This window comes from Salvia splendens, chromosome 22 (assembly GCF_004379255.2).
Source record: "Salvia splendens isolate huo1 chromosome 22, SspV2, whole genome shotgun sequence".
Taxonomy (NCBI): domain Eukaryota; kingdom Viridiplantae; phylum Streptophyta; class Magnoliopsida; order Lamiales; family Lamiaceae; genus Salvia; species Salvia splendens.
Window position 1 is genome coordinate 20,584,571 of NC_056053.1, and position 70,179 is coordinate 20,654,749.

The 70,179-nt window shown below is 35.6% G+C and overlaps 7 protein-coding genes and 2 pseudogenes across 10 annotated transcripts; 4 read left to right on the forward strand and 5 right to left on the reverse strand.

Moving 5' to 3' along the window:
• Window positions 1–3,392: 3,392 nt before the first annotated feature.
• On the forward strand, window positions 3,393–8,232 carry LOC121787037 (potassium transporter 10-like). Its single transcript, XM_042185637.1, has 10 exons — window positions 3,393–3,756; window positions 5,076–5,301; window positions 5,391–5,645; window positions 5,761–5,811; window positions 5,911–5,961; window positions 6,038–6,298; window positions 6,391–6,443; window positions 6,552–6,672; window positions 6,752–7,006; window positions 7,101–8,232. The coding sequence occupies exons 1-10, from the start codon at window positions 3,709–3,711 to the stop codon at window positions 8,180–8,182; spliced, it is 2,403 nt and encodes an 800-aa protein (XP_042041571.1). The 5' UTR covers window positions 3,393–3,708; the 3' UTR covers window positions 8,183–8,232.
• Window positions 8,233–8,430: 198 nt separating this feature from the next.
• Window positions 8,431–10,706, reverse strand: LOC121787038 (dihydropyrimidine dehydrogenase (NADP(+)), chloroplastic-like). The gene is made up of 7 exons (XM_042185638.1): window positions 10,345–10,706; window positions 9,723–9,986; window positions 9,471–9,641; window positions 9,232–9,344; window positions 8,955–9,141; window positions 8,772–8,881; window positions 8,431–8,682 (listed from the first exon to the last, which is right to left on the reverse strand). The coding sequence occupies exons 1-7, from the start codon at window positions 10,666–10,668 to the stop codon at window positions 8,526–8,528; spliced, it is 1,326 nt and encodes a 441-aa protein (XP_042041572.1). The 5' UTR covers window positions 10,669–10,706; the 3' UTR covers window positions 8,431–8,525.
• A 4,214-nt stretch (window positions 10,707–14,920) lies between these two features.
• On the reverse strand, window positions 14,921–16,088 carry LOC121785771 (annotated as a pseudogene).
• A 5,234-nt stretch (window positions 16,089–21,322) lies between these two features.
• LOC121787725 (extra-large guanine nucleotide-binding protein 3-like) lies at window positions 21,323–25,190 on the reverse strand. Of its 2 annotated transcripts, XM_042186544.1 has the most exons (8): window positions 24,192–25,190; window positions 23,966–24,103; window positions 23,411–23,515; window positions 23,111–23,296; window positions 22,780–22,957; window positions 22,424–22,668; window positions 22,144–22,313; window positions 21,323–22,056 (listed from the first exon to the last, which is right to left on the reverse strand). In XM_042186544.1, the coding sequence occupies exons 1-8, from the start codon at window positions 25,035–25,037 to the stop codon at window positions 21,522–21,524; spliced, it is 2,403 nt and encodes an 800-aa protein (XP_042042478.1). In that variant the 5' UTR covers window positions 25,038–25,190; the 3' UTR covers window positions 21,323–21,521. The 2 variants fall into 2 exon arrangements, with proteins under 2 accessions (XP_042042478.1, XP_042042479.1); XM_042186545.1 differs by lacking the exon at window positions 23,411–23,515.
• A 14,276-nt stretch (window positions 25,191–39,466) lies between these two features.
• On the forward strand, window positions 39,467–47,521 carry LOC121786702 (protein LEO1 homolog). 2 transcript variants are annotated; one of them, XM_042185329.1, is made up of 9 exons: window positions 39,467–39,789; window positions 43,040–43,475; window positions 44,111–44,243; window positions 44,340–44,552; window positions 46,326–46,499; window positions 46,572–46,699; window positions 46,823–46,960; window positions 47,041–47,181; window positions 47,269–47,521. In XM_042185329.1, coding segments are annotated over exons 2-7 (669 nt in total). In that variant the 5' UTR covers window positions 39,467–39,789; window positions 43,040–43,473; the 3' UTR covers window positions 46,842–46,960; window positions 47,041–47,181; window positions 47,269–47,521. The 2 variants fall into 2 exon arrangements, with proteins under 2 accessions (XP_042041263.1, XP_042041264.1); XM_042185330.1 differs by having other exon boundaries at window positions 39,468–39,789; window positions 43,040–43,506.
• A 2,205-nt stretch (window positions 47,522–49,726) lies between these two features.
• LOC121787207 (CASP-like protein 4D1) lies at window positions 49,727–51,086 on the forward strand. Its single transcript, XM_042185883.1, has 3 exons — window positions 49,727–49,872; window positions 50,647–50,782; window positions 50,868–51,086. Exons 1-3 carry the CDS (start codon window positions 49,727–49,729, stop codon window positions 51,084–51,086), a joined length of 501 nt encoding a protein of 166 aa, XP_042041817.1.
• Window positions 51,087–53,138: 2,052 nt separating this feature from the next.
• Window positions 53,139–55,960, reverse strand: LOC121786277 (loganic acid O-methyltransferase-like). 2 transcript variants are annotated; one of them, XM_042184880.1, is made up of 4 exons: window positions 55,769–55,958; window positions 54,041–54,464; window positions 53,723–53,931; window positions 53,139–53,632 (listed from the first exon to the last, which is right to left on the reverse strand). In XM_042184880.1, the coding sequence occupies exons 1-4, from the start codon at window positions 55,838–55,840 to the stop codon at window positions 53,306–53,308; spliced, it is 1,032 nt and encodes a 343-aa protein (XP_042040814.1). In that variant the 5' UTR covers window positions 55,841–55,958; the 3' UTR covers window positions 53,139–53,305. The 2 variants fall into 2 exon arrangements, with proteins under 2 accessions (XP_042040814.1, XP_042040813.1); XM_042184879.1 differs by having other exon boundaries at window positions 53,139–53,931; window positions 55,769–55,960.
• A 7,812-nt stretch (window positions 55,961–63,772) lies between these two features.
• LOC121788001 (UV-B-induced protein At3g17800, chloroplastic-like) lies at window positions 63,773–66,297 on the forward strand. The gene is made up of 3 exons (XM_042186854.1): window positions 63,773–64,090; window positions 64,709–65,007; window positions 65,271–66,297. Exons 1-3 carry the CDS (start codon window positions 63,971–63,973, stop codon window positions 66,097–66,099), a joined length of 1,248 nt encoding a protein of 415 aa, XP_042042788.1. The 5' UTR covers window positions 63,773–63,970; the 3' UTR covers window positions 66,100–66,297.
• Window positions 66,298–66,486: 189 nt separating this feature from the next.
• LOC121786901 lies at window positions 66,487–67,923 on the reverse strand (annotated as a pseudogene).
• Between the last annotated feature and the right edge of the window lie 2,256 nt (window positions 67,924–70,179).

A 70,179-nucleotide genomic window follows, 5' to 3' on the forward strand; every position in this document is an offset into this window, starting at 1 on the left:
TCCACTTGTGAATTGGCCTCTCCACGCCGTCGGACAATTCTTCCACTGCCAGTGCATACAGTCGATGCTCCCTAGCATCCCAGGAAAGCCTTGCGTCGTCTCGTGCATCTTCATCAGGCCCTGGCAATCAGCGGCAGTCGGCTTGCGCAAATATGTGTCGCCGTAGGCCTCCACAACTCCCATACAAAATCTCTTCAGGCACTCCCGGCCTGTTGTCTCCCCGACGTGGAGGTACTCGTTGAAAATGTCCGTCGTGGTGTCGTAGGCCAACTGACGGAGTGCAGACGTACACTTTTGCAACGGTGAAAGACCGGGTCTGCCGATGCCGTCTTCCCGATACGTGAAGTATTCATCACGTGATGACAACGTCCGGACAATGCTGAGAAAAAGGTAACGCGGCATTCTAAATCGACGGCGGAAAACAGTCTCTCCCCACCGTGGTTGATCGGCAAAATAGTCTGCAATCAGACGCTCGTGAGCTGCAGCGCGGTCGCGTCGGACAGAATTCCGACGTCGAATAGGCCTGTGGATCTGCTCCACCGCCGCCGCCGCATCGCGCTGCATTTGGGCTAAGCATTCCGCCATGGCCTCTTCAACGGCTGCATCTAAGGCTTCCGAGGTGGACGAGGTCGAACTACCCGACTCCGAGGAGCTAGAACTAGTGGCGTCATCGTCGTTGTTCATTTTGGTATTTGAGAGAGGTAGAAATGTGAGAGATGAGCGAAGTGAGAGAGGTGAGATGTTCGTACGAACAAGTGAATGAGAAACGAGGTTTAAATAGCCATAAAAAACGCGTGTCATCGTCCGCGACCATCGTCCACCGATCCCGCAATGGGGCGCCCGATGGCGCGGACGATGGCCTATCGTCCGCGCCATCGTCCGCCGATCCCACAATGGCGCGGACGATAGTCCATCGTCCGCGCCATAGGGTGCGCCCTATGGATCGGCCGCAGACGATGGCGGGCACCCACAATGGGGGCATCGTCCGTGCCCGAGGACTATGGACGTCATATGGCGTGCTATCGGGCGCCCTATTGCGGGTGCCCTTATGTATATGTGTAGTATATCATTTGATAACTCTTAGCATCTTCTCTTATTTCTATTTCCAATTGGAGATACTTTTGACTTTCTTTCAATTGCTATTTATTGGGAATTTCCTCTCCCAACGTTTGTAGGAGTGTTTTCAATGTGATATCTTGACTCACAAATTCCTAGTACTTCGTCCAACGTGATAAAATGAGATGCTACTAACTCATCCCTTGAATTCAACTAGTTGCTTGCTAAAAAAATCCATTGAGCTCCTGTCGAAAATTATTATTATCTCCAATTAATTTCTTCATTTCCATAGAAAAAGAAATTATGCTTCAAATCTTGGCGCTAAATTTCTGGGCCGTCACGCTCGTATTGGGTCCACTAACATGGAAAAAGAACATAAAATTATCAATTTTGTGTAGTAAATAACGTATCAGTATTTGAGTTGTCAATGATAGTCTAAAATCTCTCATCTCTGTTTCAAAGAATCTGCCATGTCCTACAACTTAACTTAATAATGATTCCACGAGTCCTGTCTTTTTAGTAGATAGTATAAGATTCCAAACATTAGCAATCGTAATAATGAACTAAAAAATGTACACATACATGAATGCCATAAATTTATTTGGGAAATTGTTTCTTTTAAAAAAAAAATCCAATCCAAATTTTGGCGGGGTATAAAGATGAGGATAATGGAGAATACATGAAGAGTATAAAGATAAATTGAAAAAGCGCCTAAAAGGGAATTTGAACCAATATGGATACCCTGCATCATCAAACTAAACCCTATTAAAGCTACAGAATCCAAAGAATTTCTATTATTATTTAATTTTTTAATATGGGACATTCATTCTTTTGTCACTCTTTGTCTGCTTGAATATCTGAAGCTTGTTTGTTGTCATTCGTTTTTCAATGTAAATTCAATGTGATGGTTTCAACACAAGCCCAACCCAATTCTGATAGCGATGAGATAATACATTCTTTCCAGCAATATCTGCCTCTCCGTTGCCAACTGCGCTACGCCCCTGCGAGCAAAGAGAATAGCGATAAATAACGAGATAATCCATTCTTGAATCAGCATATATAGTAAGAGTACTTACGTTATATAACTTGCCTTTATCTATACATGGTATAACTTGTTTACATACACTTGAAAATCAATAAATAGTTTAAAACATTTCTAGTACTACTATTTACATGTCTTTACTTACATGTTAAAAAATCATCAATTTAAAAGAATTAAATTTAAAATTTAGGAATTTAAATTATATATTTTCTAATATTTTAATTACGTAATATTAGACATTTTAGTTAAGTTTTTTTTAATTAGCCGTAAATTACAAAATATAATAATTGATTTGAGTTGGATGAGATTTGAGCAATAAATGGAATTAGGCAGATTTGAAATGCATGTGGCTTAACACTCACTTTTATATCTTGTCGGCTCACATGGATAATAATTTGTAAGTTGAAAATATCTTTAAATTTCAATTGTCCAACTCAAACTGGAAACCATAAACCATGTGGTTACTTTATATTAAATTTCCCCTTAATTAAGATAGTGCCAAATTAAAGTTCCCATCACAATGTCTACGGCACACCCAACTTTATATTTTAATTTTAATTTAGTACCGCCAATTAGGTAATCGACTTGATTTGGCAACACTAATTATTGCTCAAATCAATTTCGTCACTATTAAACAAAAACACTTCTGTTTGCCGTTCCGTTCCAACAGTTTGAAGTGACAGAAATACTACTCACATTTCTTTTAAAACAAAATTAATATTCCATCCATGAAAGCATAATTCTTTTTTTCATTTTTAAGCATCCGTCAAAATTAGTCACTATCTATTTATGCTAGTTTTTTTTCTTTCAGAATCACAAATTTTCACTAACAATAATTCAATTAATATTACTATATTTTTCGTTATTTCTCATTTACCAATTTAGTTTAGGTATTAAAACGCCTGGTGTCCACAACCAAAGCCATTTTTTTACTATAACATAGTAGATTCGTGGCAATAATTCAAATTTCAACTTATGAAATTACATTTTGTAATTGCTTATTTAATTTTCGTTTGAAATCCCTTTTGCAAAGTACTTTTTAAAAAGTAATTTTCCATTATATTTTGGTCTGTCCTATAAATTTAGTCTAATTTTATTTTTAACATTTTTTTTCTCTTATACAATAAGAGCTCACTATCAACTAAAAATATTTCAATCATTTTTTTTGTTAGCACTTTTATTTTATGAATGGCATACTAAAACTTGGGTGGTCTCCAAAATGGGAATAGGCATGCATGCACTTACTCATATGACTATATTTAATTATTTACTCCATATACAAATAGATGTATATTTGTCCAAATCTCCCTGCCCCTCTCTCTCCCTCTCACTTTATCTGTCACGTTTTCCCACTGGTTTTGTCGCCCTCTCTCTCTCTCCCTCCCTCTTCACTTCTCTCTCTCGTTTCCCCCCTTGTTTTTGTCCCTCTGGATTTCCAAGACCACACTTTTGGAGCATACTAGTGTTGCTATCCAGCTATACTCCTCTTCGCCGAACCTTTTTACCACACATTTCATGCCACATTTAAACAGTTGCCTGCCCTTAATTGTTTCTGGCTTCTTCCCATCTGCAATCAACCTCCCTTGCTCTTCAATTCTCTCATGTGATCAATGGATGCTCTGGCCATAACTTCTGTGCCCATTTTTGTTGATTTTAGAGTAAGTTTGCTCAACATTTTTCTCCTTTTCTCTGGTATTTGCTTTATAAGAAAACATTCCTTTTTTTGCTTTTATTTTTGTTTATGCAAAATGTATGGATTGAATTATTTCCTAAATTTCGAAGATTTTAATTTTTGTAATAAATTCTAGAGATATGGATGAATAAATTAATTGTCATACCATAATTTGTGGTTCCACTTCAGCCGCCCTATATATGTGTGGTACTGGTGCATTTATTCTTGATGAATTATGTGCTTATCTGCATATGCAAGCATTGATTTCACTGATTTGTCACAGTACTGAGGATATAATTTACTGATTTATTGTGGATAATAGTAATATTATTTATTAAGTGCTAAAATTCAGTCAACTGCTGGGAAAATCTGAGTTAGAGTGAAGGTGCTGGCAAAAGTAGGCTTAGGCAACAAAGACTATTTGATTTAGAGCCATAAGATTTTTTGTGGTGATATATGTAGTCAACTCAATCTTTTGCCTCATTTTGCTTCAGTTTAGGGTAAAAGGTTTTATCTCTAGGTTTAGAAATTTCTGTATAGAAAATTTCCCATCTACTTACTGAGACATTGATGAAGAAACAATGAAACATAAATAATGGAGTTGAGAAAGGCGTTCACCTTTATATACTTGAATAATGAGCAGATAAATTTTTTCATACGTTCTTGGAAATGATTCGAGACAGTGTTATGCATACTGCGCTGGTACATACTTGAATGCATAATAAGTAAATGTTCATATCAACATTTACAATCTCATGTATTAAAAGTTTGCTGTTTCTGATTGATCTTCGAATCTTTTCTTGTTTTGCATTATGTTTACCATTTTCTGTGTTGGGGGTAGTTTTATAACAGGACCTTGTTTGGCAGGATTTAATATTAGGAACGAAACTGAAAATTCATTCCAAAAGCTTAAACATAAAATGAATTTATTTAGTACTGCAGTAATTATTTGTATCCAATTCAGAATGGTTTTTAAAAGGAATTTCTGTGCTCTGGTCTTATTCGCATGAAAAGAGATAAGGAATTTTTATGGGAAAATGTTGAGCATCTCTTTTATCAGAGACAAATTCTTAAACCATAAATTTCCTTTTAATTTTGTTATTCAATTACTGAATTTGCTCTATCTTTTGAATTTAATGCATTTGTATTTTGTCAAACTGGTTGATGCAAATTTCTACATTATCTGTCTTATAATTCTTGATTTTTGGCCCTTTTGGCTAGTTTGTTAAAGCTTTTCATTTTCAGTTTCATGAATGCTCCTGAATAGAATTGGACTTTAACAATCTGTTTATTGTGGATATGCAGAAAGACACATGGATGCAGACACTCATTTTGTCATTTCAGAGCCTTGGTGTAATATATGGCCGCTTGAGCACGGCTCCCTTATATGTACTCGAATCAATTGACCCAGGGGAAATTTCATCACCAGATGAAATGCACGAACTCTTCTCATTTATTTTCTGGACCCTAACCATCATTCCGTTGCTGAAGTATGCTTTCATTGTATTGAAGGCCGATGACGATGGAGAAGGTAATGATCTTGATGCTTTATTGAGCTGAGGGATTAAATGTGAGTGTTGGTGTTCATTTTGAAACTCAGACTTCATTGACATTTTGCAGGTGGTCCATTTTCATTGTATTCGTTGCTCTGTAGGCATGCTAAAGTGGGGCTGATTCCATCCAATAGGGGTTCGAGCAAGATCTTGAATCAAGAAGAAGAGGAGGTCTCTTCAGATCCATCCAAGGGAAAACCAGAAAATAAAGCGAGAAAGGCTATAGAGAAATATAAAAGCAGTCACTATTTGCTGTTATTCCTTGCTCTGCTCGGTGCTTGCATGATATTAAGCGATGCAGTTCTTACGCCAGCAATTTCTGGTTGGCCTTTTGTTTGATAAAGTTATTACTTCAAATATATTTTTCGTTGAGTAGACTACAATTATTTGCAACTGATAAGACCGGAAAACTAATCTTAAATTGTGTTCAAGTGCAGTGTTATCAGCAACATCTGGTCTTGGGCGATCAATGGCGAAAATATCAAAAGGTATGAGTTTGATGCATATACCAGAAACAGGAAATATTATCTTTTGATTATAGTTCTATACTTGTATATAAACTATAAGTTGTTATCTGTTTTCACCAGTTTTCTCCTCGCGTGAAACAAAGGACCATGTGGCAAATACCTTGAAGAAATGTAAGTTGTTGAGTGGATTGTAAGTACTTTTTTATGCTATTCATTCAACGTTCTGATTTTCTCTAAATATATACAGATGTACCAACTCCTGTCGCATGTGCCATATTGGTTTGCCTCTTCACTTTGCAGCATCACGGAACTAAAAGAATTGGGTGCTTATTTGCTCCAATCGTCATCACGTGGCTTATCTTCATCAGCGGGTTTGGCCTCTATAATATTATTCATCATGATGCCCAGATCCTCCGTGCAGTCTCCCCAGTATACATGCTGAGGTTCATGAAGAAAATTAATCTCCGACACTGGAAACTCCTAGGCAGCATTGTCTTATGCATTGCAGGTTGGATCAGGCATCCTAATTGCTTCAATGACTGCACAGTCGTAACATTTCATTATTGACATTAAATATTCCTTTTGGCTGCGTGTAATCAGGGTCAGAGGCAATGTTTGCAGATTTAGGTCATTTTTCCAAGAAATCTATCAAGGTAGGTATAACTCGACACACATTGATTTCTTACGGAATCTAAAAGATGATGAGAAGTTCTGAGCCTTGTCTCTAAGATTGTGAACTGCGAACTCTTCCTCTGGTGCAGATAACATTCATATGCTTCATATATCCCGTTCTTTTGTTAACATATGCTGGACAAGCTGCATTTGTCTCAAAGAATCTTCATGTTGATGGTGCATTTCATCTAAGTGAATCTATACCTAATAGTAAGATTCGTTTGTCCACATATGTCCTTCTCTGCCCTGGATCATCAGTTCTTATTATTGACAATGATCGATTTCTCAGGGAGTCTTGAGCATGTATTTGCTGTGTTGTCGTTGTTTGCTTCGGCTGTAGGAAGCCAAGCAACCATTACAGCTGGATTCTCCATCATACACCAGTGTCAGGCACTCGACTGTTTCCCCAGAGTAAAAGTTGTGCACACGTCGGATAAAATTTTTGGGCAAGTCTATGTTCCCGATGCAAACTGGATGTTTATGATTTTGAGTATAGCATTCACCATTGGCTTGCATGATATATCAGAGCTTGGAAAAGCAACAGGTATGACTCTCGTAGCATTATCTCTTTATCAATGGATCTTACTCGACCTGTTCTTAGTTGAGAAATTTGTTGTTCTCGTCGTTTCTGATGGCAGGTTTGGCTGTTACTGTCGGCTTGCTGGTAACGACTTGTTTAATGTCGCTCGTGATTGCACTCTACTGGGAGAAGCATTTGTTTGCATCAGTATGTTTTCTGCTCTTCTTTGGCTCCATCGAGGCGATATATCTTTCATCAACGTTGACGAGCTTTTTCCACGGGGCCTGGTGCTTGATCCTCCTATTCTTATTCTTTATGACGATCATGGCCTCCTGGCACTACGGCACTCTCAAGAAGTATGAATCCGATGTAGAGAACAAGCTATCGATCGAGTGGCTAACGGATTACAGCCCCGGCCTTGGGGTTTCAAGGGTGCCGGGCATCGGCTTCGTCTATTCCGATGTCGACATAGGAATCCCTGCTTTCTTCACTCATTTCATCACTAATATTCCTGCATTTCATCAAGTCCTGGTTTTCGTAACCTTCAAGGCTTCACCGGTGCCGTACGTCCACTCGAGCAGGCGGTATCTCATAGGCCGAGTCGGCCCGAAAGAGTACAAAATATATCGCTGCATAGTACGCTATGGATACCACGACAATGTCAGGGACACGGATGACTTTGAGGACCATATAATCAGCTCGATCGGAGAGTTCATAGCGAGGGAGGAATATGATCAGGAAGCTCTGAATTCACCCGAAGGTCGGATGATTGTTCTGGGGACCCCGTTGAACGACGGGAGCGGGCTGATCACCTTGACAGAGACGAGCTCAGGAGAATGTGGTCCGAACTTGGGGGAGAGCGAGTCTCGACGTGGTCTGCTGCATGGTCCATCGGGCAGCGGTGGGAGTCCTCCTCCTCCGGTGAACAGGAAACGGGTCCGATTCATGCTGCCCCAGAAGAGCCCTCAGATGCGCGCATCAGTTAGGCAAGAACTGGAAGAGATAATCGACGCTCGGGAAAGCGGGACGGCGTATATCTTGGGGCAGTCTCATTTGATGGCAAGGCTAGGCTCTAATTTGTTCAAGAGACTGCTGGTGATGATTTATGTCTTTCTTGATAAGAACAGCAGGGAGCCTCCAGTTGCACTCAATATTCCTAATGCTGCTCTCTTAGAAGTTGGAACTGTTTATAAAATATGATACTATACAATGTGATGAACATCAAGAACAACAAAGTTCGTATTTTTAAAGTTTTAGGTTTGTAGAAAATTCCAAATTTTAGTTAAATTTCATGATATTAACGGCCAAATTCCCTGTAGAAAATCCCTGTATTCAACATGATTGAAAATAGCAAATCCTTCAAGTCCACCCCTTTGCTTGATGTATGGTGTTGGAATTGAAGGCAAAATGGAACACAAATCTGCATTTCAAAATGACGAAACAAGTAATTTAAAAGAACAACTGGAGCCTTTCCATTATTGAATTTTGTGTTGCTACAGACACAGGCATACAATTAAAAAGATTCACATTTTATCAGGACTCATCAGTTTGATACCATACTCTCCGACTCTTTGACAAAGCCATCGCCCGTCCAGTCTCTATCCGACTGCAGCCCTTTCTTGGTGGCCTTCCTTTCGCGAATTGCCTCTTGTTGCCTTGCCACCAAATCCATGTGGGTCGTGAAGTAGTCGAGCGAAGCCCTGATCGTATACAGAAAAGAGCACAAGAGAAGAACATTGTCACGGAAAAACTATATGTAAAGATGTTGAGAAAGTTTTATGTTCATTACCCCCTGAAATCTTCTATAGATGAAAAGTTATGCTTCTTCATGAACTCCTGCAGCTCAGAGCAAAGCGTCTTCACGAGACCATATCCATGCATCATCACGCCCGTGCATACCTAGAAAAAATGCATAAATCTTGTTACCTACTGATCTTAGTAGAAACAAGCCTCATACTTTTCTGTGACCAACCTGAACTGTATTGGCTCCAAGAAGTATGAACTCAGCCGCGTCATTCCCCTTCTCAACTCCTCCGATACCAGAAAGCGAGAGATCTTTACCAGCATATTCCTTCTTCATCATCTGTGCAATGCTCATCACTTTTGCAAGTGCAATAGGATGGACTGCCTTTGCTGAATAGCCCCCAGGAGTTGAATATCTAAGTGCGTACACAACGCGAATATTCAGAAGCTTGTGCAGACAGTTTACATCAAGCAAAACTCAAAACGTTTAACACTGTAAACTTTACCCCTCTACACAAGGCTCTGGGCGCAAGGTGTCGAGATTAATCCCCATGACACTCATGATTGTGTTGATCGCAGCAACCCCTTCGCATCCAGCTTCCAGAGATACTCTGGCTGGCTGTACAAACAGAACACGTTGCACCTTACGAATAATAAACCAGCAGAGCCATTCTATACAATCGCTTCATTTTCTAACAACTACAAAACTGGCCTAATTTGAAGTAGAAAAGCAAACACGCGAAACCTGTGTGATGTCTGTGATGTTCGGAGTCATCTTTGCCCAAACGGGAACAGTTGCTTTGGCATTGATCCATCCACAAACTTCTTCCAAAAGTGCACAGTCTTGGCCAACAGCAGCGCCCATTCTACGCTCTGGCATCCCATGAGGGCACGAAAAATTGATTTCGAAAGCATCCTGCAAAAAAGAGACCATCGACACACAAACAAGGAAGTTGCCTTCAAATTTGACAGATGAGCAATGCAACTGTGTGCTTACAATTCCAGTTTGCTCGACCCGGTCGATGAGCTCCTCCCACGCAGCCTTGTTGTACTCCTCCATGATTGAAGCAATAAGTATCCTGTCCGGAAACTCCTCCTTCAACTGCTTAAACTCTTTCAGCATAGTTTCCAGAGGCCGGTCGCTTATGAGCTCGATGTTTTGCCATCCTATGATCTGCCCTTTAGGCGATCCATTTTCTCCGGCCCGTAATCTAGCATATCGAGGGGTCACATTCACAACTTTTGAAGCATCCAGTGACACCTGCACAGGTTGTACATGATCAAACCTTTCTCCTTCTTCACAATTTCATCAGATCTATTCCATTTTTTTGAAATTGTAGGCTATAAAAGGTGAGATCATGCATAGTTTTGCCTATTCTGAAATTCTTCACCAAATTCATAAACCAAAAACATACATTTACATTACACACACTAAAGGTTGAAATCTATGATTGATTGTATTTCTCTAGACACAAATCCAAGTTTCAATCACTTCCAATTATCATCCAGAATCGTAAGAAAACACACAATCAAATGTTATCACTACTCAATCAAAAAAATCATTCACTAGTCAATTAAGAATTTTGCAAAATGACGAATTAGGTGGAATAAAACGGTACCGTTTTGGCGATGACAGCGCCCCAGCCTTCATTGAAGGCGCGCTTCATGACAGTGTAGTTGGTGCCGGGAGGGCCCGACCCGATGACGAAGGGGTTCGGCATTTTCAACCCGTTTACAGTTACACTGAGATCGGGCTCCGCAGCCTGCGCGGATATTCTGAGCCCGACCCGGTTTGGACCGGGTCCGCGGCTGAGCCTCCGAGTTACCGGAGTGCTGACGTGGGAAGCAAATCTGAGAGATTCCATTTCCATTGTTGTTGTTTCGTTTGGAATAGTGGAGATGGGAGATGAATCAGAGCTATCAGTATTAAATAGAGTGATCATAAAAGAATTATGAGACAATCTCAATAATGAGATACAAACAGCTCAAACTCGCATGATCATCACTCAAAAGATTCTTTTTTTTTCATTTTTGGTCCAGCACTGGGGGCCCCATACGGAAAATCTATGGTAACTACACAGTCCTGTGGTAATGAAGGAAAATGGGAAATTGCCAAACATATTACTGAATTTAACCAGTTCATCATTTTGCTATTGATGTGATCATTTGCTAAAAAACTGCATACGGAAAGTGACGTGAACTCTCACAAATTTCTACATCAATACAAAATTTCAAATTAAAATAGCTTCACGCAACCTTTTGCTTTTCATTTTAGTTAATAGAAAGTTGGTTTAATTAGGATACACAGTGGGCATGTGTTTAATTAAAAAACAAGGGTTAAAGTTATAAGACGCAATCTTTTTATGATTTGGCTGTTGATAAAAGAACGGCGGATGTACCATGTCATAATTTTAAAGACCTATCTATTTATGTGCACGAGATATGTAGAGTTGAATGAAATAACGATGTTGTACCAATGCCACAACGTCCTAATTAATGGAGTGCATATGCATCAACGTGCTTATTCTTCCTTAAGAACGGCGCTGCATAGTGAAGAGCTACATCCACATGATTTTGAAAATCCAGTTGTTGCTGACTCCAAAAAGGCTACAACATTATGACACAAAGTTGTCAATCACTACAATCAGTTATGAGGATGCCCTAACTTATTCTATAATTGCTTGTCCCAACCATGTCATTTCTTCATAATTGGCCTCCGAAGTTGAGTATAAAAAATAGGAAAGAGTAAAGGTCAAAACTGGTCCTGAACATATGCCCATTTTACAATTTTGATCCTAGACTTTATCTTTTGAATTTTTTCATTCTGAACATTTCAACTCGGATCACAATCGGTCCTACACTAATTGTTCTGTCTATATTTAACGGTCAAAGGTATTAAACCCGATTTTGACCAAAATAAATTGTTAAATATGATTACTTACTCCCTAATTATATCCTTAATTATTTTAATAATATAACAAATAATATTGAAAAAGAAAATGAAATAAAATGGGTCTTCATATTGCTCTCCGGCGACACGGCGGCGGCGGCAGCGGCAAAATCAGAGAAAATCGATGTCGGAAAAAGGTCCAGGAACTCGACGACACTGCTAGCTCCCAGCTTTACAATGTGAGTTCAATTCATGCCTCCTTTTCCATCATATTTTTATTTTATTCACTGAATTTATAAATATGCAGAAAGCAAGAAGTCAGGCTTCGGTGGAGAATATTAATGTGGTGGAAATGGAATATTCACAAGGCCACTCCTCAACTCAATTTGAAGTATGATAGTACATTTTTTTTTCTTCTCTTCATTTAATTTCTTATTTAATATATCTTATAGATTTAATTTGCATAAATTTGTAGGTGAGACCAGCATATCATGAGGAGCATTATAGTTTCTTGCAGTCTTGAAATCAACTGCAGCAGTAAAACCAGTTGAGTTTTTTTTTATATAAAGGGTTTGTTTTTTCTTCTGGATCTATATTTTTTTCCTAATGTGTAGTGTGAACCTGTGGCAGGTGGTTTGAAATCGAAGGTAAAAGGTGGTGAAGAAATGAAACAACATTGATCAATAATTTGGTCAAAATCGGGTTTAACACCGTTGACCGTTAAATATTGACGGAAAAGTTAGTGTAGGACCAATTGTGATCCGAGTTGAAATGTTCGGGATGCAAAAATTCTAAAGATAAATTAAGTCTAGGACCAAAATCGTAAAATGGACATATATTCAGTATTAATTTTGGCGTTTACTCAATAGAAAATGGATATTTTGGTTTGATTCCAAGCACAAAGATCTGATTAGGGAGTAATTTTTTGCTGCATAAAATGCTTAAGAATATGTCTTTTATATTGGTCCATTACTCAGAATTTGGCATCTGAACTAATTTTGGGCCGAGGCTATAACATTATTTATAAGCAACTTTAATTTGGGCCAAACCAGTTCAAATCCAAAATAATTCTAATACGACTTCTACTTCAAGATTGTAAAATTTGTGTATTTCCTATTGAATTGTGTGTGTTAGGATGGTTTATTAATTTATTTCTCTATACATGAGTACCTTTTAATTTTTAGAGCAAGATTTGTAATCATTATGTATTTCAAACGGACTTTTTACATTCAAAATACTAATTATGGAAAGTAAATTAATTACATAGGAGAATATATTATTGGATGTGGATGTTTAGTAGACTCTCAGTAATATTGTTAATTTCGTTAATGATGTAACATCAATATGCACTACCCAATACCCATGATTAAATAATGACCGATTTACAAACCGCAATAACGGTACATAATCACGTGAATTATAATTGATACTCAACGAAATCACAAATACTAAATTAAACAAGAAGTTAATGATTAATATTTATTTATTTTTTTGTAATCAAGCCAACAGGCGATAGAAATTTAAAAAAAAAGGCATGGATGTAAGCCTATATATAGAATCTCCTTTTTTTTATTTTCTTTTAAACGCTCACAATGAGAGTAACCCAAATCAGTTACTTAGATTGACTTAGATATTTGTACTTTAGATAAATGTAGTATTTTGGTGCAAGTAAGACTTGCGGATACTTGATTGACTCTGTTTTTCGAAGTCATCTTTGTTGAACTTTCGCTTATTACTTTTAGTTGAATAGACTATTCAATCATATTTGTTCCACATCTACCTAATGGTGCAAAAGTATATAATATGAATAAGTATTACACAATGATTGATTTATTGCATCCGCGAGTATGATTGTATTTGTTACTAATATAAAAGTACTATTGGTCCATCTTCGAGTTTAATAATGAGGAAAATAAAAAGGTTGGCGAAGCTACAAGGTAGAGGAGGCCAACAAGTGGATTATTTCAAACCATGAAAGCAATGTGGCAACCAAAGAGGAAATTAAAAAGTTAGCATTATGGATAAATGTGCCATCGGTTCACGTGGCCCATCTTTATTTAAAACGTGCTTTAAATTAAGCCACTATATTTATTACTCCCTCCGTCCGCCATTAGGAGTCCCATTTATGGGTGACACGTGTTTTAAGAAGTTTAAGAAAAGTGAGTGGAAAAAAGTTAGTGGAATAAGGGTCCCACTTGTATATATTAATTTTAAATGAAATGTGAGTGAAATGAGTTAGTGGGAGGTAAGACCCTATTACCATTTATGGTAAAAGTGAACCGGGACTCCTATTCACGGACAGACTAAAATGGAAAAACGAGACTCATATTCGCGGACAGAGGGAGTACTTCCTATCTCCTGAAAGATTGTCTCATTTTTCTATTTCCGTCCGTCCTATAAAATTTGTCTAATTTTACTTTTTACCATTTTTAGTAGTGAACCTCATATTTTATTAATTCATTCATAGTAATATTTTATTATAAAACTAATATATAAAAATAGGATCCACATTTCACTAATTTTTTCAACTCACTATTCATTACATTTTTTAAAATTTGTGCCGGGTCAAAGTGAGACAATATTTAGGGGATAGATGGTGTATTTTGGAAGGTATTGGCGGCGCTTATTCTTCCCTTCCCGACCCGACCCGACCCGAATGAATCTGCTTCGAAACCACCAAACTTTCTGTTTGTCTTTTTTCCCGTTACGTAATCGTTTCAAAATTATTGAATTGGATGTGTTGTACAGCTAATTCTCTGCAATAAATGATTGCTAAATTTTTAGGAGTGAGTGAACTGCTACACAATATACTATATAGATAGCATAAATTTTTCACTGAAATTACATTAATAATTTAATGAATCAATATTTATGTTAGGAGATTTCAACGAAATTGTAATTTTGCAACTCGCCTTGCAGTTCCCGAATATTTCCAAACCGCAACCAACAGATAAAAATAGACTATTTTCATAATTTTGGTTATGGCTTGCAAAAATATTTTTGGTAACATTTTTTCTTCAATAAAATATTTATTTTTCACTAACAAAATTCAAATATTTTTTTATCTCTCTTGTATCTTACCAACTGTGCATGTCATCTGCTATATACTCGAAGGGAGTATTAGTACTTGTGAAACATAAAACACAAATGTCTCTTTAAAAGTTTGGTACTGAAATTGGACTGTTAAAATTTCACAAATTGAAAATCTACCCAATTTTCATAAAATCTAATTTACTGGACTCGATTTTGTAAGATTGAAAACAGAGTAAATAATTTGAAATTTGAATCGAGTGCAGATGTTACTATTGAATACTAAAGCAAATTAGATTAATTTCTCCCAAATTCTACAGCAATTCAATGGTTGTTTCATTGTACCGTCGAAATGGATCATGATTCAGAGAAAGAATATACACCAGAAATTTCTTCTACGAAATTTTCCATAGAAAAAAAATCGAACAAAAAAAAGGAAGGATTCGCTAATCTCGAATCCCCTCCGCCGTCGACCTAAAATTTCTTCACGCCGACGACTGCAAATCAACGCCGCTGACGAAAGGGTGCGCCAGCAGCTGCGTGGCCGTCCACCGCTTGCTCGAATCCTTCTGCAAACAGCACTCCACAAAGCTCCTAAACTCCCCCGACGTCCCCTCCGGCAAGGCCGGCGGCTCTCCGAAGCATATGGCGCACATTAGCGTCGCCCAGTCCGGCCTCTGCCCCGGCGCCAGATACGGAAAATGGCCGACGTAGAGCTCTAATAGAGTAAGCCCCAAGCTCCAGATATCGCCGGCGTAGACGTCGTAGTTTTTAGATCCGAATGAATCCGGGTCGAACCGCTCCGGGCTCATGTACGCGCACGTGCCGACGTAGGAATTGCAGGGATCGAGCGTTCGCTGCAAAATTTTGCTAACGCCAAAATCGGAGATCTTAATCTCCATTTTTTGATCGATTAAGATGTTAGAGGGCTTCAAATCGCGGTGGATTATCTTGTGCGAGTGCAAGTATTCGAGGCCGGTGAGGATTTGGCGGCAGAGCTTCGAAATTAGGGATTCGGTGAAAACGACGCCGTTTTTTAGGAGGGTTTCGAGGGTTCCCTTGTCCATGTACTCCATACAGAAGGCGATGTCGCCGCCGGGGAGGTCGAAGACGCCGTGGCACTTGATGACGTGGGGGGAGTCGGTGCGGCGGAGGATGGAGGCCTCGCGGAGGATCTGGCGGCGGACGGCGGGGTCGCTGTCGCCGTGGACGACTTTGAGGGCGTAGACGGCGGAAGTCTGCTTGTGGCGGACTTTGTAGACGGTGCCGCCGTTGCCGTGGCCGAGGACTTGGAGCTTCTCGAGGTCGGCGGCGGAGATGGGGGAGGGGGGGAGGGGAGGGGGGGAAGCGGGAGCGGTGCTCGGAGGGGGAGGGGAGAGGGAGGCGGAGGTTGAGGTTGAGGTGGCGGCGATCGCGGACGAGGGCCATAGGAGGATAACGTGCGCAGGGGGGGGGGGAGTAGGATAAGCGGTGGAGAAATGAAGAGAGGGAGTGAGGTGTGTATATAAGTGGAGCACGTGAGGTGGCGGGCGGGAAGGGGGCCTCTTCTTTGATTTTGTTGATGATTTATTTAATCTAATTTTAATTAGATATTGCACGAGTTTATGAGATTTTGGTTTTTTATGCGACGTGTGGAACTAACGGAGAAGAAGAGACAAAAGAATAGGGAAATTCGATGATCAATGGGTTAAAAATACAATGGGCCAACCGATTCTTACCAAATAACCAACTGCTAATTAACTGTATGTAATCGCATTTCAATTTTCTTCCTATATTTGTTGACGGTTAGGACAATGTTCGAAGAATTCCCAATTTAAGGGGGTGAGAATGGATATGTTCATTGGTAATTGACATCTTAATTAATTTGGTTGAATCTATAGAGAAAATAGATCATATAAGTTGGACGGAATCTAGTTTTTTTTGCAGTATAAAAAATCTCCATAACTAAGATAGAAAAAGTTACACTATTTAGTCAGCAAAAACGCTTTAGAAATCTACGTTTATATTTTTTCGCAAACGAAAGTGGTTGTAGAAAATGTGCCAAGTCCCCTTTCTTTTTGCGTGCATGATTTATTTTTATTCTCATTTCAATTTTTCTTCCTCCAATACTTCTATCGTGATTGTATCTCTGTTATTATGATCGTATTCAATAATTTGAACCGTGCAACGACATACACATACATGGCGTGCGAAGAATGAATTTGGTCGAATTTGATCCTTAGAAACTACTTACTACCTTCTTCCGGTAAATGTCACGCTTTGATTTTCCATAAAAGTGAAAAACAAAATGGATGGAATGTGTCCTATTTTGATATAATAACCTTACAATAAAATATGACTAAAATAAATTACTGTAACTTAGAAATCAATTTATTAATTACAAAAATTAAACAAGATATTTAATGGATCAAAGAGGTATAATATGAAATATTTAACTAATAAATAAAAAGCAAGGTTTTAATTTTATAAATTAGATAAATAGTCAAAACACATACACTTTTCCTAATTGTGTAGGTAATACGCATTGCACTTTTTAGAACGGTAAACTAACTTGTCATATCAACAAAATTCTTGATTATTTTTATTTTTAAAGGAGTATCCATTTTGTTTAATTCGACTTTTCTTGGCATATTCCTACAATAGTATCCATATGTATAAAGTGATTAATTTTGATATATTGATCAGAAAGTGAATAAGAATATTCTAGCTAACTGAGCCTACATTATATGTACGCAAAATACCCATTTAACATTGTGAATCTAATTACTATATAAATATTTTATTATGAATCTCGATTTTGATACACCATACATCTATCCTAGCGGCTAGAGCCGCCTCTATATGAACACAAAATACTCAATTAAAAAATGCGAATTATACAATTTACACTCATTGAGATCTCGTTTGATTCGCTTATTGCAGTAATGTTTCTATAATTCTATACCTTGAAGATGTGTGCGCTTTATGCCTTTATAAATATAAACAACTAATTTTGTAAGTGTGTGAAAGATTAATTATGTTGATCTTGATAATTTGTAATCCTTAAAGTGTGTATAGTATCTTATCTTCTCAATTATTTTCGTAATTAATATTGGAGGGTAGATGGGGGCCCTAATTATAATATACTTGTGAATCAAGTGGACACCTTTTTTTTTCTTGTATGTGACGTGCAAGTTGTCTTGCTAATATGACATTTGATAATTACGCATGCGCTGTTTTTTATCGCAATATTTAATTTCTCCTAAATCATAAATTCGCGAGGTTCCATCTTTCCAGCTACACGACAGAAACAAGGTGCCAAGCCATTTGTATTTCAATTTAAGTGTCACTATATCTACGCATATTATTTATTTTAAATGTACATTAATACGACTCGTGTATTAATTTTAAATATATATTAATACGAACTATGAAGTACTCCCTCCGTCCCGCACTACTTGCACTTATTTCCTTTCTGGGCGTCCCAAGTTATTTGCACTCTTTCTATTTTTAGTAACAATTTATACCTACAGCCGTAATTGTTGACTTTGTCTATCACTCATTCCTTAATCTCCGTGCCCAAAAGGAAATGTGCGAGTAGTGCGGGACGGAGGGAGTATATAAGATATATTGAGATTCTAAAAAACATGTACAGCAGGATATCTTCTTTCACACTTGTTTTATTCTCTTCTATTTATCGACTCAAAAATATTAATGGTGAGAAATGAATTTATAGTAGTACTAAACTAATGTCGTTTCCAACGTGTTTCCTATGTTGAATTATACACACATCCAGGGACGGAGACACCAGCGGCCAAGCCACCGCTCGAGCGGGGGCTTGGCCGGTCCCGGAACCCTACCACCATTGATCATCCCCCGCGCCGGCGCCCCAGCACCGAATCCAAAATTTCACAATTGAGTTGTTGCGCGCCGCCCAGAAAGTTGGGGAAGAAAGATGTAGTAAATGGGCTTCAACTAATATACTGGGCCTTAACCTTTACTACTACTACTATTTACTATTTTCTATTGAATTTTAATAATAAAATAAGTTCAAAGTTTATTTTAATTAAACCCCACATTGCCAAGTAGCCGATGAGAAATTCTTTTTCATCAATCTCTTCTTTTAATTTACTTTTTTTTTACTTCGTATTTTATTATCAATTTTTTATGCAAGGGTGGACACTTGTCACCATATTCCCAAATTTAAATTCATCAAGGAGTATAAAGTTTGCACACACTAAAATTTCAATCTCCTTATCTTAATATTTTATAGATAAAATTCAAGTACAACACTATAATTAGTTGGCACACAATCTCCGTCGTTCTAATCATCAATTATAAACATTTTATGATTTAAGTTAATTTTGATTATATTAAAGAAATAAAATCAAATTTAAAGACAAATAACTAAATTACAACAACTAAAGTTTTGATTCTAATACTTCTGTCTATAGATTTATTTTGATTCTAATGTATCATTTAAATTAATTTTTTACTCTATCTCTATATAACCCTTAAAAATAAGAATTTTCAAAAAGGCATGAGTTTTAATGTACTATTGATAAAATAGTAGAAAAAAGGAAAAATAATTAAATTTTATTTAGTGAATAATATGTCCTATCTCATTAGAAATAAAAAAATTCCTAAAACAAAGGGACATACTAAAATAAAATATAGTTTTTATTTTAAAGGTTGGATGAAGTATTTCTTGATATCCATGATCACTTACTTTTGGATTTCAAACAAATATTAGTTCTTCTAAATTTGATTGTATATTTTTTTTAGTTCGATTTGATTTTTAAAAATTGAATAAAATAATAAATTGAATTATATATATTATAAATTATTTTTTAATATTATTATTTTCAATATTTTAATAATATTATTTACTATTGTTATATAATGAAATTTAAGCGCCGGCTAATTTGTTTTTCTAGTTCCGTCCCTGCACACATCTCAATTTTGAAGTTAGTGGGAGAACCACCATAGCCCATGTGCAAAGCAATACTGGTTACCACTACTACTTAATTGAAGGGTTTATATGTAACCGATATGCTTGAATTTCAAGAAATGTTATGCTGCGTACTTTATTTGAATACTATTCTTATCAATCACTTTTTTTAATACTCCCCGGTCCTCATTAAAAGTCTCACTTTGAGCGACACATGTTTTTAGAAAAAGTTAGTAGAAAGTGACGCAAAAAACATTAAAAGTGAAATAGAATTAAATAGAGACCAGACGAAAATGATAAAATGGAACTTTTAATAATGGAGACCAGAGAGAGTATACGCTATAATTAATTATTATTTTTATTTAATTCGATTATAATACCTGGAAATAGTTATTGATGTCATTAACGGTACAAATTGAATAAAATTTGAAAACCAATTTGTTTCATTAATTTATTTGATATTGTGAAAAAAAAGATAAATTTAAAACTTTGAGATTAATGTGGACTAAATGAGAATGATGCTCACAATGCAAATACAAAAAATGTAAAAAAAACATTTTTCTGCCACTATGCAAGTTTAAAACTAAGATAAATGTGTAGCTATTGTAATTACGAAATAGTAGTAGTAATTAATGATGAAATTATCTACATTGTATGAGAATAACATAAATTTGTAACAAAAGGAAGTTTAATCCACAGATTCATTGTATCTAGGAATTTAGGCGGCTATATTACAAACTATATTTACATTTTTTGGCGTTAGATATGGTGGCATTCATTGAATCATGGTCAAGTCATTTTCCATTTCTTCCAATGGTCAATGTCAAAAATGGCCTACAATATGTTGTAATGTAAAGAGTTACTGATATTTGTAACTATTTAATTGCACAGCAGTCTATTTCGAGGAATATTAATTTTTGGTTAATTATTATTTTTTTTTTGGTTAATTATTTATGTTGCAACCTCGCAATTTCACAGTGGAATAATTCAGTGTGACGCAATTGAGTAAAGGCAAGTGTCCACTTCCACGTCATTTTAAGCTTACGTCAGCGATGTCGCAACCTCAAATTAAAGCTCGCAATCAAGGTCACTATCTCTCAATAAAAAAAAGTAATACTCCCTCCGTCCCAAGGAAGATGACCCCTTCCTTAGGGTGACACGAGAATTTAAGCAATTTTATTTTATGTGTGAAGAGGAGGAAATAAAGTAAAAAAATGGGAATAGAGCAGAGAGAAATGTGTTTCTATTTTTAGTAATGTGTTATCTTGGTTGGGACTAATCAAAAAGGAAAGTGAGTCATCTTTAATGGGACTGAAGGGAATACTTGTATTTGAATTTTCAAATATATACTGTTTAAATATTACCTGAATAATCGTATAGAAAGGTAAACAATAGTGTTAATATAAGAGTCGACCATGAATTTTGCAATTACATAGTTTGTGATTTGTAGATATTTTATTTTGATCGAGTGTTATGAGACTAGGGTGATGCATAATAAGATTAGAGGTGTTAATTTGGAAAGGTTTGTGCTATTTTGTTAATTAGTTGTACGTGATCAGTTTTATTTTGGTGTAACGTTTACAGCTTATTCAACTAATTGCTCTTTTTAATAAGTAGTAATAATTTTATTTAGATAATTTACTGATTAACTCCATTTTAACACCAGAACCAGATACACTCAACACCTTTTTAGGAACATCAGATTGATTCCATATCCTTTAATGGATTTGGATATTGTGAACATCAGTTTGGTACCAATTTGTTTGAATGGTTTTGTATAAATACTTTAATACTTAGTTATGCAACTTTTCACAACTGTGAAAGCATTACAAATTTCAAAAATAAAGATGATTGCAAAACTACCCTTGAAGCCAAGCAAACCTTAAACATCCCTATTTCTAAGGTTTAGGACTTGAGCCTTAACGGCAGTTTTGCCATCAAAACAGTTATAATTCCTCAGATAGCAAATCATCATCGCTCATGGCATAGATACCTCCGATATTGTGCTCCTCCCACTCCATGATTTCTCGGGCGTACCGGAACGCCTCGTCCACAGACTGTTGCTCGCTGCCATTCACTTGACGTACGTACAGCTTCCTGCCCGTTATGGAGGCGTAGAGCTCCTTGAATCTCGCACCGATGTAGTGAAATGCCTGGTGTCCCAGCGACGTATTCTTGCCGTGAGTCTTCAAAGGATTGAAATCCTTCAACCACTCGCAGACACTTAAAGGGACCTGCTCGATTTCATCCTTGAACACATCGTATTTGGTCATGAGCAGGAGGAAGGGTGTGTACTCGAAACAAGAACGCTTAGCTACACTCTCGAAGAAATCCCGGCTCGCCACCATTTTGTTCTGTTGAAGGCCACAACTGTCCGTCCATTGTCGGTTATAGTCAGTCAAGGAAACGCACAGGAGGCCGGTGCTCATGCCTTCGAACATGTCCAACCACTTCGGAGAGCTCAGCAGAATCAGTTCATACCTGCAAATGGAAGACAAGGAAGCTGGTTTAGTAGTGTCTTTACATAGAGCAGACGATGAATAACTCAACAGCAAGAGAGTCTCTTACTTTGGCAGAGGTTGTTGATTCTTCGAGTCTTCGTTGTATAACTCAGAAACTGCGCTGTCATCACCAAACGAGAATTCGATGTGTGCTATCCCGTTGGTGGGAGTAACACCTTCAGCAAATAAAATGTCGTTCTCTGATGGCTCATACTCGCTGCTAGATATCTCCATCACCTGAGCAAATCAGCAACTGCATTAGATCGCATATGGAAAGAGATGCAGGCTAAAGATTCAAGGATGTGGATTCGATTCAAGAATTGAACTGACATTGTTTCCCTTCATACCCGGTCTAAGAAATATGCAGCAACATCGGGAAGAGATGGCAGTTCCTCCCTTCTCTTGTACGTTTCCTGTATGGCAGGATCCTTCCAAATTTCATCAGCTACAGGAGCATGTTCGCATGCAGCAGCAGGAAACACAGTGTCGATATCCCCAGAAGCCATTAGATCCAACAACCAGTCACAGAAATTACTAATTTTCTGGTTAACCGAATAAACGCATTTCCTGCTTCCATAGCATTCCGTTTCCCCTGACAATATCAACACCAGAAAACCATAAGCAACAGGATGCTTCGACTGAGTTACTCTAGTTTCACGGGGGGAAATGGAGACGAAGTAATCAGTGAAATCGGGGCAACTACCTGGTACAGACCTGTCAGCAGCCAGATCAGAACAAGTGTCTTTCATCAAGGTCTCCTCTTGAAAATGCTCCCTCCCCTCAAGTAAAGTGCCGAGATATCTGTACATCTTGCTTTGAATTATAAGCTTAATGTTCAGCAATTCTTCAGGGGTATATTTGTTTGCATATATAAACTTGGCCTGTTACAATAAAGATATAAGCAAGTGAATCAGTTCATATAATTGTGCTAAATCACAGTACATCGACCAGCACAGTCTGAGTTCAACCCAAATTACGAGTTTTGTAATTGAATCTTATACGAAAACATAAAAAGGTCAGAATGCCAGGATTACCTGCTTAAAGATGGTACTTGTCCCAGAGCCATCCAGTCCAAGAAGCAGAAGTTTCTGGACCTTATGCTCCTCCAGATTCTTGGAGACCGATCTAGCTGACAATGAAGAGGGTTCTTCCTTCGTTCTTTGAGCACGTTCAGAAGGTACGGCCATTGAAAACAACGAACAAATGAAACGAACAGAAGCCTGCCTAACAAAAGTTCCAACTCAATTTCTTCAATAGGACATAACATTAAACACCAAAGCAAAATTCAAAACTGAAATGATATATCTATTCTCTTCTGTATATTATCAAACAACCTTTTCCCATATATTTCCTTTGATGTTATTCTGGCCTTCCTCCTCATACGATCCATCGTCATATAGCCAAAAGTGCGTATCCGGAAGGCACTGGACCTTGGCCAGCTAATCAGAAAGGAAAGCCAGGAATTTTAACACCTAATTAGTAACAACTAATGAAGATCATGGTTTTAGCCCAAGCATGAAACAAACGAAGAGATACTACGCATTGTAGAAAAGGCAGTTATACAAACGAAACAGGTGACACACAACAACATAATATTAATTTAAAAATGGCTGCCTCAATCCACAAAGAAGGAAATACTATTCTTCAGAGTATAGATTGTTAACTTGCTAGTTCTTTTAGAGCATGTTTCAAGTGCGATCTAAGTGGCTCGAGCAAGCTCCTTGAATACCATTCGTTTTCTTTCTTTTCAGTCAGGTACATCCATAGGTAACAGAATTCAAATACGAATACGCTGTATTGCTGAAACTAACTAGAAACTTTCGACATCTTTCAGGTACAATAAGAGTTTTGCCACGAATTGCCTGATCTACGACAAAATTTTGTATTACCTTCAAGACTCGGAGCTCAACTCTAGTAATCTCACGGCCGTTCATGTAAACCCTCGTATCACCATTGCTCGCTCCTGTCTGCAACTTGCCTCCCAAATTCAGTTTCGAACTAATGATCCTCTCCGGCTTCGCTCCCTCCTTCAGATAACATCCAAACAAGAAATTAAAAACCTCAACAAAAAACCAGTAAAAACAAAATCAAGATTTTGACACAAATGATCCAAACCTTCCCCCAAAGCCCAGAATCCTTATCATACCAATACCTCCCCGGCCTCAAGTCCCGGGGAGGCACGAGACAGCCCAGCAACTCATCCAATTCCTCCTCCCTCAGCTCCTTCCCATTCACAACAACCTGCTCCGGCCTCACTTGATTAGCCCTGCACTCCCTCTCCACCTGCATTATCGCTCGAACCTCCACACGACCGCAGAGCTTCACCAACACCTTCGAAACCTTCCCCAGCCGCCTCCTGTTCGCCTCGTTAATCGGCCTCCCGATGCACCCCACGCACTTCCTCCCCTCCGGCATCGCCCCCATCGCCCTCAACACACATTTCTTGCAATACTCTGCCCCACACACAATGCACCTCTCTCTCCCTCGCCACACCTCATTCCCCCCCTTCTTCCCACACCTCCCACATCCCATAACCCTAACCCCACCCTCACCCTCACCCTCACAAATAACGGTCGAATTAGAATTAGAATTAGAATTAGAATTAGAATCGCCAAATTCATGATGATCACCGGTGTTTCCAGATTCAGATTCCGGCTCCGATTCAATTCCATCGTCGAAAGTGAGGCTGAATGGTCGAATTTCGGAGCTGGTGGTGTCGGAGCTGGAACGTGACTTGATCCAGGAAGGATTTCTCGGGGTGAGAGATGGGGCGCGTTTGGGGAAAGCGGTGAATCTGGATTTGGGAATGGCGGGATTCGCGTCGGGGGGCTTGAAGAAGGGAGAAGGACCGACGTAGTCGAAGGAGATGGAGTAATCGAGCTGGTCCTCGTCGGGCAACGGGGCGCCCTCCGGCAGCATCTTGCGCAGTAGCTCCTCCCACGAATTGGGAGGCGCCGCCATTGTTGCGTGAGAAGGAAGAGTGAATCACAGAGGTTTACATGGAGAGCGAACAGAACACTGCGTCGTTGTCTCTCTGATTTTAACGTCCATCGATAAAGCTTCGATTTTTTTTATAAAGATTGCATTTTTCAGTGATGTGAACTTTGATTTTGGTGTGTGGGATCCTCAATTCTGCATTAAATAAACGTACTTATTGAAAATTGTGGCACCTTTACATTAGGCGTTACGAAATTTTATTTCAATGCTAAAAAGTCTAGAAAAAATAGGTAATTACCAAATTTACTTGTTCATTTAGCATATCTAAACTTCTTCGTTTTGTTGCTTTCCCAATGATAAATGCTGGAGTATATTTTATTTTCTTACAACTCCGTTAAAAAGTTTTGGCTATGATGGTACAAGTTTTAATAAAAACTTAGTAAAATTAAAAAAAAATATCAGAGGAAAATTAGACTCGTCCCATTAAAGAAAAAAATTATTAAAAATAGATGGTGATTAATTTTAGTAGACATCCCAAAATGAATAGGACTATTTTTTTGTGGTTAGAAGTAGGAGTATATTACTTCTCATTCTTTATGAGATTTCTGTTTTAGAGCATGTGAAAGGAATTGTGTTTAATGTTCTACAAATTTTCAAAAGTTTATTAAATGCAATACATTTTATGATTGAATGAAATTCGGAATATAACTTAATTGGTGCCCAAATAAATCACGTTTGAGTACCTCCATCGTTTTTAATTATGGGTAGTGATGAATTAACAAAAATTGTATATGCAAAGTTGGACATTTTAGGTATTTTACATTTAAGATAAGTTTATAATTGTTAATTAATTTAGTGTATTACATAGTTACCCTTGTATGACCATTTCGGAAAGAGTAATTTTTCTTTAATCAATATACACATTTAGGAAAAGATTTATCATTGAAATCATTTGTGTAGATTAACGTAACATCCGTATAGGTCTTTGCATAATTTCTTCTTCCAGGAATGAAGTCTATGATTTTTTTATTGCATAATTTTCGGATGATGAATAGGAATGAATAAATATTTGATTTCATAATATTTTATCATATTTGACGTCATAATATTTAACTACGCAATATTTTACAATAATTAATTTTTGAATGATTAAAATGACTATATAGAGTCTCATTATATGCAAATCCACTCCTTATTGCCGAACTACAGAACTATACCAAATTAGGGCTTTTAGATCTAATTTTTATGGATGAGATGCACAAATTTATAAATTATTTTCGTCTTCATCAGAGCCTATTTTAATTCATCCGAATGCAAATAAGTCATACGAACATGTTACGAAGATTTAACTTCATTCCAGAATATATTACTTCATTCCAATAGGTTTTTACATCATTCCAGTAGGATTATTACTTCATTTCAGTACGTAAATGCGGTTTCGCCGTCGCGCACCGTTTTTTCTCTCTACAATGTCTATCACCACCGCCACGACGCTGATATGGTGTAATAAACACATGGAATGATGTAATAAATTATTTGGATGAAGTATGTGTAGAATCATTTGAGGTCCTACTGGATAAATTAAAAACCTTATCCAATGAAGTAATAATGTTTCTGAATGAAGTAATAAATTCACTTGAATAAATTACATTTTTTAAAGTGAATAAAGTAAAAACTCAGGTCAATGAATTCGAATGAAGCATATATTGAATCATTTCAAAACCTACTAGAAGCAAGTAAAAACATGTTGTAGTTTCAAGGTATTACGTACATAATGAAGTAAAATGGGCTTGTAATGAAGACCGAAAAAAATTTACACAGCAGCACATCTCATAAAAAAAACTAGATCTAATGGTCCTAATTTTGTCTCTAGTTCGGTCTTTAAAACTAGTCATATATATATATATATGTATATATATATATATATATATATATATATAATCAAGACGACTACATGTACATATAAGTAATAAAAATGACTACGTGTATGTATATTTAATTTCTTAGTGTTATCATCAAACAAAAATACAAAATAATCATAGTCATTCCCATACACTTATTTTATTATTAAATCATCTTTAAAATTCTAAATTATACAGACGACTGCATGTATATATATACTTAATTTCTTAATGTTATCGTCCAATAGAATAATAATAGTTATTCATATCTAATTAATTTTTTATTACTAAATAGTAATTATTAAAATTCCAAGTTATAAAACCGACCACATGCATATATAATTAATTTCTTATTATTATTATTATCATCCAACAAAATATAAAATAATCATATTCATTCGCATCCAATTATTTAATTATCAACTCCTCTTTAAAATTCTAAATTATAAAAACGGCTGCATGTGCATATACTTAATTTATAAACGTTACCATCCAACGGAATAGTAGTAGTCGTTCACATCCAATTGTTTTTATTACTAAATAATTCTTATAATTCTAAGTTATAAAAACGACTGTATGTATATATACTTAATTTTTAAACATTATCATCCAATTGAATAATAATAATCATCATTTACATCCAATTAATTTTTTTATTACTAAATCATATTAAAAACTCAAAGTTATAAAGATGACTATATTAAAGATGACTATATTATGCCTATATAATTAATGTCTTAATGTTATCATTCAATGAAATAATAATAGTTATTCATATCCAATTAAATAATAATAATAATAATAATAATAATAATAATAATAATAATAATAATAATAATAGTTATTCACTTCCAATTTCTTATTGCTATCATCCAAACAAACACCTTCTTGTATCTCGTTTTGTGAACCTTCTCGTACTATCTCGTCTTGTGAGTTGTATGTATCAACTTCATACAAATTTTCAGAGTTAAAATTCATCGTCGGATTTAAATATGTTAGTACAAAATATCATTATTGCTAGCCATAAATATTGCTCATATTTTTTAGGATTCGACCCACTTTCTTAATAAGTTTTAAAGTTCTAAATAGCCTTATATTTTTCATTTTTATGGTACTTACGAAATATTAAATTGATTTGTTTATGACATATGCATAAAACACAATTTAAAATTTGAAATTTAGATTACTTCAATTTGAAATTCCCCTTAATAATGGAATGGTTTGTGTATCGCGCCGGAATTTTATATGCAATCAATGTAATTTGGGGTGATATGACTTTACATATATAAAAAAAAGGGTAATGTAGTAAACAAATAATAATTGATAAGAAAATCGATTTAAATAAAAACCGATTTAAAATTTAAGGGTATTTTGTTTATACAATGTTTGTTAATTTATCTTTACTCTTTAATTATATATAGGCAATTAGCTCTTTTGCAAACAAGTCGCTTCAATAATTACTAATTTCCATGAAACTACACAATAATGAAAGGATTAAAGCAACAGTTTAGTGATACTATGGAATAATATTATAAATTCAAACGAAAGATAACATATAAATTTAAGTTTCTTAAAAGGGCTCCTAATATTGAATTAAGACGTGTTCTCATTATGTATTGTTATGTACTAGTGTTACCACTTGTGCTATGCATAGGATAAAAGATTGTTAAATAATAAAGGTATACTAATTTAAAATATAAATATAGAGTAAATAAGTATAAAAATATATTTACATATAAGAATTAATTAAAATAAGTATTTGTAATATGTAGAGAAAAGATAACTGTACATAAAATGTACATGCGCATAATATTCTTAATTTTTTAAGTTTAAATGAATTTAATTAAAAACTAGTTTTGTTATTTATAGTATTATATGTAGCAATAAGAAAGAAGTGATATAGAAATTTTATATCGAATCATAATATGATTTCGAGCTTGATTCGAATTAATTATACAAATTTTAGTAAGAAAATATTTTTTTGCTTAAATATACAAACATTAGTTTAAAATTTCAATTTTTTTTCAAAGTGTTGCAAAGTGATTAATATGAAATTTATTTTAAATCAATTAATGTTTATAAAATGATTTTCAATATAAAATGTTAAAAAACATTCGATTATATATGTATAATTATGTACATTTATCACTTCCATATTATGAATTTAATCTTAAATGTATATTCGACCGTTGAGCTAATTTTTGTTTGCCAAATAATTTAAAACGTCAAGGCTCATAAAGTTTAATAAAGCTAAATGGCAATTATATGCACTAGAAGATTAATTATCCTAAAAAGGTAGAAATTAAAAACTCTACTGATATCGGCAGTTGCTTTGTTTGGTTATTTCTTTTCTTTCCCCCTTTTTAGTAAAAATGAGCGAAAAATGACACCTTTTATTATTATAGTGAACCTAAACGTACTCAAATTTGTTCATTCACATGCACACCTCAAGAAATGGACAAATAATATTGTTAGATAGAACTTACAAATACAAATATGTTAGACTCCAATTTTATAATCTACTTGGTTCATCGCCATTGGAAATATTTTTCTTCATGTTTCTTTTTTATTTTTTAAATTTGTTAAAATGCCATAAATGTGGTCTAAACTAAAATATTTAGTAGAGATCTTTCACCCAAAGTCTTTGAGAAATTGATACATTACCAAACACTCAACAGAAAGTGACTCTCTCTCTCTCTCTCTCTCTCTCTCTCTCTCTCTCTCTCTCTCTCTCTCTCTCTCTCTCTCTCTCTCTCTCTCTCTCTCTCTCTCTGCCTCTCTTTTCCTTGATTTTTGAATTGCATGCCTATTTTTATTTTTTTTTATTTTTAATTATATAGTCACATGCATTACTAATCCATAATTTATATTTTCATAAGTGTATACTATTATATCTTATCTAGGTGACTAATTTCCTTTGTTAACTAATTTGATAAGAGGTTATACCAAACTCATTGATTAAGCAACACAAAATTTAACCGGAACAAATATGTCAAAACATTTGGGAAGATGACAAGAGCTAAGCATCAGAATCCATTAATGATTTAAATGTCTTGTCCTTCCATACATTACATTTGGCCCATCATACCACAAAAAACATGTCACTAACATAACAAATAAACATATCAATTATGTTATTAATAATTTCCCTTTCTAATTAACCTCAACAAATACCTTGAAGAAGACATGCCACTACGACATTCTCAATGGGAAATCGAAAATGCTAATTTAGGTTTCCCTTATATCGAACACGATATATACCAAGTTAGTAAATTCAATGGTAATTGATTTTCTAATAGTACATGTTATATATTGGTTGATCAATTTTTTTGATTGTATTTTCTTGATGGACAAATATAGGGGAAGTATCATTTTGTTGTTCCACAAATTGTATTTTGTGTTATATTGATGACTCATGCGCATTTAATGTTGTGTATATGCGTAATAAATTAGTACTATATGAATGAATGATAGTGAAATATACTCCATGAATCAACATATACATATTTAATAAAAAAATCCAACAAAATAAACCGACCACTAAATTATATGGCTTCCCCTAAATTAGGTAGAGTATTCAACTAATTCAGTCCCAAAAATTAATTTTGAAAAGAATTCAATTTGGCAAACCAACTATGCTTCTAGAAGGATAATTATTGTTTAAATAATATTGGTTTTACATTTTTCTTGGGGAATAAGTATTGATATCAACCTGACAACCTTTACCCAATACATTGAATTGAGAGCGTACACATATTAAAGGGTAATTCTAGGCATGCACAAACCGACCCGGCCCGGCGGTTAACCGCCGGTTCGGGCCCGCCGGTTCATGAACCGGAACCGGGCCCGGAACCGGCGGGTTGAACCGGCAGAAGGGTTGAAGGGTCGGAAGGGCCGGTTCAGGTTCGGCAATATATTGAACCTGAACCGGCGGTTCAAAACCGGCGGTTCGGCGGTTCGAACCGCCGGTTCAAAGGGTTAAATAGTGTTTCGTAGGTTAGGGGTTCGTAGGGTTCGCGTAGGGGTTTAGTATAGCCGTTGGAACCGGCGGTTCGCGGGGTAAACCGCCGGTTTGTCGGGGTAAACCGCCGGTTCGGGAGCCGGTTTCTGACGGTTCCGGTAACTTTTCAGAGGCTAGGCCGTAGGGTCAGTGTGTAGGCCTGCAAAACCGGTCAGAAACAGCCGGTTTTCGGTCTGAAACTGGCGGTTTTCTGACGGAAACCGTGGACAACCCGTCGGTTTAGGGTTGAACCGCCATATGTTTTTGTATATGCAAAAACAATTACATAATTGTATTTGTATATACTCTAGTCGATGAAGTATATTTCTCTATACGGCTAAATGAGGGAAACTTTTGACAATTCTACTATATTTGTTGATTGTTAGACGAAACTCAACATTTAAAGTTGAATTGCTAAAGGTGTCCTTAATTTAGTTATGTAGAAAGATCTTTTTCGCCGGTTAAGAGTATATATATAATACACTTATACATTTAAGAACTTCAACATCGTTTCTTGTCATTTGTAATTAGTTCTTCACTAGTAGTCTCATTTGTATTTAAATTTTGTTTAAGACTTCAAGACCGCCATATGTTTTCAATTTGTAATTGTTGTAACTTGTAACGTGTAATTTGTAAACATGCAATTTCAATAAAATTGCAACTTTATCCGTATTTTTTTCAATTTTATTTACTCACATTTCATACAAAAAACAAACTTGAAAAGTGTAATGTAAGTTGATTAAAATTGAAAAGTTGAAAAATGCAAAAAAAAAAAAAAAAATTCGTCGAACCGGCCCGGAACCGGCGGTTCAAGCCGAAAACCGGCGGTTTTGAACCGCCCCGTAACCCGCCGGTTTTTTGAACCGGAACCGGAACCGCCGGGAGCTAGGCGGGCCGGTTCAGGTTCATACATTCCCCGACCCTTGAACCGGCGGTTCATGACCCTGAACCGGCGGTTTTCGACCCTTGTGCATGCCTAGGTAATTCCAAATATAACTGTCATTTTATTAACTATATATTTTATTTAAATCTGCAATTTTATTCGTGAAGTCCCGAATTCAATTTCTATCAGTTAATTAACAACATTTTTTTTATCACAATAATTCCGAAATTTGAATTCAAAAAGCGTTTCAACAAATAATGTTCTTTAATTGCTCTTTCTTTATCTGTACAGATATAATAAGTGAAGACTGTATGTGTGAGCATATCAATGCGAGATTTGACTTGTAAAAATATAAGTGTATGTAGGATGATATATTAAAATAAACAGTAACTATATGGAGTGCTTATTGTGTGGACTGTGGACACATAAAATAGAAATTACTGTATATTTTGGTTGAAAGAGGAAGTAATATATTTATAAATACTATGGCATATGAGGCTTGATTTATGTTTAGATAATACTATCTGGTTATTATTGTCATTGATGAATAGTTGTAGTACAAAAAAAAGTAGGCCATACATATAAAATTATCCATGCATAGTGGTTTTTTTTATGATTTGGGCCTCCGGGTCTGAGGATACATAGCCCACTAAAAAATGATTACATAGCCCACTAAAAAATGATTTTATGAATATAGTGATTCTCAAATTGGGTACCCGCGGATATCCGATCTGAAATTTTCGGATACCCGATCCCGAAATTCCCAAAATCTAATACCCGATACCTGACCAGAGTTTGATTTAGGGTACCTGGATACCCGACGCGGGTATCTAATCCTGAAAAATCGGGTATCCAGTCTCGATTGTGATTTTAATTATTATTTTTTTAGAAATTAACTACAAACTTTTAGAATTTATTTAATATTATTTAATTAGAATTTAATACAAAGTTGAAGTAGTATTCAAGACAAAATAAATACAAACTTTTAAAAATATAAAATTCTTGTAGTATTTTGAATTTAAGAGAGAATTACTACAAACTTTTAGGATTACAAAATTCTTGTAGTAGTTCGAATTTAAGAGAAAATAATTTCAAACTTTAAAAAATACAAAATTCATAAATTATACTCCCTCCGTCCCGGACTACTCGCACATTTCCTTTTCGGCACGGAGATTAAGGAATGAGTGTATAGCAAAGTCAACAATTGCGGCTGTAGGTGATAATTTTTACTAAAAATGGAAAGAGTGCAAATAACTTGGGACAACTCAATAACCATCAAAATTCATAAGTTCAAACATCCATCCCTTATAACATCACAATTCAATAATTTATAAGAATCAAGATTTAACAATAACATCATCAAAGATTCAAAATTTAAAATATCACAAGTCAATAAAATTAAAATGTAAAAAATTAAATTACATATCTTATAAGCTGACTATTAAGTGGAGTATTAATTAAAATGTAGTTAAGAAATTAAATTATATTTAATTATAATAATAACATAATTTATTAATTTTAGAAAACAAGTCGGATAATTTGGGTATATGATGTGTAATTTTCGAGTCTCAAATTCAGTTCACATAGTTAAACTTAATAACACACAAGTCTATAAAATAACTCCAAAATTACAACCTTTCTGTAAGAGTACAGATGTAGTTGCAGTAAAAGAGTGTCGATCCACAGGGAGGTGAAAGATTGTTTATATTTCAAAGCATATAAAAACATACAAAGTTTGAATTTTGGTTTTAAAAGATGTTGACAAAATAAAGCTACAAATTTACTAATGAAAGACTTTTCAAACGAGAAATATGTCACACCAAGTTGCTCACGAGACTTTTCGCCGGGTTTGCACTGCTCCGCGCAACCTTCATCAAATGGTCATAACTTCTTCATCCGAGTTCCGATTGAGGCGTACAAGGTACCTACGTAAAGCTATTTCAAAGAAGAAGATAACGATAGTAAGATCAAAGAATTTGGACAATGTCTTGATAGGCAACGAACAGTTTGAATCAGACCCCAGATCCAGTTTGGCTCATAGTATGCCTTCGCTCCGGATGTACATCTATCAACTAATATATAATAATTAAACTTTAATGATTAATTGAAAGATGATATAATATAAAAAGTAGGAGAAATCTTGGAGTAGAATTAATATTATTTGATTTACATCAATATACCCGATCGGATACCGGGTAATAGGGCTGGCAATTTTCGACACGACACGATAATCTGACACGAATCCGCACGAAATTATTGGGTTGGGGTCAAGTCTTATTGGATCCGTGTCATTATCGGGTTGACCCATTAAGAACCCGATAATTTTGGGTTGGGTTCGGGTCGGATGCGGGTCGGATACGGGTAACCCATTAAGAAATAATATTATTATTTTTATTACTATTTAAATATATATATATTACTTTAATTTTTTAATTTCTTATAAATTAGGTTTAAATAGTATAAAACGAATTTTAATTGTGTAAATTAGGTTAAAAATTAAGGTTTAATCGTGTAATATTAGGTTTTAATCGTGTAATATCAGGTTCAGGTTGTTATCGTGTCGTGTCAACCCATATTATATCGTGTCGATAACGGGTTCGTGTCGGGTGCGGGTCGTGTTCGGATTTGAAGGTAGCAGGTCGGGTTCGTGTTCGGATTTACAGTTTTCTTAACAGGTCGGGTTCAGGTTAGGCCTTATTGGGTTGGGTCATTATCAGGTTGACCCGATAACGACCCAATCCGCACGATTTGCCAGCCCTACCGGGTAACCCGATAATCCAAAATTCTCATTACCCGTTCCCGATCCGATACCCGAAAAATCGGGTTTTGGGTATCCAATTATCCGACTTTTTCGAGTTTGGATATCGGGTATCCAATACTCGGTATGCATTTTGACAGGCCTATGGGAGAGTATTTTAATTGAATGGATAACTATAACTAATTATCACGATTAGTAGCTCCAAGTCTCCAAGTTTAATAGCTAAAGAACAATTTATCATTTCATTTTTTGAATTCTACGCAATTAGCAATACATGCACCGTCGTGCAAAGTTTGGATTACTTGAATATTGAATTTATTAATGACATTTGAGTTTCTACTTCGATTTTTTCAGCACACTGTATTACCCATTTTTCGAATAAATCAAGTTAATTAAATAGGTGGGTGAATTTCTGAGATGCATATACTCCTCATCTTTAAACTGCAATTTTCTTTTGGATGGCATGAACTTCAATAGAACAATCTGGATATATTCCATTTTACTACACTTTAAATTAAAGTTCTTGAACTATATATATCGAATTTCTTAGACAAAATATATTTCATTGAATTTGTACTAATGTATTTTGTTTTATTAGATCATTGTATAAATTTTTGTTTCATCAAATCTTCGTACAAATATTTATTCAGAGGTCCCTATATTTTTTTTTATTTTTCACTTTGTTGAATCCTTATTAACTGACTCGAACTCCATTACTTTTTTGGTTATAATTGTGTACTCTTAGTCAAATTCGTTTCTCTTTTTTCTTTTCTCATATATTTTAAAACTGAAGGTGCATTATCGATTCAAGATATATATTACTCATTCTATGAAAAATAGTCTTGTTTTGCTATTTTGGACTGTTTGCAAAAAATAATCTCATAACTAAAAATAGAAAGTTTCTCTCTAATACTTTTCTCACTTTTTCTCCTTTCTCATACATTACCTAATTTTTCTCTCTATCTCTCTTACTTTACCAAATATTTTTCCTCATCTCTCTTACTTTCCTAATTTCTTACAATTAAAACTCGTGTCCATAAATGAGAATATTTTTTATGGACATAATATTACTATTATATAGATAAATTTTGTAGTCCTATGTAAAGTGGCAATACAAAATAAATCTAAGAATTGTTATCTTTTATGAAAATCTATATACTTGTCTGAGATTTATAAAACAAAGTACTAGTACATGTGGCTGTGGAGGAATTGAGGTCGCTGTCCTATACTCCGCCGTGAAAAGCGATTGGATAGAACATATATATTTATTTTCTACTACATTTCTAAAAATCAGTGTCCCAACAAACTTGGACTTGTATTGATGGACGAAAGGAGTAAATAAGTATGATCGATATAAATGCAGATATCAAACATGAAACTTATATTCCAACATGTCAATCGAGTTTCAATAGTCTCTATGGGGGAAAGAAAAGAAAAAATTGAATACCTTGCAAAAATTTTGTTCAGAGTTCAATTTCAATCATAGAGAAGTTCTTATTCATTCGAGTGCAATTCAAAATTCAATGTTATTCAACAATTATAAATTAATTATGATAGCTGAAAAGTGTTTACTTCCAAAATTCAATTAATTATGATAGCTAAAAATGGGTTGCTTCCAAAATTCAATGATATACAACCATAAAAAAGTAATTATGAAAGATTATGTTGTGTTTTAGTCGAAATGAACTTCATTTTCCACCCTTTTAACTGTTAAAATATTGCACTTCATTATAAAGTAGTCTCATATATGTTACCATTTTAATGATTCTTTCTTATTTATAATTTTCAATTAAATTGAAATAAATAAACAGCACTAAAATGTCAATAAAACAACAAAAGTTATAAAAAAAATTAAATAAATACATATAAAAAATAAAATAATCAAAAAATAAGTAGAATGTCATATAGGAGTATGGAGGATGAAGTGAGGATTGCAACGAGCTTTAATTGGGCAACGCTGAGCATGAGAGCACAGTGTGTTTAACGTAAACTAGTATCACGCCCGTGCGATGCACGGGTCATTTTAATTTCTTCATATTTATTTCATTATGCGAAATAAAATTTGTGAAATGATAAACAAAAGAATATTCGACATCCTCTTACTTTAGATTATACTTTTTCAATCACATTTAACCCCACATGGCCTCAAGAGTGCATTTAAATGCTAACTTTTCTTTAAAATGTCAATACTAAATTGTCTTGACATTTAAATATCAGACTTAAAATTAAAAAGCATTTTAATTCTGTGAAAATATGAATTAACCGTTGAGTTATAAATGTAGGAGCAAGTTACGTTGCAATAATTTAAGATTGCACTGGTGAGACACTTCCTAGTCGAGCTTTATTTCATTGCAATATAGTGACCCTATACACTAAAAACCCAAACCTTGAAACCTAAATCCTAAACCCTTAACTTTAAAATATACTCATCATGACCAACAAATGAGCCAAATATCAATAAAATTCTCCCTCCGCCCTAGGTTCAATTTTACTTTGTTGATCACTTATTCAAAATATACTCATCATGACCAACAAATGAGCCAAATATCAATAAAATTCTCCCTCCGTCCCAGTTCAATTTTACTTTGTTGATCACTTATTCTATTTTGGGGGTTTTAGATCTGTATTCGATATCTTACACTGTGTCGGCCTACTTGATAATCCTTACTGATAGTGGAGGTTTTTTACCTGAATCTTGTCTGTAAATCTTTTTATATGCTCATATCAAGAAAGTGCTTTACAATAGGGCTACGTGAACGGTAAACAAAAAAAATCTTGCTTACATTCATCCAAGCATTAAAATGAAAAGGTTTTTAAATCAAATAACATAAATGGCTATTGAAATATCAAACCTTAAATATTAGAAGTGATAGTAAATTTTTTTAAAAGATTTCTTCAGTTACATAACTTGTATAATTATTTATTTTGGAAATTATGAAAGAGAACGGTTGGAATTGAGAAGGTCAAGATGCCGTTTAAATGTAAAAAAAATCTATGTAAATTAATTTTACATTTCATATGCTACTAAATTAGGGATTTTCAGCTTTTGGCTTGTCATTTTAATCAAATACTAATAATATTGTAACTGAAGAAATCTTTTAAATAAATTTACTATCACTTCTAATATTTAACATTTGATATTTCAATAACATTTATGTTATTTGATTTAAAAACCTTTTCATTTTAAAATTTTAAATCCTAAACCCTAAACTCTAAACATATATCATAACAATTGAAATATCAAACGTTAAATGGCTATTGAAATATCAAACGTTAAATATTAGAAGTGATAGTAAATTTATTTAAAAGATTTCTTCAGTTACATAACTTGTGTAATTATTTGTTTTGGAAATTATGAAAGAGAACGGTTGGAATTGAGAAGGTCAAGATGCCGTTTAAATGTAAAAAAAACTGTGTGAATTAATTTTACATTTCATATGCTACTAAATGGGGGATTTTCAGCTTTTGGCTTGTCATTTTAATCAAATACTAATAATATTGTAACTGAAGAAATCTTTTAAATAAATTTACTATCACTTCTAATATTTAACATTTGATATTTCAATAACATTTATGTTATTTGGTTTAAAAACCTTTTCATTTTAAAAATATAAATCCTAAACCCTAACAATGGGAAAAACATTTGACTTTCCTCATTAAGACATATCAGTATTTTATAGCAATTATATGCACGGCCCATTGTATTTCCTTCAAAATTATATTATGAAATGATTATGCTTAAAAGTCAGAATATAAAAAAAATTCATTCATTAAATATAACCTATATAAATAGTGATTAAAATATTTTTTATATCTAATGCAAAAACTACAAACACAACAATATATAATCAAGAACACGTGTACCTCCATAGTGAAACAACGTTAATAAGAAATATGAGTCTCATTTATTTTTTTGGTACTAACTTCACATTATCGATTAATTAATTGAAATGGAAAATGATATCATTGTACAACATCTAAAATTAAGAAAATGTATAAGAATTTAAAAAAAAAACATAAAACTCAATCAATTTGACATTTAAATAACGCAAATATATACTCCGAGATATTTTGACTATAATACTTTTGGATCTCTATTACAAGGTGTGGAATGGTTCCATGGTATCAACCTTGCTACTCGTGGGAAGAACAAAAAGATGAAGCTTGAGCTGTATAAGGTAAGTAGGTATGTGTGGATAAATCAAATCATCTAACGTCATATTTATAGGGAAAAAATGAAGCATGAGGCTCTTTTCAAACTTTTTCACATTCTCACGTTCTCTTCATCATTATTTTGGCCATGAATTACACGGTTACGTCATTTTCTAATGAAGCCTAATTACATCATTTTAATTAGTGGAGAAATCGTTTCAAATTTAACGCTAATTGGCCATGAATCTCCAAACTGAATGATATCAAAACATATTCACGTTCTCCTCCTTATTTTTTGGGCATGGGATCTTGACCGTTGCATTTCTCAATGACTATTATTATACTAACTTTGAATTTAATCTGATAGGAGTATGAATCATATATATTAATAGGGCGCCTTTTAAAATATAGAATTGATTTTGCAGTAAAGATTAACAGTAGTTGAGTAAGAATCTAAACAAATTAACGGCTATTACTACGAATAAATATTTAAACTCATAACAACATCTATATAATAGTTTTTATTCTTATCTAGATTATAGTATTTAAATTATATATTTAAGCTTAAAGATAATTCCATAAATACCCCAAAACTCCTCCTTTATATATGTATAGATGTAAGAGCACGACGTGTTCAATATAAATGTAAGTGCACCATGTGCTCAACGGCCCGACATCGCTAACATACTCACGATTGCATATGCCCTTATAGATTTGAAATATAATATTTCCACGACCCCAAAATTATGTAATTATTTTTGTTTACTATCAAAGAAACTCACTTTAGATGCCACAAAAAAAATTCACTTTAATATTTCGAATTTCATTTCAATAGCCTTTAACCTTTATCATGAATCATGATGATCGACGCCCACATTTTTTTCATTTCATCTACTCCAGGCTCCAGCCTTCTTCATCACAGCTGCATTCATACTCTGAAAATTAATTTTTGGTATTCTGAGAAGATCATCGAGTACGAGAGATTAATTTTCGGTTTGTGTGAATGATGAATCAAAACTCTGCAATTTGGGAGAAAATGAGAAATCGTTGCTTAAAATCTCGTGTATTGACGCCTTCTTCAGGTATTGTTGCTTGTTTCCGAGAGCCAATTCGTTTTTCTAATTTGATATTTACGTGCTGATCTAATTTGGGGATGATTTGATTACAATTATTTCGACCTAATGCTGACTTAGGTAAACTTGAGTAGTATGCTTCTGTGGTAACATATTTGCTGTAGTATGTGCGATACCGACTTAAGTGAACCTGGAAAAGGTTGTTATAGGTAAATAAGAATCATGATATTATCATAAGATCAAACATGAGAGAGATTTGGAGATTAGAAGGTGATCTAGCTGAATCATTCATCCATATAAGCTTTTGGTTTATGAATTTGATAAGCCAAATGCTCTGTTTGAGTGTCTTTATGGTTAGACTGGTGATGATTTGACTTCGTGGGTATTCTGTTTAGGGTGATTACAAAAAAAATTGCCATATAATTGAAATATAAGACTATGTAAGCAAGAAATTTACATACAGTGGCTAGGATAGCAATCTGTTTGGGTATTGTTCAATGCTTTACGCAGACAAAATTACCAAGCATTTTCCTTTCCAATGGTGGTAACTCTATCATGTACTATTTGAGAATATCTTTGCAGTGGCATTGTCGCTTTATTAGTCATGTTTGTGATACGTTGTTTTTCCTTGCCTTCGAGTAATATTGTTGAATTATCCAGTGTGCAATTTTCATACATATGCATCTTTTTTATATTATAGAATCGGAATATGCTGAGTTGCTATTTGATAATAATTCATTGTTGGTACTAAAAGCTAAATTCCTAAAAGAAATGGAAAATGAATTTAAAACTATGAGCAGAAGCATCTATGATGGATTTCACTCTGTCTTAGATTTCAACTTGACTATGTTTTCATATAAAATGGAATGCCTCTCCTTGCATAGTATCTTCTGATGTGAGCTGTTTCATTTATGAATGTTTTTCCTACTTTGGAAAATCATGTTACGCAATCATCCAACTAAGTGGATCAGAATTCAGCATCACTAGGCAATCTTTGGCATGTTATATGTATCGGACCTGACCAAGAGTTCTGAGTGAAAGTGGTGAATGTATTAGATTAAATAGAGTAAATGAAACTAATTTTTGCTGGACTATAGTTGAACCTGACAAAAAAATTCTGGTTGACCTTTGGTGTAACAAAATGTAAGCGGAAATAGAGGCTTTTATTGGAATTATAATGATATTTATCTGGGTGGTTCTTTGCTGCTGTCCATGAAATTTTAAAAATTCAAGTCAAAGTAAGGGATTGAGACGATCCTTGAAGATATAAAGTAATCTGCTCTACATTTATTGCTTAAAAAATTTTCTCCAGAGAGCTAATTATTAGTATTTCACTGAGTAACAATCTGTGCTCAGTAAAGGATCAGCTATTACATAACAAACATGATGGTAGTCTTTAGAGGCGTGGTAAGTTCGGAAGAAAAACAATTATGTTGATCTTGAAAGCAGATACAGTATGATGTGGGTAACAACGGTGGTGGAGAAAGGGAAGGGGAATGCCACCAAGATTTACTAAAACAGCTATGACCACATCCATTTGTAATTTTGTACAATTAAGACCACAATCTTCGGTGAAAAATTGTAAAACTTGTGTTAATATGGTGTCAATTGTACAATTAAGGCCACAATCTTCAGTGACAATCGCATGTGTTAGTGTCAATTGTAAAATGAAGGACACAGTCTTCAGTGATAAACGTATGTGTTACTCGTGAAATCATTTAAGAGACACTTAGGATCATATTAATATGGTGTCAAAACATGTTCTTGCATTTATTACTTCTTGCCATTGTTTTCTCTTTCTTCGCGATTTTACTTACTGGTCTCTGAGAAACTCCAGAATAATAATCAGCTGAAAAAGTTACTCGTAACGCCAGTTTACTTTACGGAAAGCAATCTGAACCTTCATTCTAAATAACTCCGCCGCAGAACATATAGATTCAGAATTCATTTTAAACTTCATACACTCAGAGTCTCTCTCTCAGGGTAAGTACCCATTCCCTCCCTCCATCTCACTTAAGGATAGTTATATAAAAATGAATAGAGATCAAATCTTGCAAAATCTATTTGGCTATCTATCCGAAGAGGAGTCTGCATCAAGCCATGAAATGAACCACCAGCCTGAATTTAACTCTGTAAGATTTTTTAGTCTTATTTTCCTTTTTAGCTAATAGCATGCTTTTAATGAGTCTGTACGGGCCCAATTCAGAAGATCTAACAAAAATTTTCCAATTAGAATGCATTTATTTAGTTTTTGATTTTCTGCTTGGGACTTGTCAAAATGGCAACAAAAAAATTAAGAATTTTTGGGGGGATAAATTTACATAACACATGCATAAAAAATTCTGAATGTACTTATACAGAATATGTGAGTAAACCTTTTATTTTAATATATCATTCATATATGTTCTAGACAGCTTTTTGCCTGCAATCCAACATCAGGAAGGTGATTGGCATGCGGGCCCAACTTAAATGTAATGATGGCTTCCTTATGATCTACCATTCTTGCCAACATTGTTTTGCTCTGGGTTGTTATCTCTAATGTTTTTGTGCACGTGGAATTAAAAAATATCTGAAAATTTAATGTCCTATGTTTGAACTCATAATCATTTCTTTGTGTATGCGTAGATGGTGACTGTCATCCACAGATAGTTTTCCCTTGTGCTATTTTAATTTAAATATTTTGGAGAATGGTTCTCTGGTTTTATGAGTAGCTCTTAAATGAAATTCAGTGGCCTCAGGCCCTCAATGAAACGTTTTGAATACTTTTATTTCTAAAATTACTCATTTAGTAGTAGGAATATCTCTTTGTGATTGCTGGACTAATTTTGGGATGTACTAGTTGGATTGAGTTCCTTCCTCATCAAGGTCCAACTCTTGCATGATCTGGTCCAGTTGAGAAACGTCACAGATGATGCATATGGAATTCATATTTTATAGGAAGAGTACAGGCGATGAAGGAAATGAGCCCTAATTGTTTTATGCTTAATGCTTCTTGGTTAATGTAAAAACCTGTTGGAAGATTGATTGACATCAGAACAAACTAGGGAAGCAAATGAAGTATAGATGATTCTCCTGGTTTTTCATATGTTTGTTGCTTCTACACCTTTTTAAATTTTCAGATACTGTTTCAAACACTTTATCACCATGTTGTGCACTTGTGCTTTATTTATAAACTTTCCTTATTGTCCTTTTTCTCCTGTAATAGTTTTATAGTTTCTCCTTCATTTTTTTAATTTATGTGTTTGACATTTCACTTCAGGATGAAAGGGATGGAGGATCTGAACATGCTAATGATGCCATATCCAGTCAACTGGTTGAAATTGATGGTGGTCTTCAGTTAAATGAGGATGCCATATGCTCAAGGTCTAGCGATGGAGGGTTTGAGCACCATACGCAAACAGCACCAGAAGAAGAGATCAAAATTGGAAGTGGTGCAGAGTTACATCATGAGGGCGGAAGCACATGTAACTGTGATGAAGGAGGGCCTATGTCTGATAATAAAAGCACGTTCATACATAGGGTCAAAATTGGAAGTTGTGCAGAGTTACATCATGAGGGCGGAAGCACTTGTAACTGTGATGAAGGAGGGCCTATGTGTGATAATAAAAGCACATCAGACATTGGGTCAAAACTGAAGGTGGAGCTGAGTTTAATGACGAGGCTGGGGGGATCGATAAAGAGAGTAGTAGCTCAATGTCTTTTGCTCAAACCCTCCACTTTTGAATAGTTTGTCTTTCTTGTGACTATTTCTATTATTTGGTGTGCATTAATTAGTTTGAACTTGAATATATAGCTATTCGATTAATTATCTTTTAGTACCATGAAGTATTTTGTATGCTCCCAGTTTCCTTGAATTTCAGTTTGTTTCTGATGCTTTTGAATTTTAGCGAAGATCCTGCTAATGTTATTGTTTTTTACTACAATTGGTCAATGTAGTTATCAATCGCTAGATTAGTATATCTAGGAAAGTAAACACCCATTAATTCTTGGCTGGATATATTGTAAGCCTAGTTCTGCTGGCTAGCCCACCTAAGACATGGATAACTCTCAATTAGTTTGTCATAGTTCTGAACCCAAGTTGTCCAAATTAGTTGTGCTTTACATATTGAAGTATTTGTTTGATAGGCTGGCAAACAATAAGTATTCTGAGACCCTTTCTGAGAGCACTTATGCCTTCTATTTGAGTTGTTGATGTATCACCAACTTGATAATTTTACAGGGCTGTAGATTGCAATTTATCATTTTAATATTTCTCTTATTCACATGTTAGTGTTTTTCTTCTGCATTTTTTTGCTTAACCATTTAGCTCTGAGAATTTATGTTATGACAGGTTATTAAAGACTGAGAATGGAAAGGATCAAGCTCGAATTGTAGATGTAATGCGTGCTCTTTTTGGGGATTCAGATGAGGAACCAGGACAATATGAAGCTGAGTATGGCACTGATCAAGGGAAAAACAATTCCGTGAGAACTGAGACACTATAATGATTATTTAGTTTTCTGGTTGTTGGCCACCCAGTGATTCAGAATGTACTTATAATGTTTCTTGTGCCAACATAGATATCTCCTGAACAGAAATTAAGTTATGAGGGAGATCTGAAGTCTGAAGGTACTGTATCAAGTGAACATACACAATTTGGACCCGAAGAAGAAGAAGAAAAGGCCGAGGATAAACTAGAGGGGGAGTCAAAGGATAAACTGGAGGAGCAGTCAATCGGTAGGTTGCTGGTGGTGGAGTTTCCAAACCGCACTCCACTTGCTGACCCATCTCAGGTTACCTCCCTTGTTGCTTTTGCCAGACCACATGCATTTTTTAATATTTTAGCTGTTGATACATATATGAGTCTTTATCCAATTATTAGCAGGTTGTCACAAATAAATAGATGGTTTTGCTCACACTTAAGACATTATCATTTTTGAGCCTCATTTGTTGATGAAAACAAAAATGAAATACTCCCTCCGTCCCATAAAAATATGGGCAATGCATATGGCACGGGAATTAAGACAAAATTGGTAAAGTAAGAGAGATGGGGAGAATGGTATGGTAAAGTAAGAGAGAGGAGGAGAATGATAGATAAAGTAGTGTCAGTGGATAGTAGGACCTACATTATTAAATTGATATAACTTTCCAAAAATGGAATGCACATATTTTTGTGGGACGGACGGAAATGGAAAGTGCACATATTTTTATGGGACGGAGGAAGTATATCTTTACAATGCGACAATTGATTATTGTCTTGTTGCATTTCAGTGTAAATATGATTACTTGCAAAGTCATTTTATATGCTTGTTCTCAAATTTTAGTAGTTTCCTTGATTTGTAAAGCTGGTTATTTATAGTAAGAGGGTTTTGGTTTCGGTCATGATGCAAATAATGCTTGTGATGGTGTCCTGAATAAAATCTTCAGGAGCTTAATTTTGATTCATTCTGATGTTGCCTTTCATGGTTTTTTCTGTGAACTACTTTATTGCCTACTTATTATTTTCTTATTTTGTTGAGACCTGTTTGTTATCCTGCTTCTGTTTTTTAGAATTCTTCAAAATGTACTCAGGTGCTTGGTTCAGATTAGTTTCTTGTATTGGTTTCGCGTGGTTTTGGATGTAGATTAATCGCCGCTAATTCCTCGTGATGTTCACACTTCTTTCAAAAGTTCCCCAATGAACTATACGAATTGATTTTTAGCGTGTCTTTTATTTGATCATATAAACCTTATCCTTATAGCTTTATGAATCTAGAAACATATGACTCTTTCTTCCACTAGTCCAACAAATTATATAATGATTGGAATAAGTCTCATCAAAGCCTAATGTTTGTAATGGTCGTATATCATTGAGACATGATGTTTAAAACGCTTATATGTGTACATTAAACTCTTCCAAGGCGTCTCCAACAGGGGCGGATGAAATGTCAGTCACACATTATTCGGATAGTGAATGTTTAAAGAGTTTTATGTGTAGGTATAATAGACTTTTCTGGTAATCTGGATTAATAATTTGGCAAAGCGAAGACAAGAAGCAAGTAGTTGCTTGTGGAGCTTGTTGCATGATTGTATTACTACTTGGCCAACCTAAGTGGATATTAATAATCTTAACTGAAGTATTAGGGTTCGTTCGGTACACGGAATTAGGGTTGAATTGGAATTAGAATTCCACGAAATTGAATTTCAATTCCAAATCCTTTGTTCGGTAAAATGATATAGTAATTGATATGAAGTTGAATTCAAAGAAATTATGCAGTGTGTGTATGTGTGTGTGTGTGCAGGTGTGTGTATGTGTCTGTGTGTGCAAATTTGTGTATATGTGTGTGTGTATGTCTATGTCTGTGCAAGTGTGTGTATGTTGTGGATTTATTGGAAGAGTGTGGCTTAATGCTGGGCAGGACTTCTTCATAGTTTTATTCACAATCGTTCATATTGGTTTCTCTTTGTTAGTATTCCTTCTACTCTATCATGTATATACTTCGCGCATGTGGATTACCTTTTATGTGCCTGCTCAAATCTGCGTATATATAACATGAAACTATGTTCACCCCACTTCATATTCGCAGATGGCAACAACTGAACTCTCAAACATAATAGCATTTGATAGTAAGCCATTTGACCCAACAACATACTCGGGGGAAGATATTTATATAACAGACGCTTCCGGATCTGAAAGGGTTATCCCATCAACCAATATCGTTCAATGGAGAAATGTCGTAAACATTGATGGAACAATCTCTGTAAGTGTGATTTTGTCCTTCAAATTGGCCAAGAAATCATGTTTTCTCGAATCTGAACCTAATCTTGTGCAGGTTGAAAGCAATGCACGCATTGTGAATTGGTCGGATGGGAGCTTCCAGTTGTTAATTGGGAATAAAGCATTTGATGTCGCGGAGGAAGTCGCAAACAAGATCCTATCACATTCTACTTCTGGAATGAGGTGTCATAAATCATTCATTTTTGCATGCTTGATATACCAAATAGTAGCCCTCAATCGTCCATTTATAACCGCACGCATGTTTACCACAATCCCTGTCCTTGTTATTTTGGGTCAACTATACAGGGCATCTACCGGTCTCTAGTGAGCTTCTCTAAATCGGAAAAGGTTGCTACATCCTCCGTAGTTTCTGATCCCGATAGTTCGACTGTTCATGGTGATAGGGAGACCACACCTATGCCTGAAACAGAGCAGTTTCAGCAGGTAGAGTGTTGCTTACACGAATCCCACATTTTTACGACGTTATTTTCCAGTTGTTGAATCAGTTTTACAAAATCCACTAGGATGATCAAAAAGCAACTGAAGACAATCGCTCACTTAACCAGAAGAGTAATGACAAGGAAATGACACCCAATCACAACCACCTTGAGGACGAATCTGATGAGCACATGTTTCCCAGTGAAGCAGACGACGTAAATCGTGAGGTATGCTTTCAGATATCTTTGATTGATTGTATGCGTAGAAACTTATCGTGCTATTATCACTCAAGATTTATATGTTTCTACTCTTAGAGGCAGAAAGATCGTCAAACTAAGAAGCGTAGGCCAAGACGCGGATAAAGCTGAGGGGAGTTGGAACTTGAACATGAAAGGGGTTTGATGAGTTGCTGAGTTAAGGAACAAATCTCATAATAAATTAGTTGGCTTCAGTTGCTTCTAAAACTTTAGTTTGGATGATTTTTCTGTTGCATAAGAGCGTCTGATAAATTGATGACTCATGTTTTAGAAAAAACAAACCTATTTATATATTTCTGTCTTAAGATGTTATATCTGCTTTCATTGGTGTGATTATATATCTTTATCAACGATAATCCTTTAGTCTCGTTATCGTTGCAATGATTTTATGCATTCAATACAATGTTTTTAGGGTCCGTTCGATACACAATGAAAATGTTATTGTAATTGATATGAAGGGTGTGCGTGCGCGTGCGCATTTTGTGTGTGCAATGTGTGGAGGTGCCCAATTTTATAACTATTTGAAAATTTTAATTATTTACTTTTAATATCAAATTATGGAACTGGGAGATATTAAAATTTTACTCAAAATATTTTATGGTACCAAATATTAAATTTAAAATTGAAGACTCAAATTCTAATTATATAGGAAATTATTTTTTCATAATATTATGACCCCTAATAAAATATAGACATTTGATAAAGGCTAAATGAGCTTGCATTCAAAATATGCCAAGTCAAACATTTATTAAAACTCATGCCGAGTAAAAGTGAGTTTTTAAATGACGGATGGAGGGAGGAATACATGCATAGAAGGAGATATTTTTTCTGAATATAAAAATATAACAAAATTGATCTTTATTTGTTTAGGTTTACAAAAATATCTATGTTTTAGTAAATAATTTTTCTTTATTTGTTTAGGTTTACAAAAATATTTTTTTATTATTTCATATATCTATATTTACATATTAATACTCACCTATATAACTTTATTTAAACCCAATCATTTCTTCCCATCGGTTTCTTCTTCATACCAGTATATTTCTTCCCAGGTTCAAATCTCAATAAAAAAAAAAACTCGCGTCAAATAAATGTAATCAATCCATAAAGAAGTCACCAAAATACATTTAAAATAAAAAAGAAAACCTCAAACTCAAAAGCGGCGGCGGCGCTTATTCTCCTTTCTGCCTACCTTTCACACTCAATTCCAACACAGGTTCTATGTTTTCTCAATTTTGATTAATTATATATTCTGACTCATTTGCTTTTGTTTAAATGTGTGCAAATTTTGAATTTTGGTTAGAATGGTGAAACCTAATACCAGAATAGAGGGTGCCCCGATGCCTATGAGAACCAATATTTCAGGTATTTGCGGATAATAAACCCCAATTCTATGTTTATTATTTCAGTATTTATGTTGCACTCTTCATTTGATATATATAAAGTTTTCGCAAAGATGGAAAAATAAAAAAATTAAAAACAAATGTGGAAAAGAATAAGGCTAAAATATAGTTGACCTCATTTGTTCTTTGTACAATTAAATACAATGTTCCATTTTCATTGTGTAGGTGAGTGACTATGGAGTCTATGCATTCGAGTTAAAATATGCACCATTTTCTTGATGCTTACAACATTGTAAGGCAGATAGTTGCCCTCAGCCTAAGCCTAAGCTTGACATATTTATCAAATATCATTATAATAAAGAATATTTTGTTGCATATTCCTTTAAAGAGGATGGCACCATCTCCCCCAAATATCACATATATCCTCCCTCTTTTGTAGAGAAAAACAATTCCTCTACCGAGGCTAGTTGTAATGGCCTCTTTCATTTTCATGATAACATGTTCTTTGGAACCCAACGACGAGTGAGTATAAGATCCTCCCCGAGCCATTTGTGGAACCTCACCTTACATATGTTAGTCAATCATTTGGAATGTGGAAGATTACAAATTGCTGAATCTTGTACATGCTCGTATGGAAGACGAACAATGCTATTTTCTCGGTAGTACTTATCACATTGATTTGTATTCGCTCAAAACTAATTCCTGGAAGAGAATACAATGCCCCGAGATCTGTGGTATTGAGGAAACTAGTTGTGCTTGTGTATCTGGTGTTTTCTATTGTAAAGCGTATCTAAAACAGGCTCATGCTATCCTTTCGTGAGCATATCCAACTAATCACAATTGCAGAAAATAATAAATTTAGAAGCAAAAAGTGCATATCGGCCGACAAATGCACATCGTATAGTACGAAAACAAGACATAAATGCGCGTACGAACATTCACAAAGCAATCTCTTATGTAACCTTCTATAATTTTATATCTTCACATAATTTGTCATTTATGTATAGTGCCAAATTAGCTGGCACGAGGCCTGCAATATATGTTCACAATGTTCCAAGACAAAAACAAAACATCGAAAAGTCCGATGTAAATTGGTCTTATAAAAAGGGTCCCAATAAATAACCATGCCATTAAACTTCAAACTAGATTTAGAAGAATTTGGGAGAAATAAAATGGCGAGTGTAGGTGCATTAAGAGCAATTCTGGCGTTGAGGATACTGAGTCTGCTAACCCTAGCTGCCTCAGCTCTGCTCATGGCTCTCAACAATATCAATGTTGATGGTGAAAAGATTAAGTTCACTGATCTCATTGCTTACAGGTCATACATTTAGAGTATCATCTTTCATTTTTTTTTAAATTTCTACACACTTCATCTATAAACTACAAAAAAAAATTGGTTGGGCTACACTTCAATAGCATAATTTGGATATATATCCGATAGGGTTAATTGCTTATAAAATCACGAAATTTGGTCAAATTTTGGTTTATCAGACACCTTTCAAATTTTGAATGATAAATCATGAAGTTTCAAAATTTTCTCAATTGTCTCAGAATAACTTTTTTGGACGGAAATTCGATGTTGAATTGGTGCACAAGTGTAAAATTAAATTTTGGTGTTGCTAATGAATAGTGATTATGTAAAAGTATATCAATATGCTGATGTAGACGACTACATGGTATAATTTTGGGCTTAAGAAACTAAAAATAATGCTTCATAATTTGATAATTGATAATTTTTTAAACTTCATGATTCGTCATTCAAATTTTAAAAATTGTGGGATAACCATAATTTGATCAAACTTCGTTAATTTTATAGGCAATTAACCCTATCCCATGTTATAGATTGATGAACTCTAGTAGATATTAATAAACCCTAATGATGATTAGCTTTTGAGATATTCATGTGAATTGTCCTATATCAAAAATATTACTAGTATTTAAGTAAAAAAAACAAACAAATTAAACACTTAGTGAGTCACTAGTCTTATAATCAATTGATTCTATGATAAAATCTGACTAGAGTTTGATTTATCTCCAGCGACCATATATGTTTATTGTGATGAATTTTGGACAATTTTGTATGTGTTGGCAGGTATGTGTTTGCTGTCGGCGCCATAGGATTTTTGTACAACCTAATCCAACTCCCATTTGCAATGTACAATGTGGTGCAAAAGAAGAGGATGATACGCAACGGATGCCTCCCCGAATTCGACTACTTCGGAGATAAGGTTCAAATAAAATGACACATTTCTTATCCCGTTGTTATTTAATTGAAGGAATAATTAAATTAAATTAAATTTGAAAATGCATCAGGTGATGGCGTTGTTATTAGCAAGTGGAGTAGGAGTCGGATTTGGAGTCACATTCGAGCTTAAACGAACCTTCGACGACGCATTTAGCAGTGAGGTGAAGAAATATCTAGACCGGGGTAATATTTCGACCGGGATTCTGCTGGCCGGAACCGTTTTCATGGCTCTCCTTCTGGCTTACTCCTCCACCCGTCGTTCAGCCACAACGGGGCTCTTCAAATAATTAATTTAATGGAGTAATCTATTTGCCATCACTTGTTTGTGTTCTTAATTCTTTACCTGTGTTTTTTTAAAGAGTAGAAATTGGAGTTTCCAATTATTGAATAAATTAATTGTTGATGTATCAATTTCTTGTATCATCAAATATTAACTTCCATGACAGTTATAATTATGATGAATTGATTGAATTCATTTTCTCTTCTGTCGGTGTGTTACTATCTGTAAGTGTTGGAATGAGAAGATCACGAGAATATCACAAGCAATCAAGAGGAGGATTTTCCTACAATAACAATTAATAGGAAATTAGGTTAAGGTAATGAAACTTACCTTAAATGTAATTAGTCTGGTGAGCCTATAAAGAGGCGTGTATATTTGCAGCATATGAATAAGAAAGAATGATTCAATTCCCCAAAACCTATTTTATCATGGTATCAGAGCGGGTCGCCGACTGTGGGTCAAATTTAACTGACCCAGCAGTATATCTGGGTCGGAACCGAAAAAATGACTGACCCAGCAATATATCTGGACTTAAAAATTTGGGCCAAGTGGTTCAACCGATCGGAAAAAAAAATTGGGCCGATTGTCCAATCGATTAGAAAAAAGTCCAACCCCTCCAAGCTTCATCTTGAAGGGTTTGAGGGAGGGTGTTGGCAATTGAAACTAAAAATATAACATATAACTGTCACACATCGGTGTCAAGAGAAAACTGAAACTAGTGTCAAGAGAAAACTGAAACTAGTATATAAGTCTCATGGGCCTCTCCTCCTATCACCAATTGGTTTTATGATGAAACTCATGGATTTCTATCAGTAAGGATTCGCATGGCAATTCGCAAGAAATAAAGCACGCTCAGGGATTACGTGGTTCGGCAAAGATTTGCCTACGTCCACGGAGAAGCTTAACGGAGTTTATTGATCAAGAATGAAAGAGATGAAATCACTCTACAATTTGATGCGTTCTCAACTTTCTCTAGCAAGAGCTTTCCTATCAAATTCGTGTGTGTTTGTGCGTGTCACATCTCACAAACTGATTTAACTAGCTAATATATGAGAGGTTCCAAGAGAGCTAAATAATCAACCATTCTCAGCTGCCAAAAATCAGTTACAACCGATTCTCCAACGGCTAGTTTTTGCTCAAACACTAGAGCCTCTTCTTTACTCTCTTTCCCGAGTCCAACACTGACTCCTAGCTTGAAGAATAGCTCATGTTTGTATGGGCATAACTCCACAAATCTCCACCTTGGCCTTACAAACATGATCAACATCTAACTCCCTTCTCAACTACCACAGAAAATCAGCATTCCACAACCTCCACCAAGTCCAAACAATGTTTGAATTTAATCATTTTCCCGTCGGGTCCAAACTGGCCAGTCCAATAGCTTGGGCAGTTTGGGTCTTCTTTGCCTTCTTCCTTCACTTTCTTCTATTTCTTGTCATTTCCCCTCTTTCTTGCATGTTTTCCTCTTCATCCCTTCATTAAGCAGCTTCCGAACTTAATGATTTATTCCCTGCCAAATAGCATCTTTTTCATGCAAATATTCAACATATAGTGCAAATAGTGATCAATTCCAAGTGACGAAAACTAGCCTATCATTTTTTATGCTCTACATTTGTTCCCAATTTCTGATGCTGCTCTCACTGAACCATGGTTTGGTATGTCTACAGTTGCAACTAGATAATATAGATTATCTATGGCCAACTCGGGGTGTGCCACTACAAAAAAAACGCTAGTTAGTGACGGAAATTAGTGACGGCCGCTGAAATTTCAAGAATTAGTGACAGATAGATGACTGAAAAAAGTTCAGTCACTAATTGTGACAGAATATTCCGTCACTAATGCAAACTTACAATGGCAGCCGGCTTGGGTATCCGTCATTGTAATTTTAGTGACCGACGAATCCGTCAATAATATTTTTTATTGACAAGATTTTTAATGACGGATCATCCGATATTTGGTCTGTCACTAAATCTGTTTTGTGCCTAAATTTCACTATTTAGTGACGGAGGGAGTGGTATTTATATCTAGAAAATTCTATATAACTAATTTTACTACATAATTCTAGAAAAATCTACTATATGAAATCTGAATTTACATAATAGAAATTTCTATTATACAAATAAGTTGATTTTCTTTTATTTCAATAGAAACACTGCTTCCATAACTCAACATTCGTCTTCACTTTGGCTACTTTTATTGAAACATGGAACGAAACGTGAAGGTAAATTATTTACGTTTCAAAACGTAAAACAGTTGAGGTGAGTCGCGCAGGGACGCCTCCAACAGGTCGGAAACCTCATCAGCTTTGTCTAAAGCCCTACCAAACACTTTCTCCATCACACTCTCTCCAAAGTGTTCCGTAAAACTTCCTTCCATCCCAGCTCTCAGGTGCCCTACAATTACACGTGCCCTAATATTCGACCTCGGATTAATCATCTCCGCTCTCTCCACGCTGAAACACCCATCCTCCTCTATCACCTCCCTCACCTCCCCCTTACGTGGGAAGTAAAACGCCAAGTTGAACCCATCTACTTCACCTTTTCCGATCACACCCTGCAATATACACACCAGTCTCATAAAATATGCAAATCCAATTCTTTTTTTTTTCTTACTTAGATTCAATATGATCACGATCACGATCACCTCATTAGCTAGCTCCAGTACGCTAGATTCAAGAAGACGAAAGATCACAGCGTAAGAACTCTGCGAGTGGGTGAGGCCCTCTGCTAATCCAGGTATGATCAGAAACATTAACCCTCCTTTCACAATCTCCTCTCCTCTCGCGCTAAGGAAAGCCCTCAAATCCCTCTTGAACTGCTCCAAATACCCCTTCGCGACGTGTGGGGACGCGTCTGCAGACAGAATGATAAAAAATAAGTACTCGTATATTTCTTTGTTCCTTGGCCTGCACGAGATTTTTGGGACAAATCAAAAAGGAAAGTGGGTCATCTTCGGTGGGACCTGTATTCGTGTAGTGGATTCTGGCCTTGTTCCATGCGGGAGATTTGGAGTCGATGATTTCCTCCGGCACCTTGGAGAGATAGTGAAGAGTGAAGCAAGAATAGGCCAAAGTGATGCGGCCGCGGGAGAAGAGGCGGCCGTGGAATGATCCTGGCACTGCGGCCGCGTGGTATTTGCGTTGCGGGAGGGAGGCGAAGAGCTTGTTGAAATCGTTGGCAGCGTGATCGTTGAAGAAAACCTCAAACTCGAGCGAAGCACTTGTTTTTGTTTGGAGTGCTTCAATCATATTCTGTACGGCGAGGAAGGTGTTTGGACCGACGGAACATCCTAAATCTACGAGGCTGACTGAGCTCGACAAGTCTGCGTCCAGTTTATCGATGATGGCTTCATGGATCATCTCCTTCACCAAATTTGCACTGTCTTTCTGCATCATTGCTTACGTCAACACTATAATACCATTGCACTCTTACTAATATTAAGACGGAACCAGAAATAAATTATGTTCAACATTTATTTTAAGTATCGAATACATATATACGCATTATAATTTAATAGTAATATATACTCATTTGGTATATTTTAAAAACTAGTACAATATGATACTTAATTGAAGACATGTTTATGTAAGACAATGTTTGACAATTTTCTTTTAGTTTTTAATTCTTCATTTTTTTTACCAATCTTTTGCTGTCATTTTTTTTCTGATTTCATTCTCTTCTATCCTAGCATATGGTCTTCATCTGCAACAATTTAGTACTCCAGCTAAAGACAATTTCAGAAAATTTCAGTAAAATTAACAAAAGAAAAAAAATAGTTTGATTGGGCTTAAGCCCTTGGCGTCGGGGTGGTGCCAGGAATACTTAAAACAAATGAGAGGGTTTAAAATTGTACTACCTATGTGACCACAATAATAGACTAGTTTTGTTATTTTAGTCCGGCTTTTAAAATTGGACTATTTTTAAATAAAAAAATTTTGAATAACTAAATATTGCAGTACTAATAATATTGACTCCACGATCCACTTTAAGATCTCTAAGTGTCTGGCTAAACGTCTTGTTAGAGGGTTCGCATAAAAAGCAAAAGATTGGTGTATAGGTTTAACGTCTTGTTAGAAGGTTCGCATAAAAAATAATAGATTTGTAGAGGATTTATTTTGTAGATTTCCAGTTCAAGATTTGACTAGACATTTCTTTATAATTTAATTTAGTTAGACTTTTGCGTAAGCATGATAAATTTGAATAAAAGCACGAATATCATGTTATTCGCTTTTCTTTCACGAAAGTAATTAGTGTAATTAATTTACTCCTTTCGTCCGTTTTTTAAAGACACATTTTGATTCGGTATGAGTTTTAAAAAAATTGTTTTAACTTTATAAAAGAGATGAATGAAAAAAATTAGTAGAATATGAATCTCATTTTATATACATTAATTTTATAATAAGATGTGAAAGTAATAGGTTATTGCAGTATGGCAAAATGTGTCAGGTTATGGCAGATAGAGTGAGTAACATTTTAAGTTTAATAGGGGAACATTTAATAAAAGATAACTTATTTAACTCTAATATTTTAATAAAATACCCTACTTTTTACTTAAAATATAAATAAAGCAAGTAGTTTCGGATGACCTGAAAAGAAATGTGCAAGTGACATATGACAGAGGGAGTACAACAGAAGGGCAAACTGTTGACACTGAGGAAAACGATACTATTTTTTTTAAAAAAAATATGACCTGAAAATCTGAGTTTTTCGCGTAACTGAAAGGTCCATCGCCACTGGTCGTGGTCGGAACAGACTCGGCCATCCCCTCTCTTCTGCCGGTTAAGAATTATATATAATCTTCAACTGTAAAACAATTAATAGCTTTAGCCTTTGTGTGTAATATGCTAGCTAGCTAGGAGTGATGGTATTTAAAGACGGTAGATTTCAACTCGTCTCAGAAATGAAGTCATTTTAACGGCATTAACTTGACTTTCTGCAACCATGAGCTAAAGGGATTAGGACAAGAGATTCTCTAAACCACGGTTAATTTAAGATTGGTTACATAGTCCATTTTATTGTATACTAGTACTATATTGTGATTGATAGATTGATAGAGATATGAATCTATGTCACTAATGCGATTTAAACTGTGACTACAGTTATAAAGAGATATTAAAAATTGGTGGGTTTGTAGACTTGTTGAAGTAGCCATTTTTGCTTACCTAATTGGAAAATGAAAGCCATAATATTTTAGCAAAGGTCAAAAGAGGCTCTAAAGTCTAAACTATAGTTAGCTAGTTGAGCAAGAAGTATAGACAAGCAGTGTATAAAAATGATGACATGTATGATTTGGTCTGGTGTAATGGGTGTTTGATTTCAAACATACATTTAGTTCTTTATTTAGAGTTGGTAGGCTGATTGAAACTTTATATTAGTAATAATAACAATTAGATTCACATAATCAGAAAATCAAAGCTACATATATAATAGTAACACCTAAAGATGGCCTTTCAACTTATATTTGAATCGCATAGGAATAAATAAAAACAACAGCTGAATACTTATGAATAGTGCACAATTGTTGAACCCAATTAACGTTTATTCAACAAAAAAAGAGGTATCATTATTAGTAGTCATAAATTAGTCCATCACAATAAGTGTTGGTCCCAACTATTGCTAAAAAGCATAATAATAATAATAATTGTTATTATTTTATTAAATTATTATTATTATTGTCCTGGAGAGTTTGGGTTGTATTGTGCTAGGTTTATAGAGGCCATCACAAATAAATTAATTAAACACACTAGCTATAACTCCAATTTGGCTGCACATTAAATTTAGTTAGAGCTACTTATATTTTCTCGTCCCAAATTAGGCATGAGTACTTTAATTACTTTGATATGAGGGCAAAATGACAAACATTACTATAATTTTGAAATAAGAAAGACTAATTATACTTAAGACTCCTCATTACGCCAATTTGAGTTTATACACGTTCACATTTTTTATAAAAATAAATAGGTTGGTTGAAATCGGTCAATAATCAATATGGTCTTCTCTTTGATACTGTTAGTGTTTGAGCTCATCAAGATCGGATTGAGCTGGTGGAAGAATCAAGTCAGGAAATAGCCGTTGGGAACCAAAACAGGAACTAGCCGTTGGAAACGGTTATAACCGTGTTCGGCAAAAGGAAGCTGTTCAGCAATTGGAAGCTGTTCGGCAAAAGGAAGCTGTTCAGCAATTGGAAGCTGTTCGGCAATTGGAAGCTGTTCGGCAAAAGGAAGCTGTTCAGCAATTGGAAGCTGTTCGGCAATTGGAAGCTGTTCGGCAAAGGAAGCTGTTCGGCGGTTTTCTTGATCGATACTTCTTAAGGGAGTTGCGATTCATTCCGGAACTAACAACAACAGAAATCAAAAGTGATAGAGAGAGAATTCAAGAGAGGAAGTGTCATCTTTCAGCTGTGCGTTTTTAGCTCTCGAAGCAAGAAGTTTTCGGGCGAGTTGAGGGTTTTCCATCTTGTAAATTCTTGAGAGTTTTGAGTGCTCTTATGTTTGTAATTTCTCGAGCGATCAATAAAGAAACACACCAGATTCTGCCCGTGGATGTAGGCTTACGCCGAACCACGTAATTCGCTTGTGTTCTTCCTTGCATGTTGTCATTTCATTAATTTGCATTTCGGTCATCACAACCGTAGGTTCGTTCTTCACAACGTGGCGCCGTCTGTGGGAAATTCGTCCACTGAATTGATCGAGAAGGCATAAAGTTTTGGGAGTTCTTTCTTTGTTTCCTCAAGAAGGCGCTCAACCTGTTTGAATAATGGCTGCAGCAAGGTTTGATGTTGAAAAGTTCACAGGCCGAAATGATTTTGGCCTATGGAGGCTGAAGATGAAAGCAATCTTGATGCAACAGGGTTTATGGGAAACCCTAAATGGTGGAGGCAGTAATGAGGAGGAGAAGCCCGAGCCTGATGAAAAGGAGAAGGCAAAGGCTCAAGACAGAGAGTACAAGGCATATAGTACCTTGATACTCAACCTCAATGACAGAGTCCTCAGAGAAGTTTCAAAGGAGGAGACAGCGGCTGGAGTTTGGTCCAAGTTGGAGTCATTATACATGGCCAAATCCTTGGCAAATCGGCTGCACCTGAAGCAGAAACTTCTCACTTTCAAGATTGCTGATGGAAAAGGTGTGTTGGAACAGCTCGAAGAATTTGGGAAATGCATCGATGATCTTGGGAACATTGATGAAGAGATTAAAGATGAGGACAAGGCTCTGATGTTGTTGAATTCCTTGCCACCAAGTTATGAGCATTTCAAGGATGCTATACTTCTTGGTAGAGAGTCCAAGATTGGATATGAAGAGGTGTACTCTGCTCTAAAGCTCAAGGAAATCCAGAAATCTAATCCAAAGTCCACTGAAATGGTGTCTGAGAGTCTGAGTGTTGCTGATCACAAGAAGAATGTGAAAAGAAAGTCACAGAAGAAGCCATGGAAAAACAAGACAGCTGACTGGAAAGAGACCAGATCATGCCATCACTGCAAGAAACCAGGCCACATAAAGAAGAATTGTTGGGTCTGGAAGAAGAAGCAGGCCGAGGAAGAGAATGGCAAGAACAATGCTGATATTGCAGAAGAGTTGGTGGTCCCGGAGGCTCTGTGTGTGACTGAGGACATGGAAGAACTTCCATGGATCATGGATTCTGGATGTAGCTTCCACATGTGTCCAACTAGAAGTCATTTTGAGGAAATCAAGAATGCAGCTGGATCAGTTTTGTTAGGAAATGACCAGATATGCAGAATCAGAGGAATTGGGTCCATCAGGCTTAGACTTCATAATGGCTCCATCAGGTTACTCACTGGTGTGAGGTTTATTCCAGAGATTAAGAGGAATTTGATCTCTATTGGAGTGTTGGATGCAGCAGGATATAATTGCATATTATCTGATGGGATTATGAACATCGTCAAGAATGGTGATGTTGTTATGATGGCTGAGAGAAAGAGAAGCCTATACTATCTAAAGGCAAGTGTGGTTACTGGATCTGTGAATCTGGTGCAGGTATTAGACTTAAGAATGTGGCATCTCAGACTCGGACACTTGGGAGAAACTGGAATTAAAGAATTGGCCAAGAAGGAGCTGATTAAGCTGGAAAATCCCAATGAGCAGTTGGGTTTGTGTGAGCAATGTGTGCTCGGAAAGAGTAAGAAACTGCCCTATGGAAGAGGAATTCACAGCTCAAAGTCACCACTAGACTATGCCCACAGTGACTTGTGGGGCCCAGCTACACCAGCTTCATTGGGTGGAGGTAGATACTTTCTATCCATTATTGATGATTTTTCTAGAAAATTATGGGTGTTTATCTTGAAGGAAAAATCAGAGACATTCATGAAATTCAAGGAGTGGTGTAGGGAAGTGGAGGTGGAGAAAGGGTGTTCTTTGAAGTGTTTAAGAACTGATAATGGGCTGGAATTTCTGAGTGGGGAGTTTGATTCTTTCTGCAAGCAGAAAGGTATGAAGAGGCATAGGACATCTCCATCTAATCCCCAACAGAATGGAGTTGCTGAGCGCATGAATAGAACCATCCTAGAGCGAGTTAGATGTATGCTCTTTGGCTCTGGAATGGCTAAGAGATTCTGGGGTGAGGCTGTGAGTATGGCAGCAGTTCTCATCAATAGAAGTCCTTCTTCAGCTATAGCTTTTGACACTCCTGATCAGAGATGGTATGGAAAGGCCATGGATTATTCGAATATGAAGATTTTTGGTTGTATGGCTTATGCACACATCAAGCAAAGTAAGTTGGAGCCAAGGGCCTTGAGATGTGTGATGATTGGATACCAAAAGGGAGTGAAGGGCTACAGACTGTGGTGCATAGAGCCAGGAAATCAGAAAGTTATTATCTCTAGAGATGTGCAATTTGAAGAAAGTAGGATGCCATTTCTAGAAAAGGCTCAAGAGAGCCAGAGGCCATCTCATTCTGAGAAAGAACCATAGCCTGAGAGGATGGTGGAGATGGGTGTTCCAGAACCTGAGGAGGCTGAGGAATCAGTTCAGGTGGAGGTTTCTGGAGCAGATAGAATTGCTGAGCCTGAACAGCAGATGGGAAATCATAGTGAACAAGAAGAAGCAGATGCTGATGTCTTGAACCCTGAAGAAGAGCAGCAGGATTTGGGTGACTATGTTCTAGCCAGAGATAGGGTCAGAAGAATCCCTAAACCATCTACAAGATACAGTGAAGAAGAATACTTGCTATATGCACTATGTGTTGCAGAAAACATAGAGTATGCAGAGCCTTCAAGCTTCAAGGAAGCTATGAGTTCTAAGGAGAGCAAGCAGTGGATGGAGGCTATGATAGATGAAATACAGTCCCTGATCAAGAACAAGACATGGGTGCTTGTGAAGAGACCTTCCACACAAAAACCAGTGAGTTGTAAGTGGATATACAAGAAAAAGTTGGAGGTTGGGAACAAGATTAGGTTCAAGGCTAGGCTTGTAGCTCGGGGGTTCACACAAGAGGAGGGAATAGACTATAATGAAGTATTTTCTCCAGTGGTAAAGCATGCCTCAATCAGAATTTTGCTAGCTATAGTTGCTCAAAGAAGTTGGTTTTTGGACCAACTTGATGTGAAGACAGCCTTTCTTCATGGAGAGCTTGAGGAAACTATATACATGAATCAGCCAGAGGGATTTGTGATACATGGGAGTGAAGATAAGGTTTGTCTACTAAAGAAAAGTCTATACGGTTTGAAGCAAGCAAGTAGACAATGGCATATCAAGTTTGATGAACATATGCAGAGTATGGGATTTATAAATTCCAGATATGATAGTTGTGTCTACTTCAAATCAAAGTCTGAGGGACCTGCTGTGTATTTGCTATTATATGTAGACGACATCTTGCTTGCTGGACCAGATAGACAGGAGCTAGATAGGGTGAAAGCCTTATTGAAAAAGGGATTTGAAATCAGGATCTGGGGAGTGCTAGCAAGATTTTGGGAATGGATATATTCAGAAATGCAGATAAGAGGGTGTTGTGGTTGTCCCAAGAAGGCTACATTCAGAAAGTACTGCGCAAATATCAGATTGACAAGAGTAGAACAACCTCAGTGCCACTATCACAACAGACTAAGCTGTCCAAATCACAATGTCCCAGAAATCAGCAAGAAGAAAGAGAGATGAGCCAGATACCTTATTCCAACATAGTTGGGAGTGTGATGTATATGATGATATGCACAAGGCCTGATATTTCTCATGCGGTAAGCGTGGTGAGCAGATACATGTCCTGTCCGGGAAGAGAGCACTGGTTGGCTTTGAAAGGGATTCTCAAGTATCTCAAAGGAAGTAGTGATCTGGGAATAATGTTCAAATCAGAGAATGAAGGAGATAAGGATAGCATTATTGGGTTTTGCGATTCAGATTATGCAGCTAACCTTGATAATAGGCGCTCACAATCTGGGTACATATTTACCTTGTTCGGCTCCGCGGTGAGCTGGAAGTCTAATCTCCAATCCGTGGTGGCTCTATCGACGACGGAGGCAGAGTATATAGCTCTTGCTGAGGCAGTAAAGGAAAGCTTCTGGCTTAGGGGTATAGTTGGTGATTTTGGGGTGAAGCAAGAGAATGTTGTGATCAAGTGCGACAGCAATAGCGCGATTTGTCTCTCGAAACATCAGACATATCATGAACGCAGCAAACATATAGACGTGAGGCTGCATTTCATTCGAGATGAGGTTGAGAAGGGTGCGGTGAAGATTGAGAAGGTCAGCACCGAGCACAATGCGGCTGATGCACTTACTAAAGCACTACCAAGATCCAAGTTTCGGCATTGCTTGGATTTGGTTGGGGTGGTCCGAAATTTGTAAGTATGGGAAGGAAGGTGGAACTGGTGGTGATGGATCTTAGATTGCTCAAAGGTGGAGGATTTGTTAGTGTTTGAGCTCATCAAGATCGGATTGAGCTGGTGGAAGAATCAAGTCAGGAAATAGCCGTTGGGAACCAAAACAGGAACTAGCCGTTGGAAACGGTTATAACCGTGTTCGGCAAAAGGAAGCTGTTCAGCAATTGGAAGCTGTTCGGCAAAAGGAAGCTGTTCAGCAATTGGAAGCTGTTCGGCAATTGGAAGCTGTTCGGCAAAAGGAAGCTGTTCAGCAATTGGAAGCTGTTCGGCAATTGGAAGCTGTTCGGCAAAGGAAGCTGTTCGGCGGTTTTCTTGATCGATACTTCTTAAGGGAGTTGCGATTCATTCCGGAACTAACAACAACAGAAATCAAAAGTGATAGAGAGAGAATTCAAGAGAGGAAGTGTCATCTTTCAGCTGTGCGTTTTTAGCTCTCGAAGCAAGAAGTTTTCGGGCGAGTTGAGGGTTTTCCATCTTGTAAATTCTTGAGAGTTTTGAGTGCTCTTATGTTTGTAATTTCTCGAGCGATCAATAAAGAAACACACCAGATTCTGCCCGTGGATGTAGGCTTACGCCGAACCACGTAATTCGCTTGTGTTCTTCCTTGCATGTTGTCATTTCATTAATTTGCATTTCGGTCATCACAACCGTAGGTTCGTTCTTCACAGATACTCCTCATGTCGATTGTGTTATTGTGTCACACTACAAATAAAGGTTTGAGTTTGGATGCATATATTTAGTGGCGTTAATAAATAGGAGTTGTGAATACATATTCATTGTGTTTAACAGCATTTTCAATTTGAATATAAAAGAATATTATGTCATTTTTGGGTACATAAATGTATGCGTGGTGTGGAGTGTGGAGTCATATAAAACATGCCAATTGTAGATATTTAATGATGTGTAGTAATGGATAGACCACGATTATAATACTCTATGAATGAAAATGGTATCCAAGTGTAACACCTCGGCTCCACCGCAATTTCCACTCCAACCACCAAAAATGTGCCCAAATTAAATTTTCTTATAATTTGTAATCCAGAAATTTCCACGACTTGCTAGATCCAATCACAAAAGAAAAGATCCTCCATATCTCAAATTACAATATTAGCCCTGTTGAGCCGTTTATGTATATAATCAGTTTTGAGCGATGGGTCATATAGAAAATCACACGTTCATGAGTGAAAATCACACGTTCATCTTATTAAATTTTCAGTATAGCAAAATTCAGTACGTTGGAGTTTCAATACTCAATTTCTATGTAACACACCGCATTTCATGGCCTATTGGATTTCAGTATGATATACCATGATTCCGTTATACATTATATTATATAAATATATTTAATATCTAGTATTTCTATTAAGATCTCATTTTAGTTGTGCACTAAGTTCTAAGAAATAGTATGAAGGAAAGTGGGTGGATAAAAATAATGAAATATGAAATTTATTTTTATATATTAGTTTTATAATAAAATGTGAGTGAGATGAGTCATGAGTTAGTGTAATGCAAGATCGATTTATTATTTACTGTAAAAGTAAAAGTGAACCATGATTATTAATGGTGGACAAACTAAATGATAAATTGGAATTTTTAATGGTGAATGAAGGAAAAAGGATGTATATAACTACTATATATGGATGGAATACTGTAACACATATCAAAATTTTGGTATGCACGAATATAAAAATCAGAGTAGCAAAATTTTGATATTTTCGGTGATAAATTAGCATATTTTGTTAATTTTTTTGATCCATGATTGTCTTCTCTTCTTACTTACTTACCCTTACAGGGTATTCTTGTAATTAAACAAGTTCAACAGCCAGTTTATATAAACACGGGATTCCCATCCCACTGAAAGATAGGAAGGACACTGTTTCGAAACGAGCGACGAATAAATCAATTAAATATTCATCATTCCAGTCAACATTTGCGAGCCAGCAGTTAAGAGACGAAGACGAAGACGAACGCATCAAACTATTAAATTCCCTATTGAAATTTTGCTGCCTGATTTTGGGGTTTCTGACGATCATTTGCTTGTCTGGTAGTATCCACAACTGATCCAGGATGGAAACAGTAGCTGCTTTTCGGGCTTCTATTTGCAGCATCTCACCCAATTGGGCTTCCCCGGAGAGACCCGATGCCAGGGTCGGGTCGAGGCCCGTGCTCTCTAACGCTTGGATTCAGGTATTGATCGCTTGCTTCGTTTGCGTGTGATTTATGGTTCTTTGAGGCGAGAATTAGGGCTGGGATCTTGATTAATTTAGGCTGAGCTAATCAGAATGATTGCCGTTTTTCTTGGATGAATTATTGTAGAATTCCGTTGAAAATGTTTCAATTATTTTGTTCGTGATAAGGTAATTGCTGATTCAGCTTAAATTTGTTCTTTTGATCAGTGTAATTAAGTTGAAGAGGGTGAATTCGCACTTTTTTATTTTCGGGAACTTTATGTTGTATCTATATGGTAGACCTATTTGTAAGATAAAAAACGAGTCTTGAGAAGAAAAGGGAGGATTCTTTTAAAAAGTGGGAAATTATTGGGCTGAGCTAAAGAAATTTACAAGTTGTGATTTTATCTGGCCTTTTGTATTGAATAAATTATCTGGAGGAGTTTATCAATCTACGTTTTTGTTCCGGCTCTGTATTAGAACTTGTAAATTACGTGCTTAATCCACTGTGTTTAATTCAACTTTATGTAAAAGTGATAAAGCTTTGTTGTGCGAATTTATTATTCTTTTCACTTGGTTGATGAACTAATACTCTTATGACAAAATAACTTATTTGAATTGGGATTGTAAACTGCAGAAAACACCACTGGCTTCTAAATTCAAGGTAGGAAACAAAAATGCGAGATATTTGAGCAGGAGGCGTACTTCCACCAGAGCTTCTATGCAGCCTTCCGACTCTGGCAGTTCGGAATTTCCAATTGCTCCTCTACAGATGGAGTCTCCGATAGGGCAATTTCTCTCTCAAATATTAGCTACTCATCCGCATCTTGTTCCTGCTGCTGTAGAACAGCAACTTGAACAGCTGCAAACTGACTGTGATGCTGAGAAAGAGACGGAAGAGCCATCTGCGTCTGGAACTGATCTTGTTTTATACAGGTAACGAGATTAACTGTTACGACTTAAGATACTATCAGTTTAATGATAGGACCACATCTCTGTGGAGGTGATTCCATATTTAGACGATGCATAAACCGTATTAATCATAATCTAATGGATTTCTAAGCTGCCAAATAGTTTTCATGTGTGGCATTTATTTGTATTATGATTATGATTATGATATTATCTTTTTGCTGAAGACTGAAGTGGTCAAGTGGAATGTCTAGTATAATTAATTTTACATTGCTTCCTTTCAATTATAGGAGAATTGCAGAGGTTAAAGCTAATGAAAGAAAAAAGGCACTGGAAGAGATCTTGTACGCATTAGTGGTACAGAAATTCATGGATGCCAATGTATCCCTGGTTCCTACAATCACTCCATCAACACCTGATGGTCCTGTTCGTGTTGATATTTGGCCTGGCAAAGATGATAAATTGGAGCACCTCCACTCTCCTGAAGCTTATGAGATGATCCAGAACCACCTGTCTCTCATTCTTGGCAACCGACTTGGCGACTCTACCTCTGTAGTTCAAATAAGCAAACTAAGGGTTGGGCAGGTTTATGCTGCTTCAGTAATGTATGGATATTTCCTCAAACGTGTAGACCAAAGGTTTCAGTTGGAGAAGAGTATGAAAGTCCTTCCCGAGGGTATTGCTAATGGAAATGAACAAGTTGCATGGGAGGAAACAAGACCGAGTGATGATGACATTAATCAGTTTCGCAGGAATACTCAACCTCACCCAGAAATGTCATCTTTTCCCGGAGGCGCTGGTATTGGGGTTGGTGTTGATGGGGTAAAGCCATCCAGATTGCGATCTTATGTTATGTCATTTGATGGAGAGACGCTTCAAAAATATGCAACCATCAGATCTAAGGAAGCTATTAGCATCGTTGAGAAACACACTGAAGCATTATTTGGTAGGCCTGAGATCGTAGTCAAGCCTGAAGGAACAATTGATCCCCAAAACGATGAAATCAAAATTAGCTTTGGCAGCCTGAGGAGACTTGTTTTGGAAGCTGTGACTTTTGGTTCTTTCCTTTGGGATGTTGAGAGTTACGTCGATTCAAGGTTCCATTTTGTTGCAAACTAAGCCCTGTGATGGTGGTTCGACTGAGGATCTCGATATGGTTTTACTTAAAGGACGAGATGCTGCTGTCTTGCACTACATGACTTGTACATAGTAACCTTGCTTTAAATTAGTCCAATGTTTATCATGTTATCTATAATCTATGGGAAAGCATATCACTTGCCAGATTTTTATACATTCGAAATCCTAAATTCCCAGCAACGTTTACGTCTCCCATTTAAATTTCTATGTTCTTTCATTGCTTTGTCTTTATCAAATTTATGATTATGGAACTGAACTCCAGTATTATGTTTCCAGTCATTTATTTACTAATTTGAATCATTACTGAATGTTACATGCCATCCATGATCCACCCCATTATTTTACAGCAGCTGAAATATCTTTCAGCACTTAGGTAAACAGCTTCTTCTTGTTTCCCTTTTCAAGTTTGAGACGATGAAGAGGTCTCCCAGAAACGTCGTAAAATGCTATCTTTGCCTTATCATGAGCAATCTCAAGAGACAGGAAGCCTTGGCCATCATGATAGAAGTGCATCATGCTCTCATTGTGCATTCCATAATGGATTATATTCTTCCATGCCTTTGAACCACCCCCACTTGTTAGGAACTGCATTCACCTGCTTCACAACAACCATGTCAAAGAAAACAAGGCATAACCCTTAACCAAAATAAAAGTTTCTAGAAACGTACCCGCACTCGTTGCTAAGATGCTGCAAGTAGTGGTCATGTCCATTGATGTACATATCCACCTTGTGACTCTATACAACAAGTTTCAAAATATATTCAATCTATTGAATTACAACCTCTGAGCACAGTGTGTGTTTGTGTTAAAGAAAGTACCTCAAGAATTGGGAGAAAGTGATCTAGCATTTCTTGAGTGTCACCATGATATCCAATGCTTCTTATTGTGTGGTGTCCAACAACAATTGTCCAAGGTGCCTTGGATTTCTCCAGTGAAAAATTAAGATTCTGAAATGAACATATCCAAATATAAGTTTATCATCTGTCAAGATGAAAACATCAAGAATCTATGATGATGCACTCACTTTTAAGGTGGAAGAGAGATATTCCTCTCTTGGCATCACAGTTCTCCAATCAAAATTCTGCTTCTTAGGAATGTCGAAGTACTTCTGTATAAACGGAGTTGTATCAACAAAGAAGATATCCGCAGATCCTAGCCAGAGAAAGAGACGAACAAGTTATTAGTGCTTTGTGAAGCGAAGATATTGAACCAGAGAAAAACAGCAGCACTACCTGCTTGAACTATGAAGTTTCTCTAACAATTCCATCTCTTGTCAAGTTTCTTAAGTGCTGGACTTAATTGAGCCTCGACGTTCCCCAGATAATCGTGGTTCCCCAACACTGTTCTTCATCATAATATTAGCAATATGACTTTATATAGCAGATCAAGAAATGAGATTTTTTACCTGTATACCATGGCTTTCTAAGGCTCTTGGCAGTGTAGATATTACTAAATGATGTTTTAAAAGCTCGATCGGCCACACCCTTCAATCCGTTATCGTAGAAGTTATCACCGGTGGATATCACAAAATCGATTCCAGTTTCTTCCCAACATATCCCATCTGCACAAATGAATACCAGTTTTCATATCAACCAAATTCTTGCTGAATCAACATGTTTCTACCACTTTGCATATCATCTAGTTGAAAGAATGTGAGTTAATACAAAAGTAAATTTAAGCAGGAAACAAATAGACCTGAGTAGCAACTCTAGATTGGTTGAAATCTCCATCTCTTCCCCAATCTCCCACCACCAAAAACCCGATCGAATCGTCGTGTCTCTTGCTAAGATGCTGGATTTTGGGAAGTTACATCACATTGCTTGGAAGTTTCAGAGAGAAGCAAGTCATTAGCAGTAGTGGCCATATAAAAAAGGAGCTATGAAACAAATGAGCCATTATGGGATGATTACTTATGTAACAATCAAGAGTGTGTATATATATAGGCACCAATACCACATAAATATGTATACAGTTCAGACAAAAAGGAATAAAGATTGAACTTTTCACTATGCAACAAAATTCAATGAAATACTCGTGAAGCAGCTATGGCATGCATTAATTCTTTTTGTAATTAGCAAAATGAAGAAAAAGCATTTTAAGTGCAGTAATCACTAATCAATTATGTTTGTCATCAAGTTAAAGTGGGATGGGATAAATCATAAGTGGATGACTAAAAGACAGATCTTTTACTTCATTTTGTACTACTGAATAAGAACAGATTGAGGATAAGTATATTCGATTTTCTGGGATTATTTTGCACATTAATTAAAAGATGCCAAATATTAAAAATTATTATTCAGCTATCATCTTTTTATGTGTAATTTCTTCTTGTTTTCATCATATTAGTGGGTCATCGTTTCAGTTTTATATTTCAATTTTGATTCTACAATAATTGATTATTTCATATTTGAGACTGATCATTTTTATAATCTAACGCAGACATATTAAAAAAATAGGTTGCGAAACAAAAATTTTGATACCTTATTAATAGTGGGTTTTATCTAATTAACTTCATTTTGCATTTATTTATTTGTACTTTTTTTTTTATCAAATCGGAGTACAATTTTAGCGTCTATGTCACTAAATTATGTATACAATCATAAAATTCCAAACGATCACAAAATATTTTTTTGTTTAATCATGAAAATAGATGTGGGTTCGAACAAATTCTCAACTAATAATCAAGTGTCGTTTTGGTCTTTTGGGCAACAAATTAATTAAGAAAACACTAGTAGTCAAGATATTAATGAATTAAATTGAACACGTGTGTATTGACACAATTACTTCAAGATCCATGACAAAATTATAGACATGCATCTAGACAACCTCAATTAAGAAGTCCCTAACTAAACATGTTACATTGTTACTCCCTTCACTAACTATCGATTAAAAGCATTTCCATTTCCTAATATTAAATGGTTGGCGATTAATCCTAATATTATCCGTCTTTATGGATAAGATCTTTTTTTTGTTTTAGTATTTCTATATATAACAAAAAATTTTACACAAATAAAAATTATGACTTTGTTAGCATAATAAATTATAATTTTCATATTAGCATGTAAAAAAACCAAAAAAAAAAAATTAAAACAGGATTAAATCTTATATGCATTATAATCAAAATTTGGGTTTCAACTACAAAGTTTAAGGAAAATTTTAATCATTGCCGCCCGCCCTTCCCGTTGGCGCCAACCAACTGCCGTCCCACACGACGGTGGGATCGGCTCCCTATTGTGAGTGCTCTAAGCTCTTCAAGTTGAAAAAATATTTTTTATTTATATAATCTTAGCCCAATTTTTAGTTATTACGTGAATTGTACTGTAAGAGCTCTTATCATAACATTAAAACAGAAAACAAAATATTAGTATCTCAAAATTTTAAATATAAAATTTGAAATAAAGAATTGAGTAATTAGAATTTTAAGTGTAATAAAAGAATATTTAATAAAAGCATGTTTAACTAACTCTAATATCTTATTAAACAATTTAAATTCCTAACTAAAACTAGGAATCGTGTAAATAGTTTATGACGGGCCGAAAAAAAGTTTAAGTAGCATGGAACGGAAGGTAGTAGTAGTAGCTTTTATCGAAACAATTTTCTGCGTAAGTCTATGCACCAAACCAATCAATCACCTCTTTTCATAAATGCATTATTATGTCTTTCACTATCATTGCCTAACTAACCATTAGTACTATTTACTCCTCCCTCCTCCCTCCATTTTAAAGCAGTTGAATCACTTATTTTTTTATCATATATTTTAGAAATGTATTTAACTAAATAGTTAAAGTGAGAAAAGAGCAAAGAAAGAAGACTTCTCTACTTTAATCTCTCCCTAACTTTATTTTTTTCTTCACTTCAGCTCCCTCCAACTCATAGAAAAATGTCATTTGGATTTCTTTTATTTTCAATTTCCATACATATAGGCTCTTCTTTGCTTTATGGCTAATTAATTGATAGTACGAGTATAAAGAGGTGATATAGTACTCTCTCCATGGCTCAAGATGGGATTAGGTGAAACCCTAAACCCTAAATTAATTAATATTATAAAGAGGAGAGGTGATA

What these genes read in the sequence shown, in the direction of transcription:
- LOC121787037 (XM_042185637.1), top strand. Translation starts at nt 3,709, where the DNA reads ATGGATGCTCTGGCCATAACTTCTGTGCCCATTTTTGTTGATTTTAGA. An exon ending in TCTTACGCCAGCAATTTCTG is followed by an intron (nt 5,646 to 5,760) that starts GTTGGCCTTTTG and finishes GTTCAAGTGCAG; the next exon opens with TGTTATCAGCAACATCTGGT. An exon ending in TTTCCAAGAAATCTATCAAG is followed by an intron (nt 6,444 to 6,551) that starts GTAGGTATAACT and finishes CCTCTGGTGCAG; the next exon opens with ATAACATTCATATGCTTCAT.
- LOC121787038 (XM_042185638.1), bottom strand. Translation starts at nt 10,668, where the DNA reads ATGATCACTCTATTTAATACTGATAGCTCTGATTCATCTCCCATCTCC. An exon ending in GGGTCGAGCAAACTGGAATT is followed by an intron (nt 9,642 to 9,722) that starts GTAAGCACACAG and finishes TCTTTTTTGCAG; the next exon opens with GATGCTTTCGAAATCAATTT. An exon ending in TTGGAGCCAATACAGTTCAG is followed by an intron (nt 8,882 to 8,954) that starts GTTGGTCACAGA and finishes CATTTTTTCTAG; the next exon opens with GTATGCACGGGCGTGATGAT.
- LOC121787725 (XM_042186544.1), bottom strand. Translation starts at nt 25,037, where the DNA reads ATGGCGGCGCCTCCCAATTCGTGGGAGGAGCTACTGCGCAAGATGCTG. An exon ending in AAGGAAATATATGGGAAAAG is followed by an intron (nt 23,297 to 23,410) that starts GTTGTTTGATAA and finishes TTTGTTAGGCAG; the next exon opens with GCTTCTGTTCGTTTCATTTG. An exon ending in TGCTGACAGGTCTGTACCAG is followed by an intron (nt 22,669 to 22,779) that starts GTAGTTGCCCCG and finishes TGATATTGTCAG; the next exon opens with GGGAAACGGAATGCTATGGA.
- LOC121786702 (XM_042185329.1), top strand. An exon ending in ATCAAGGGAAAAACAATTCC is followed by an intron (nt 44,244 to 44,339) that starts GTGAGAACTGAG and finishes GTGCCAACATAG; the next exon opens with ATATCTCCTGAACAGAAATT. An exon ending in ACATTGATGGAACAATCTCT is followed by an intron (nt 46,500 to 46,571) that starts GTAAGTGTGATT and finishes AATCTTGTGCAG; the next exon opens with GTTGAAAGCAATGCACGCAT.
- LOC121787207 (XM_042185883.1), top strand. Translation starts at nt 49,727, where the DNA reads ATGGCGAGTGTAGGTGCATTAAGAGCAATTCTGGCGTTGAGGATACTG. An exon ending in ACTGATCTCATTGCTTACAG is followed by an intron (nt 49,873 to 50,646) that starts GTCATACATTTA and finishes ATGTGTTGGCAG; the next exon opens with GTATGTGTTTGCTGTCGGCG. An exon ending in TCGACTACTTCGGAGATAAG is followed by an intron (nt 50,783 to 50,867) that starts GTTCAAATAAAA and finishes AAAATGCATCAG; the next exon opens with GTGATGGCGTTGTTATTAGC.
- LOC121786277 (XM_042184879.1), bottom strand. Translation starts at nt 55,840, where the DNA reads ATGGCCGAGTCTGTTCCGACCACGACCAGTGGCGATGGACCTTTCAGT. An exon ending in CGAAAAACTCAGATTTTCAG is followed by an intron (nt 54,465 to 55,768) that starts GTCATATTTTTT and finishes GCAATGATGCAG; the next exon opens with AAAGACAGTGCAAATTTGGT. An exon ending in AATCCACTACACGAATACAG is followed by an intron (nt 53,932 to 54,040) that starts GTCCCACCGAAG and finishes TTCTGTCTGCAG; the next exon opens with ACGCGTCCCCACACGTCGCG.
- LOC121788001 (XM_042186854.1), top strand. Translation starts at nt 63,971, where the DNA reads ATGGAAACAGTAGCTGCTTTTCGGGCTTCTATTTGCAGCATCTCACCC. An exon ending in TCTCTAACGCTTGGATTCAG is followed by an intron (nt 64,091 to 64,708) that starts GTATTGATCGCT and finishes TGTAAACTGCAG; the next exon opens with AAAACACCACTGGCTTCTAA. An exon ending in ACTGATCTTGTTTTATACAG is followed by an intron (nt 65,008 to 65,270) that starts GTAACGAGATTA and finishes TTTCAATTATAG; the next exon opens with GAGAATTGCAGAGGTTAAAG.